The sequence below is a fragment of the Salvia splendens genome, chromosome 1, assembly GCF_004379255.2.
Source record: "Salvia splendens isolate huo1 chromosome 1, SspV2, whole genome shotgun sequence".
NCBI classification, from domain to species: domain Eukaryota; kingdom Viridiplantae; phylum Streptophyta; class Magnoliopsida; order Lamiales; family Lamiaceae; genus Salvia; species Salvia splendens.
The window spans coordinates 26,506,564-26,578,652 of NC_056032.1; the positions used below are offsets into that span (position 1 = coordinate 26,506,564).

Consider the following 72,089-nt stretch of genomic DNA (forward strand, 5'->3'; position numbering starts at 1 on the left):
CCTTCCGATCACGGTGGGAAAAGCGCCTACAAGCTCCAATACGATGATCGAGTTCTTTGTGGTGAAAGCTCGGTCCCCGTACAACATCATCCTGGGGAGAGACTGGCTCAACACAGTTCGGGCCGTTTGCTCTACTTATCACCTCACCATCAAGATCCCCACTAAAGGTGGGATAGCGGTCATCCGAGGTGATCAAAAGAGAGCAAAAGAATGTCTGCAGATTGCGCTTAAAAGTGCCGAGCAATCAGTTCGGCACCATCAAGCATAGCAATCACAGCAACCGGAGTCAGAGGCAAGCGAGATGACCGAAGTCACTTCAGAGCCGAACTCAATGACCGTTCAGTTATACGAAGATGATCCATCCAGAACGGTCAAGATCGGCTTCGCAGGAACGCCTCTACTCCGGGAAAAGACCATTCAGCTCCTCAAGGAGTACAAAGATGTCTTTGCATGGTCTCCGTTGGACATGACCGGAGTGCCCCCCAAGGTAATCACTCATCGGTTAAATATTGATCCTTCAATCCGGCCAGTAAAACAGAAGCAAAGACTCTTTGCGGCAGAAAGAAGCCAAGTCATCCATGACGAAGTCCGCCAATTACTAAAAGCGGATGTACTATTCGAGGTGAAATATCCTTCTTGGGTGGCCAATCCTGTGATGATCAAGAAAAAAGAAGGAGGATGGCGGATGTGCATAGATTTTACCGATCTAAACAAGCACTGTCCTAAAGATTGCTATCCCCTTCCGAATATAGATAAAAAAGTAGAAGCTTTGATCGGCTTCGAAATTTTCTGTTTTCTTGATTTATACAAAGGATATCACCAAGTGTTGATGGATGAGAGTGACGCTCCGAAAACAGCTTTCATTACCGATTTCGGCATTTTCGCTTATAAAAAGATGCCATTCGGTTTAAAGAATGCCGGAGCCACTTATCAAAGGATGGTAGACAAGCTTTTTCGGCACCTAATCGGAAAACAGGTTGAAGTGTATGTCGACGACATAGTTGTCAAAAGCAAAAGCACTTCGGAGTACGAAGACAACCTCAAATCCACTCTCGACGTGCTCCGAAAAGCCAACCTCAAACTCAACCCCCAAAAATGTACCTTTTTGGTAGATTCGGGAAAATTTCTGGGTTGTTGGGTTTCAAAGGACGGACTCAAGGCAAATCCCTCAAAAGTTCAAGTTATTCAGAACATGGCGATGCCGAAGTCCATACACGATGTGCAAAGACTAACTGGATGTCTAGCCGCATTGAATAGATTCCTTTCCCAAGCAGCCGAAAAACAACTGCCGTTCTTCAAAGTGTTAAAAAAGGCACCAAAGTTTGAGTGGGGAGCCGAGCAGAAAAAGGCTTTTGACGAGCTCAAAAGTTATTTAGCCGAGCTTCCAATTCTCTCTGCTCCAACAGATGCCGAAGTGATTTTCTTATACTTAGCGGCATCCGATCAAACCATTAGCGCGGTGCTTGTACGAGAAGAAGGCCTAAAGCAGTTTCCCATCTACTTTACAAGCCGAGCATTAAGAGGTCCAGAAACAAGGTATCAACCTCTGGAAAAAATTGCTCTGGCGTTAGTAAATGCAGCAAGGAGACTGCGGCCATACTTCTATGCTCACAAGGTATGCGTCTTAACCGATCTGCCTCTTCGGCAAGTTTTGACCAAGCCAGAAGCATCAGGCAGAATCGCCAAATGGGCCATAGAGCTGGGAGAACACTCAATCGAGTACCTACCTCGAAAAGCCATCAAGGGACAAGCCTTGGCAGATTTTCTTGCAGAGGCCAAGTTCGATCAAGCAATCCCTGTCATTGCCGAACAGAAAAATTCTGCCAATGCCGAACTAGCACAGCCCTTGGAATCCGAAGAAGAGCCGCCGGACTGCTGGAGCGGATTCGTAGATGGAGCTTCGAATAAAACGGGAAGTGGAGCTGGTATTCTGCTTATCGCTCCCGATGGACACGAGGTAACCTATTCACTTCGGTTCTCATTCCCAACCACTAATAACGAAGCCGAATACGAAGCCCTCCTTGCCGGACTCCAGCTAGCACAAAGTCTATGTATCAAGTCTCTCAAAATCCATTGTGATTCACAAGTCATAGTGAATCACATGTTGGGTACAAGTGAAGCCCGTGATGAGAGGATGAGGAAATATTTAGACAAAGCGCAAAGCATTAGCCGAAGTTTCTCTTATTTTCGGATAATCCGCATTCCCAGAGCAGAAAACAGCCGAGCAGATACTTTAAGTAAGTTAGCCGCATGTCCAAGCTCAAAGGTGGAGGAATTGATGCATCGAAGCATTGATGAAGCTGAGGTACATTCAGTAACCAGCTCGCCGAACTGGATGACGCCGATCTTACAGTATCTAGATCAAGGACAACTGCCCGAGGATAAGAGAGAAGCTCGGAAAATCACATGCCGAGCACTTCGGTACGAACTTCATGGAGGAGTCTTATACAGAAAGTCCTACCTTCAGCCGTTATTACGATGTATAGGGCCAGAAGAGACGGACTACATCCTCAGAGAAGTTCATGAAGGATCGTGCGGCAGCCACATCGGAGCTAGAGCTTTAGCTAAAAAAGTTCTAAGATGGGGATATTATTGGCCAACCTTGGTACAAGAAGCAGTGCAGCTCGTCAAGACATGCCCGAAGTGCCAAATCCATGCAAATATCCCAAGGATGCCGCAGACCGATCTATCCACTATGCAAAGCCTTTGGCCTTTTATGCAATGGGGTATAGACATAGTAGGACCACTACCACAAGCTCCTCGGCAAATAAAATTCCTAATCGTTGCCGTGGACTACTTTACGAAGTGGGTGGAAGCTGAACCATTAGCTACGATAACGAGCTCGAAGGCATTGGATTTCGTCTGGAAGAACATAGTGTGCCGATTTGGCATACCCCACATCCTCATCTCGGATAACGGGACTCAGTTCACCGACAAGACGTTCAAGAATTGGTGCCAAGAGCTGAATATTCAACAGCGGTTCACTTCGGTCTCTCATCCACAAGCAAACGGACAAACGGAGGTAACAAATCGTATCCTGGTGAAAGGGTTAAAAGCTCGGTTAGAACAAGCCAAAGGACAATGGGTAGAAAATCTCCCTCAAGTCCTATGGTCCTACCGAACTACACCCACAACCTCCAACGGTGAAACTCCGTACAGTCTTGTGTACGGCACTGAAGCCGTGATTCCGGTGGAGATCGGCATACCCAGTCCCCGAACTCTAAATTTCTCAGCAGAAATGAATGACGACGGACTGAGAGCCGAGCTAGATCTTGCCGAAGAAAGAAGAGAATTGGCATGCATAAAAGCAGCCAAGTACAAGGAGCAAGTAGCCCGGTATTACAACCAAAGGGTGAAGAAGCTGCAATTTCAAGTGGGAGATCTCGTCTTGAGAAACAACGAAGTAAGCCGAGCAGAAAAGCTGGGCAAGCTCGAACCCACATGGGAAGGTCCGTATCGGGTGTCAGAAGTCATCGGCAAAGGGTCTTACAAATTGGCTCACATGTCAGGAGAACAGGTACCCCGAACATGGCACATTTCCAACCTCAAGAAGTTCCATTTGTAAGAGACAGTCCGGTCAGTCAGTCTTGAGTCCTGTTCGGTCAATGTGCTTTCTTTGGTTTGCTTGGTCTTTGTTTGTCTCTGTGCGTTTTGTCTGTGTGTTTTGTCTGTCTCTGTGCGTGTCGTCTCTTACAAATGTTACTGAGGTATCTTGTTCTTCGAAGGCTGATCCCCTTCTTAGAACATATACAAGCCAACGATTGTGAGTCAAAGCTTCTAAAGAGGATACAAGACCACAATTCAGCTTAAACAAGCAGTTCGTCTGAAACAAACTGCAATAAGCCAACGATTGTGAAGTCCAAGCTTCTAAAGAGGATACAAGACCACAATTCAGCTTAAGAATCAAGCACTTCGTCTGAAACGAACTGCAACAAAAGTCCGATTCACGCGATAAAACTTGCCTGAATTAGGACAAGGGAAAGTCCGATCCACGCGATAAAACTCGCCGAATTAGGACAAGGGAAAGTCCGATCCCCAAATTAGGACAACGGAAAGTCCAATCCGAGCGATAAAACTCGCCAAATTAGGACACAAACCAAGTCCGGTCAAAGAAGAGTTTACTTCATAAGACCGAGGACAAACATCAACTTACCCCGTACCTTTATCCAGAATGCCGAAGTGACTCGCTTCGCCGAAGTGATTCACTTCGTTTTTCGGGGGGGGTAGTGATGGGGTACGGACTAAACAAGCCCATCAGCCCAAAGCCCAAGGAAGAGTATCAGTTCGGCATTACCAAAGAGTTCGGCCCCAGCCTACAGCTCGGTAAAAGCCGACCAGTCAAGCTCTACTCTCAGATCGGCTAAAGCTGCTCGGCAATAGTTCAGCAGTTCGGTCTCAGTATTCGACCGAACTGGAAGATAGTCAACTCATGCAGGATCACATGCAGGATAGTGGACCAAGTACAGAGATAGTGGACTCATGCCGGATCTCATGCAAGATAGTGGACCCATGCAGGATCTCCATGACCTCCACGACATCCACAACCATCATTAGTGGTGATGCAAGCCACGATCTTAGTTCAATGTATAAATAGAACTTAGATCAGATAGAAAAAGTTAAGTTCTAAAGAAGTTCTCTAGAGATCAAATATCAAATAGCAAGTCTGTATTGTAAGCTGTAGAAAACAGATCAAGCAATACAACTCTGCCCTCTTTTCTTCCCGTGGACGTAGATTTACCTCAGTAAATCGAACCACGTAAATCTCTGTGTCGTGATCTGTATTTTCCAGCATTCATCACCATCAAAAATTCGCCCAACCATCAAACATGGTCGTGTTGTGCGACATCGTTAGCTGGCTAAGAGCGTCCACTATAATGTGGACGCGGCCGACGCCGCGTTTGGGGCGAAAGCGGGGCGCCTTATAGTTAGGCATGCACAAGGGTCACGAACCGCCGGTTCCGGTTCATGAACCGGCGGTTCACGGTTCAAGAAACGCTTGAACCTTAACCGGCCCGCCTATCTCCCGGCGGTTCCGGTTCCGGTTCAAAAAACCGCCGGTTCACCAGGCGGTTCAAAACCGCCGGTTTTTTGACTGAACCGCCGGTTCCGGTTCATGAACCGGCGGTTCAACCGAAATTTAAAAAAATATATTTTTTATTTATAAAAATTGATTTTTATATTTAAAATCAATTTTTACAAACAAATTAATACAATAAATTCGTAATAGCCCATATATATTTGATGGGCTTGCGAATTTAAGAAACCATTCTTGGTTGTTTCTCTTTTATAGAGACATCCTTGAATGTTTTATGTTCCACTTTCGATGTGGGACAAACTCATTCTTGGTTGTTTCTCTTTTATAGAGACATCCTTGAATGTTTTATGTTCCACTTTCGATGTGGGACAAACTCATTCTTGGTTGTTTCACTTTTATAGAGACATCCTTGAATGTTTTATGTTCCACTTTCGATGTGGGACAAACTCATTCTTGGTTGTTTCTCTTTTATAGAAACATCCTTGAATGTTTTATATTCCACTTTCGATGTGGGACAAAATCATTATTGGTTGTTTATTTTTTATAGAGACATCCTTGAATGTTTTATGTTCCACTTTCGATGTGGTACAAAATCATTCTTGGATGTTTCTCTTTTATAGAGACTTCCTTGAATGTTTTATGTTTCTCTTTTGATGTAGGACAAAATATGTTGAAATATTTTCTTTTATAACTACATGTTTAGAGCATTCATTCATCTTTTTCCAATGTGGGATACAAAACTTTCTTTTGTCTTCTATTTTTCTTGATTGATAAAAATAATGAATTATTGAGAAATATGATTTGTATATAGAAAATATTTATTTGTATAATAATTATGGTTAGGTTTATACAATTTGTATAAAAATTATTTTTTTAATGTGTATAATATTATTTATTAGTTAACATATACCTAAATTTATAAACATAAGCAAATCATTAATGATAAATAACTAATGAATAATAGTTTATGTAATAATATTTGTTATTATTACATAAACTATTATGTCCAATATTAAGTATTGATATTTTATAAATATATACATAAATAACTAATGAAATAGAATAATTTGCTTTGATCATAAATACATAAATTTATTATAGAATATTATTGGACATAATAGTTTATAAATACATAAATAATATTGGACATAAACTATTATGTCCAATATTATTATCAATACTTAAAAAAATATCAATACTTAATAGGACATAATAGTTTATGTAATAATAACAAATATTATTACATAAACTATTATTCATTAGTTATTTATCATTAATGATTTGCTTATGTTTATAAATTTATGTATATGTTAACTAATAAATAATATTATACACATTGAAAGAATAATTCTTATACAAATTGTATAAACCTAACAATAATTATTATACAAATAAATATTTTCTATATACAAATCATATTTCTCAATAATTCTTTATTTTTATCAATCAAAAATATATTTGAATAATAATTTTGTTTATATATATCATACAAAACATGAAGAAAAGTAGAAGACAAAAGAAAGTTTTGTATCTCACATTGGAAAAAGATGAATGAATGCTCTAAACATGTAGTTATAAAAGAAAGTACTTCAACATATTTTGTCTCACATTGAAAGTGGAACATAAAACATTCAAGGATGTCTCTATAAAATAGAAACAATCAAGAATGAGTTTGTCCCACATCGAAAGTGGAAAATAAAACATTCAAGGATGTCTCTATAAAAGAGAAACAACCAAGAATGAGTTTGTCCCATATCGAAGGTGGAACATAAAACATTCAAGGATGTCTTTATAAAAGAGAAACAACCAAGAATGATTTTGTCCCACATCGAAAGTGGAACATAAAACATTCAAGGATGTTTCTATAAAAGAGAAATAACCAAGAATGGTTTCATAAATTCGTAAGCCCATCAAATATATATGGGCTATTACGAATTTCTTGTATTCATTTGTTTGTAAAAATTGAATTTAAATATAAAAATCAATTTTTATAAATAATTTTTTTTTAAAATTCGGTTGAACCGGCGGTTCAAACCGCCGAACCGCCAGTTTTGAACCGCCGGTTCACGGTTCACAATTCGCCGACCCTGAACCGGCCCGTGTTAACCGGCAACCCTCCGGACGGTTCAAACCGCCGGTTCCGGTTCCGGTTCATGAACCGGCGGGCCCGAACCGGCGGTTAACCGCCGGGCCGGTTCGGTTTGTGCATGTCTACTTATAGTGGCGGAGTTGTCCGCCCCGGAGGCGGACGCGGCGGGGGGGGAGGGAGGCGGCGGACGCGGGATAGCCGCGTGCAGGGCGAGGACGCGGCTGAGGGTGGCAGAGAGAGAAGGAGTGGGGCTATAGCCGCGGCTGTCTATTGCAATAGCCGCGGCTGACGCGACGGCGCGGCGGTTCGAGAAGGGGGGCGGCGGTGGGAGGGGGCTGTCCGCCCCTATAGTGGACACCCTAAAGGAGACAGTTAAAAAATAGAGGATTCGATTTTATTTGAATAAAGTAATTGGTAAAATTACTAAGATATCTAGTGCGCGAATGGAAACTCATAAATATGAATAATTAAATTTAAAAAAAAAAGGCAAAATGGGGAGCAAGCAATCACATGCGCGTTAGTGGTATGGGCCCACATGCATTGTCAGCCCACATGTGATGCTGTGCTTCTTGCGACCCTTTCCCTTCCACTCCATCAAAGGCAGCAAAAAGACAGACCCCACTCTCTCTACAACTATTCTATGTTAAATATCTCGTTTTTTATTTTTCGTTCGTCCACCGATAAATACTTCTTCGGTTACATTATAAATGATGAATATTTTTTGGACACTTAATTTAAAATTTTTATATATATTAAGTTAAAATAGAGAAAGTACAGGGGAAAAAATAAAATAAAATAAAAAGTTAAGAAATTTCATTTTTAACTAAAAAAAAGAAATTGATCACTCATGGTAGGACAATTCAAAATGAAAAATTAATCACTTGTAATGGGACGAAAGGAGTCTCTTATTTTACTTTTACTCCCTCCGTCCCACAATAATTGACACTCTTATTGTGGGCACGAGTTTTAAGAAATGTAAAGAAAAGTTAGTTTGAAAAGTTAGTAGAATGTTGAGTCTATTTTTTATATTTGTTTTATAATAAAATGTGAGTGAAGTCAGTTAGTGGAATGTGTGACCTATTTACCATTTATGATAATAATGAAGTGTGACAATTATTGTGGGGCGGACCAAAATGGAAAAGAGTGAAAATTATTGTGGGACGGATGAAATATTATTTTTGGAAATTTGACGCAAAGTTCCACTAACTTATTATACTAATATATTATTATAAAACTATTACTCCCTCCGTTCTATAATAGATGTCACACATTCCTTTTTAATTTGTCTCATAAAAGATGTCACATTTCCATTTTTAAGAAAAAGTTCTCTCTCACATTAATATAAAAATTATATTTCCTCTCTTAATTTAAAACATAAAACAAAATCTCCTAAAATTTCATATCCTCCTATAAATATGATATCTTTTATGGGAGGAAGAAAGTACTCCCTCCGTCCCGCACTACTCGCACCTTTCCTTTTGGGCACGGAGATTAAGGAATGAGTGATAGACAAAGTCAACAATTACGACTGTAGGTATAAATTGTTACTAAAAATAGAAAGAGTGCAAATAACTTGGGACGCCCAGAAAGGAAATAAGTGCAAGTAGTGTGGAACGGAGGGAGCATATAAAAGGAAGAGACATATTCCACTGACTATATCTATCAATTTTGTTTTATAGAGTTAAAACAATTTTTTGAACCCGAGCCATCGGTCAACTATAGAACACTTATTTGTTGATGGAGGGAGTTTTTATATTTATAATATAAGCTGCAGCTAAATGACAAATTCATACGATTATTTTATTGAATTATTAAATCATTTTGTCAGTCTCTAATCAAACTGTGAAAGAGACATCAATCAGACACATTAATCAATGTACTCTCTCTTATCACATGATATAAAAACACACCCAAATATTCAAATACTTTTTTGACTAAAATACCACCGTTGGCCATATAGTAGTAATGGTATATTTCTAATACCTTCTCTAACTATTTACGCCAAACTTAAATCTATTTTTCCAATTCTGTTATATTAAATAGTAATTTTACTCTAATTATTTACATCAAATTCAAAACTCAAAAGAATATTTCATATTCACCTACTTTTTTTACTTTTTCAATTTTAACTACATATTTATTTAAATTACACATTCACCCAACATTTGTCAATAATTTTTCAAATATAATTAAATAATTTTATACAATTATTTATAATAATAATTTATATATATATATATATATATATATATATATATATATATATAAAATATATTATGCATTCAATAAAATATACACTAACTTTAAATTATAATACTTCAAACGTACTATAATAACATTCAAACATAAACTAAAATACATTCAAAGACATTATGATTATGAATAAATTAAAATACATTCAAAGACATCATGATTATATAAAACATAGGACAACACATAAAAAGTAGCTAAAATTCAAGATTGCGTATTTGAGAAATTTTCCCACAAATGATCAACTAATGCATTTCGAAGTTCTAGATGTGCATTTTTATTTCTTATTGCGGCATACCGAGTCAAGTACTCTTGAAATCGAACATCTTCATTTGTCGTCATCTCAACTTCTGGTTGTGGTGCGTGTCTAGCAACTTCGATTGGAGAACTCAGGTCACGCTCATCTTCAACTATCATGTTATGCAAAATTATACATGTAATCATTATGTCACGCAACACTTCTTTATCCCAATACCGCACTAGTCCTGCTACAATTGAGAAACGTGATTGGAGAACACCAAATGCATGTTCTACATCTTTTCTACATGCCTCTTGCCTCATAGCAAAATATTTTATCTTTGGGGTACGAGGCTCATGAATTGTTTACACAATAGTAGACCATTTTGGGTATATTCCATCAGCTAGGTAATAACCCATATTGTATTCTTTGCCTTGAATAACATAATAAGCAGGAGGAGCAATACCTTGAGTGAGATTATAGAAAAGATGAGAGGAATCTAACACATTGATGTCGTTGTTGCTGCCGGGCAATCCAAAATAAGCATGCCATATCCAAAGATCATAATCTACCACAGCTTCAAGGATAATTGTAGGACTTCCACTACGACCTGAATATGAACCGCTCCACCCTGTAGGACAATTTTTCCATTTCCAATGCATACAATCTAAACTACCAAGCATCCCTGGAAATCTACGTTGCTCACCAATACATAAAAGTCAAGCAATATCATTAGTTGTCGGGCTTCTCAAATATTGCGTTGAAAAAACTTCTATTATTGCACGACAAAAACGTTTTAGACTTTTGATCCATTCGGCAAGCTAACCAGCCCTTTCCCAGCCCCTCGTGGTTCGTAGACAGGCCGCCAACCAGCCGGGCACCTCCGGCGGGTCTACGCCCGTGAACAGCCGCCATCAGAGACGGCGCCACCCGAGACGGGTCTACGCCCGTGAACAGCCGCCACCCGAGACGGGTTCCAGGCCCATCAGCTTGCCAAGCCCCAAGGCAACCAGGCTTGTATAGGCCCACAGGGGAAATTAATCCCAAGTTGCGTCATCCAGGATTCGAACTCAAGACCTCCTGGATGGTGCGGTATCCTTGCGACCCTCCTCGACCACTTGAGTTAGGGAGCTTGGATCTTCACATATGCTTAATTGGAGGTGGTTTAATTAGACGAGTAATTAATTAGCCTAATTCTCAAATAAATACTCCACATATGTTTAATTGGACGTGGTTTAGCCCATGCCATTAAATATATTGTAAACCTAATTTTCTCTCTCTCTCTCCCCCAGCGCCGCTATCGTCTTCTTCCCCTTTTCTGGTTTCTCGTTTCTCTTCTCCGCATCTCTGCTTTTCCTTCACATCTTCTTCAACTATCCACAATTGTTGCTTCCACTCGAAAATACAAAGGATGAGGGAGCTAAGTGCAATTTCCAGGAACTTCAAAAAGTGAAATGCAGTAGCTACAATGCTACTGCATCTTTGGAGTGATATTGTTCAAAACGCAAAAAATTAACGATTTGAAATGCGTTTTGGCAGGGCCGTCCCGACAAAATCAGAGGCCCTATGTAAAAATCTAAAATGAGGCCTTCCACTATAGAAAAAAGACAATGCATTTTAAAGCTATATGATAATTAAAGAAATATACCATTTCGAACCTCGATTGCATAGTCTTTACTTGAACAACATCATTCTTTTGGTGTTCTTTGAAATGAAATCTTCGACGATGTTCTCATATGCAATCTTCTCCAGCATCTCACTCTCGAATGCGATTATGGCCAAATCATTCTGTCTATCTTGTGTCATTGTAGAACGCAAATATGACTTCAATAGCTTCAATTTAGAAAAGCTCTCGAGTGCGATCAGAATTGGAGTCACAGTGCTAGAAAAAAGCCTGGGAATTGCTATACAAGAGAAATAACTTTGTTTGACTGAAAAAATAGGAATACATGTATATGGGCTGAAATATTTCAGAGGCCCCTGAAAATTGGGGGCCTGTGCGGTCGCACAGGCCGCACGGGCCAAGGGATGGGCCTGCGTTTTGGAGTATGATTCTAAGTGTTTTTCACTGGAAATTTGCATTTTGCGGTTGGAGATGCCCTAACGGCTATAGATCGAACATTAACATATGCTACAACAATTAAAAACAATTTATTACATCCATAACTTTTTGTCAGAAATTACATTATCATGTGTCGTACATACACGTGTTGTTTAACTTTTTTTGAGGGGAATTTAATGTGTTGGAACAAATAGTCATAATTTGAAAAGTCAAGTCAGATCCACAACTTGTACGAATTCCTTATGGCCATCCATAAATTAAGTAAATAATAAAAAAAATTAATTTTTTTTCAAATTTTTGGTTTAATACTATTTGATTTTACTTTTATATCATTTTCATTATATGTTGCTCAACATGTTAGTGTTGTTCTTTCGTAGTTTTTGCTCAACTTATTACTACTGTCATTTCTTGATTGTTGCTCAACGTATACAGTAATTCGTGATATTAATGTGTTTTACGTAATGGAATTCAAAGATAAGTATCAACTCACAAGTCCATTCACACACATACAAGTTTATATTGATAATTCTAATTTTTTTATACATATAAATGGACTAAAATAACTTTTTATGGCCCGCCACATTATGGCCATTTAGCATCACTCAATTTGAAAACAATTTCAAATCTTCCTAACACAACAATTTGTACAATAATTTATATCGGATAATTAACACAACAATTTACTAAATGTTCATTCCTTTACCTTTCTCATAATATACATGGTATTAGTACAATGATATTACAGTGATATCACAAGGCAAACAGTGCCTTTTCTTTCACATTGTTACCTAATAAAATTACTGGGCAAGGCATCAATGAAAATTACAGCCCCTGATGACTGACATGTTTGATTTTTCTTTTTTTTACTATTCACTATTTTCTTGTTTAAACCTGTGGTCCAACAAATTTCAACTACAGATGTGAAAGGAGATAAACAGTACAAGGAGTGAGAGAAAATCGATGGCTGACCCACTCTTCTTTACTGCCTTTTTTATGTATGCAACTTGTATGGTAGTAACTAGTATGGTATTGGACACTAATCCTGCTTCTGGTGTGTGACATTAATTGCGTCGAGGTAGAGGTGGTTGTCGTGGCTCCTGCGGTTGTGGTGGACTACATGTTTCAATCGTCGGCCTGATCGGAAGAAAAATGTGCACAACTAACCTTAATAATGACACTGCAACTACTTCTAATTATTGGAAACAAGTAGTACTATCTATATATGGACATAGATGATGAGAATAATATAGTTGAGCTAATTAGCCTAATATGGGATGTGAAATGGTCCAATTTACCTTTTCATTAAGGGTTGTTAGGAAGGCCAAAAAGGGATCTAGGGCTACATTCCAACAGTCTCGTGACCTGAGGCAAACCTATATCGAAATGATGTAATTAATGCTTTTGATTACGAACAATAATAATAAGTCTTAAGGAGAAACAGAAGTAAACATACCTAGGAACTTGGAAGTAACATGATTTAAAAGGAGCTATGTCTAATGAAGCGGAGGCAGGGAACAACGACGGGCTGGTGATCAAATCATTGTTAGTGGATGGCGCGGAGACCTTTTCCGCTTCCATCTTGTGGTTGGAGAAGGCTGTGGCCATGTCTCCACCCGCCTTCGGGGAAGCAAAGGGGCTTTCGGGAAGGTTGTGCTCCAAGCTACAACATTCATTGTTGTCGTCACCAATGATTAGTTTGAGCATTTTCGTTTCATTTGCCAATAAAAATGATACATACCTTTCTTGTAAATATTCACTTTGTTTGGGGGAGTTATTGTTGCCAATGCTTGGCTCACTTTCCTCCTTTGCATTTGCATTCGCATTTGTAGCCAAATGCGCCTCACGATTGGAAGCAGCAGCATAGGATCCAATCGAGCCATTTTCTGCAATCACAAGGCCATGAGTTTAAGTAGTCTAATTCTTTTAAAAATTTTCAAGCACGATAGAAATTAGAATGTGAACCTTCTTTGACTTCAGGGCTGGTGCGACTGAAGAACGTCGGGGAGAAGGTCATGGGAGAGGATATAACAGCGCCACTAGAGAGCGTGCGGTGGTGGCTATTTCTCTTGACATCGAGAAGCTGAAGACCCATGAGCCGCCTGTTCTGCAGCTCAATCGCTTGCTGCAGATCAGCTTGCTCCTCCAATTTCCTCCTCCACAACAAATCCTGAGTGTTGTACAGCATTCTTGCCCCTAAATCAAGAAAGGAATGTATCAAACAAAACAAGATCAGTTAATCAATCTTTCAAGCAAGTGCTAAATTTCTCCTCTTACCAAGGTGAAGATCGTAAGGATCTCTTGACTCAGGGCTGTTGCAGCCGGGGAATTCCCCTCTTTCCATCTGTTGCTGTTGTTTCCTACGTATACACACAATGTCCCCACAAACACTATAAGCAAAAGATCAAAAACCTTAAAATGTTAAGTAATTAACAACCACCTATGCTTGTCCGGGATCTTTCCCTTTTCTTTGTAGGGCTTGACCAGCACCCTGGCATCGCAGACGAAATGAGGATTGCCCTTTGCGAGAATGAGCTTCACAGTCTCCGGGAAGTCGAATGTGACGAAACCAAACATCCTCTTCTGCTGATAAGGGATCCTTACATCTTGAACCGGCCCGAAATTACTACAAAACCAACCCCAAATTAGAAACACACAAGAAAAATATCATACTATCATGACAAACAAAATGCACCTAAAATAAATGGACACATCCTCCTCCTTGAACGTGCTATCAGCAGGGAAGGTCAAGTAAATCTGCCTCGACCCCGGATTCATCGCAAACTCGCCCCGCCCCCGCCCGAATTTGTGCATCCCATCACCCATCACCAGAGATCTAAACACATTATGGAGCAAATCAAACTTAGAAACACAATCAAAATCTTGAATTATGATCATAAAAATGAAATCTTGAATTATGATAGTTAATAAAAATGAAATCTTGAATTACCGTGGACTATCAGGTTGCTGAAAATTGATGCAGCGGTTAGGTGAGAAAGGGAAATTGAGGGGCTCCATCATCTCCCCCTCGCCGTGGAGGAAGCGGCAGCTCGTCCCGTTCTTGCAAAAGCCTCTAGCGTAGAACAAGCAAGGCTTCCACCCAAATCCCCCGCCCAAATCATCCGTCTGCAAGCAGATATCGCTGACGGAGCAGCTCCGGCGGTGGGGCGGGGCGTCGTTGAAGAAGGAGAGCTGATCTTGGAGATGGAGCTCGTCAATCAAGTCAACCTCAGCTCCGACGTAAAATGGCGCTGCGGCGGAGTTCATCGTCGACGGCGGCGAGCTGCCATTGTAGGTGGTAGGACTGATCAAGTCGTCGGAGAAGTTGCTGGAGTTAGTCCAAGAAGAGGAGTGGTTAGTGATACTGAGAGGGGAGGGGAGGTTTACGCCGCCAATCATTCTTGAGGTGGAGTTTTGTCTAGAGAGAGAAAGTGGGTTGGTGAAGGGTGAGGATGGAGATGGACTTGAAGGAGTTGAAGGTGTGTTCAAATTGAGGTCTTTCTTGGCTTGGATGATTACAGTTTGGATAAGGGATTCTGGGCCAAAGGCGAGGCGGATCATCTCTTTCTCACCATGATCTTGGATCAGGAGAAACCCCATGATTTTGGAAGCGTTTTGAGGGTCCAAATTTTGGATCCTTTGGAAAACAATCTTTGTTGCTTCGTATGCATCCATGTTTTGCTACTCAAGATTCCACTCCAAACCTATAATTGTGGTGAAGTGAAGTTCCTTTTTTTGAGTAAAGAGTGCACAAAAGCTAATCAAGAAAACAGCAAAAAAGAAATTCTCTTTAAGAAAAAAAGCAACTCTCTCTCTCTCTCTCTCTCTCTCCTATCTATCTAACCATCTATTCTCTCCTTTTCTTGTTTCCACGGCCACACCTACCACAGCTGTAGTAGAGTAGAAGGAGTAAGTTCACTTCATTCGCAACTTGCTTCTGCACAAACCCCAAAAAAAAGGAAATGAAAAATTAACAAAACCTCAAAAAAAGGAAGAAGAAAAGGAGAAGATTGATGAACCCTGAAAGTTCACTAACTCAAAATATTTATTTTGAATTTCTATGCATAGAAAGATGGAGATATGCCAAAAAAGATTTATAAAAACAACACACGCGCGCGCACAAACAAGGGTTTCAAGTTCAACTTTCAAGAAAACCCATAAAATTTAAAAAAGATGGAATCTTTTCACATCAAACACAACAACAACTTTGCCCGAGAAGCAGAAACACTAGGCTCAATTCTTACCGGTTCAAGTGAAGAAGATGGTAGTGGTTTTCAGATGGGAGACCATAACATCAATCTCTCTCCCTCTCTAGAAAATTTTCTTTTCCTTTTTCTCTCAAGACTCAACATATGTTTGTTAGCAATGGAAGTTGCTACAAAAGCCAAAGCAGCACCTTCTTTCTATGCAGCTGCCAGCCCTGCAGAATTTTTAGCTGCAGTTTGACAGCAACAACAGAAGATGGCAAGGACCATTTAATTTATTTCATCGCTGTCAATTTTTTTATTTCACTTTTTAATTTTTTAAGTTGGGGAAGGGGCTTGACGATATTCTATGCAATAATATGTAAAATATGATTAAGAGTGGGACATCGTGAAAGCACTATGAGAGCATCCGCAACGCATCTCGCGGGTGTTTCGGTAGACGAGACGGCCGCGAGACAGCGTTCCAGCTTTCCGTCCCGGTCCCGGAGGGACGGCTCGCGCGACAGCTCCCCACGTGGCCCGCGCTGGCGCTAGGCGTGACGCTCACTCGCCGGCCCGAGAGTGGGCGTCGTCACGCTGATGCAATAAATAATTTTATTTAAAATCCATTGTAATAAAAAAAATTATAACGGTAATGTTACCGTTTTTTACCGTTGAACATTAATTTTTTTATTTTTTATTTTTCTTTTTTATTCTATAAAATACTCCTCTTTCATTCTTATTTATACACACAAACACACATCTATTCTTCTCAAATCATCTCTCTTTCCTCTCTAATTTTCATCTCAAAACATTATTATTCTCCCAAATTTAAATCATTTATGGATCCATTTGAGCAAATGCGTCGCATAATGGAAGAATCGCTAGTAGAAGATCGACGTCAGGAGGAGGAGGAAGCCGTGGCGCCTCCAAGGCGATCCCGGACTTACATCCATCGTAACTGGGAGGAAACCGCCGCAAGGTTGGTACGCGACTACTTTTGTGACAAACCGATATGGGGAGAGACCTACTTCCGTAGCCGTTTCCGCATGCGGAAATGACTATTTATGCACATCGCAAATACGTTGGCAGCTCGGGAAGAGTTCTTCCAAGAAGGGTTCGACGCCGTTGGTCGTCCCACTCACACGACGCTGCAGAAATGTAATGCCGCAATCCGTCAGCTTGCTACTGGACAAACGACGGGTGTGTTCGACGAATACCTACACATTGGGGAAAGAACTGGGAGAATGTGTTTGATAAACTTCTGCAAAGGCGTCCGAACAGCCTTCACCGACAAATTTCTCCAGAGGCCAAGCACGGCAGATTGTCAGTTTCTGCTTCGACATCACGAAGAAGTGCACGGATTTCCCGGGATGCTTGGCAGAGTCGATTGCATGCATTGGTAATGGAAGAATTGTCCTGTGGCGTGGAGGGGGTCATACACGAGCGGCCATAAAGGCACCCACCCCATACTCGAGGTCGTTGCCGACTACCGGCTATGGATTTGGCATCCGTATTTCGGGGTCCCCGGATCGAACAACGACGTCAACGTGCTCAACCAATCCGACCTCTTCACCGAAGTTTTGAATGGTAAAGCGTCGGCCATCAACTTCATCGCTAACAACCGGCAGTATAAAATGGGGTACTATCTTGCCGACGTCATCTACCCGAAGTGGCCAACCTTCGTGACGACGTTCTACAGGCCGGTGAACGAAAAATAGGCTGTTTTTGATCAGAAACAAGAGGCTGCTCACAAGGATGTGGAGAGAGCATTCGGGGTTCTCCAATCTCTCGTGGTTTATGGAGAATATGGTCGACATCATGTATATGTGTATAATCTTGCACAACATGATTGTCGCCGACGAAGGACCTGAGGCAGAAATTTGGTCCGACCCTGAAACCTCGGGAAGCTCTACCGTAAGTAGTCCGCCTCGCAGTGGAGTGCATCCGTCTATGCAAGATCGGTTGTCTATTCGGGAAAGACACTTTATTCTACCGCCCACGCCCAACTCCAAGATGATCTAATGGAGCACATTTGGGAAAACTATGGCAACCAGTAGAGTGCACGGAAGAAAAATTAAATTATGTATTTTTTATATTTTTTAGGATTTTAATTATGTGTTTTTTAATTTTTTTTAGAATTTTAAGTTGTAATTTTATTTTATTTTATTTAATGAAGTGTGTTTTTATTAATTGAATTTGTTGGAAATAAAAATAAAAAATGAAATTGAATGAATAGTTAAGGGATGAGATGGTTAAGAGACGGTTAAGAGATGAAGGGTTGCAGGTGATATCTCTTAGTTAAGAGATAGGATGAAAAGTACAGTGAGACCCATGAATAGTGAAAAGATGAGACGGTTAAGAGACGGATAAGAGACAGCGTTGCAGATGGCCTGAGTGAGCGTACTCTCTGTAGTAATTATTCTGACACTCATCCACTAACTATCATCTTGATCCCACTTATTTTACAATCCATTCGAACTTTCTTCCCTTTTCTACTAAGAGCATCGACAATGGTCATTCTATTAGTCCGTTCTATTGGTCGTGATACGCTCGAATTTTGTACTCCCTCCGTTTCGCTACAAGTGAGGTGCTCCAAATCAGACGTTGTTTTGCAAAAATAATAATAAATAGTTAGAGTAGAGATAAAGGAAAATTAGTAAGATAATAATGTATATACGACTCTCTTCTATATTATTCTCTCTTAATTTACTTTTTTTCTCTATTTTAACTATTTATTATCATCTTCGCAAAACAACGACCAAAAAGAAACGGCTCACTTGTAGTGGGACAGGGGGAGTACTATTTTAAGGTCTTTATTTGGTTTATTTGAGTGTCAAAGTTGCAATACATGTTCATTATTTGCATATTTGATCTATTTAGGTATTTTGACTTGTTTCATGTAAAATGTGTAAAATAGAACTGAAAATTGGCATAAAAAGGTCAACCCAGCGGCCAGCTGGACCCTTGCCAGCGGTCGCTGAAAGCTGCACAGAGAGGTTAAGCCCGTTCCAGCAGCCTGCTGGGAATTCCGTGCACAACAGCCTCAGTTTAAACCCATTTTGTCGGCGATTCTGAAGTCTAATCAGGGCGTTCTACACATCATTCCCTTCGTATTCGAAAGAGATTCACGATGGTACATAGAAAATCTCAATCGGAGTTATGTGGAGAAAGTTATGACCATTGGACGAGCGTCACAGTAAAATGCTTGCGGGAATTTAGGCGGAAATTGAAGGAAGGAAAGAAGATATTACCTTGTGAAGCCAAATCTTTTCCTTAACCTATAGAGCACGAAATTTACCTTCTCCGAACCTTTTTCAAGCCTATAAATACACCATAACCTAATTCATGTTGTTCACCATCTTCCGGGTTTTATCTAGTTTTTGTTAAATTGAACATGTCTTATTTTTCATATATTTATTTAGTTTATCTGTCTATGGATAGCTAAATTTATAGAATCCTATGGGATGAAAGTAATTGACTCTATGTAGTTCCTTTTATTGTTTAATATTCATAACTCATTTTACTTTATTTATTCCTTGGTTTATATTTAACTACTTGGTTGTTGATGGCCTTTTTATTAGCACTAAATAAACCTGTAAGTATACATAGTATATATAGTATAGCTAAAGATAAGTACCGGATATTGAACACAGGGAAAACAATCACAGATTTACTACCTTCTACTAAGCTTCGTTCACTATTTGGAAAACCGAAAGTTTTGGAGATATTGAAAACTAAAAACAACTTGAAAGCAAATAAACAACTAATTGAAAAGAATTAAAGAGGTAAAATATGAGAGATAAGAGAATTCCAGGGATGTGCGTTCACAGTTATGGTTATACAAATTCTAACTACAATACCCTACCACAATTTATACTTCGATAGTCACTTATGTTTAGCTTATGTTTAGCTCATGCGGCGCAAGCGTAGATTACTAGCACTAGGGTTGTCAATCCAAGATCCGTAACTTCTAAAAGCTCCTAAGACCCTTGAAAAGTCCTTACCCTCAATAAACAGTGCCGTTTTAAGGGAAGCTAATTGTAGTGTCTACTAAGTGGATCTAACTCGCCAACCTCCTCTCACGATTATGTAGCAAGTTATATTAAATCATCAACGAATGTGTAACTCAAACGTGAAGTATTATAGGACCACTTAGGAAAGAAACGAAGTAAAAACAAAACAGATATTAAATAGAAAACGGAATTGTATAACCAAAGTCGTTACTAACACATCCCTAGAATCCTATGAATTTAGTTACACATAATTGAATAATCTAAAAACATAGAATGAAGAGAAAACAAAGTGAACTTAAGAACTAAAGCAATAAAACCCAAAGGTTGAATCATTGTAGCCTTGATCTTCTCTTGATTCCTTCTTCAACCTCTTGCACAATGAAGAACTCACTAATATATGCTCTAGAATTATAAAGCAAAAAGAAAATCCCAATGAAGATGTTTGAAGGGGTATATATAGAGGAAAAATCGAGCAGCAACAAATAAGGTAAAAGATGGCTGAGTTTGGTAAATCTTGGGGAGAAAGTAGGTTAATTCTGTGCGCCGCGTTTTCTCAGCGGGCCGCTGCATGTAGGCCAACGGTCGCTGCATTTTGATCCGTAGCCTCTGCCTCTTGGATAGCGGTCGCTACACTATGTTGCAGCGGCCGCTATGAATAATCCCGTAGCTTCGGAAACTCTTCGAGCGATCACTGCGCACTCCTCAGTGGTTGATGCGAATCATTTTTCCGTATTTTGCCCCTTCGTTCTTCATACTTTTATACAAGTTATGACTCATTAAATCGTGTTTTCATCAGTGTTTAGGATGTAAAAGAAAGCTGGAAGTTCAATGCTCCATGAGGATTCCAGATGAAACGCCCGGTCGGGTGATTTCGCCCCAACATAACACCCGGTCGGGAAATTCGCAAAGCGTGAGGGGTCCAGATTATTCGCCCGGTCGGGCGATTTTAAGACGAGAAACGCCCGGTCGGGCGAAAGTCATACGGCATGACCCAGAAGCAAAACGCCCGGTCGGGCGATTGGTATTATGATTTTGCCCGGTCGGGCGAAATGAACTCCAACTGCAATCTTGGCAGTTTTGTCTCGGCAGTTTTGATGAATAAAAGAGGAAAAAAAGGTCAGACGAAGAGGGGGGACAGATTGGAAGAGAAAGAGGAGAAAGAGGCAAGAGGAGAGAAGAGGAAGGAACGGTCCAAACTCCATCTCGGGGGAGATCAACCATTATCTAGAGTTGGAGAACACCATGGAGTTCACGGTTCACGGTTCTTTTGGTGTAATTCATTTTAGTATGTTTGGCTAGATTTCCTTCGTCGCTCCGAATATGTTGTAGGGTGAATTGTTGTCACGACCGCCCATACTAGGGTTACCACAAACGCGGCGATCGTGACCAACATGCATGGACAACGTATTTAAAAAGAAACTTAATTAACTTAAAGGCAAAAAAAAAACATTTTTGTTTTGAAAAAAAAAATTTAAGGTTAAAATTGTACTATTAATTAGAAATGACTCATGATAAAAACTTTTAAAAGAAGCAGCGGAGAAAAATAAACTTTAAGAAACCCAAATAACTTCTAAAGTAAAACATTTAATTTAATTCACGGAAAACACCGTTTTCAAAGACAGCGTAATTACTTGGTTAAAACCTAACACAACCATACATGTTCAAAACACAATACGGAAACGATTTAAGTCTTGAGACATAGTTAACAATATAGCAGTGGAAAAAGATTTAAAGAGAGAGTCAAGGATCACGCCTATGTATGAAGACACAACGCATCCTAAGGCTAGCTCAACATCCTCCGCAACATCCTGCTCAACCTGCACATAAGAAAAATAAGTACTTGTTGTACTCAATGGGCTCATGCCGAAAACATTTTTAATATAATTATGTCATCCATATCAGTGATCTCGAGTTTTAGATAGCAAGAAAATATCACGAAAACACAAAACATTTCAAGTCTGGCCAGACAATTTATCTCCCCACTTTTCACATCAATCCATCAATCACAATCATCATATCGCAGTGCGACGAAAGTGTGGCCACACTATTCGCCCACGAGACCGGCCGACTAGCAAGGACGGCTCACGATCCCACCAGTGTACACAGCCTGATAGGGTTTGCGGCCCTACTCAGACCCGAATTCGTTTCACAACACAGCCCTATAGCCTAACGGAGCAAGCTCAGACGAACTAGACATCAGGAAACCATCTCACAAACAAAAACATGGCATAACATAATAATTAAACCACCCTTATAACGCCACATAATATTTTCTGAAAATAAAGAGGTTTGAAAAGAAAGCCCACCTCGTTCGCTTAACAATTCACAACCCAACTTCTGGCAACTCTCGTTCCCTGAGTTCACGAATACACAATCACCCTTGTAAATGACAACACAAGTCAGCCTTCCACCAAAAATACATTACTATGCATGTCCTATCGTTTCTCTCTCATCGTTTTTCTCAATTACCCAACCCCAACATACGTCACAAAGATGAAAAGACACACCGTAATATATTTCAACTTATCTCACGTGATCACATCATTAAACACGTTCCTTGGACATACATGCATCATATAATACTTTTAAACATGAAAATAAGAGTTATTTTAACAAGGCAGAAAACTGGCAGAACTGTGCGACCGTTTTGTAAAAATCACTATAAATTCACCCGACCTCATATGAAGCTAAATTTTGGTCACAACACAGAAGTCACATTCAAGTTCATCCATACAAATTTTCCCACTGAAATCACATCATTTAGTCAGCCATATCAAATACAAAAATATCAGGTCGGAACATAAAATTTCTGACAGCCCTGCGCAGCTCATTTGAAAAATTAACCATAAATTTATCCAATGCCCAAAAAGGATGAAAATTTTACACTACTCAGAAGACACTTCAAAAATTTTTGGTTGGTAATTTGGTTGGTAAAACAGATAACGAAACAGAGGTCAAGAATCACATCATTCAGAGGTCAAAAATTTTACACGACTCAGAAGACACTTCAAAAATTTTTCATATAGTTCAAGAATCACATCATTCAGAGGTCATTTGGTTGGTAAAACAGAAAACGAAACATTCTTGGCGAGAACACAAGTTTCTGGCAGATTTGCGCAGTCCACTTCAAAAATTTATTAAAAATTCATTTTTCGATAAAAGGGCTGAAATTCACACGAGACACAGAAAACACCTTGGAGTTTACTCAGTAAAAATTTCATATCAAAATTCGATTGTTTGATTGGTCAATTACAGATCAGAAGCTACTGGTCGTACGCCACAGATTTCAGGTTCATAGTTTCGAAAATAGGGTTTTCCTCTTTCATCGAACAAACACCAATTTTTCATGCTTGAAACACACTAAGTCATGCTTAAAAGTTTCTCATAAACATGTTTGCACATAGACTCACACCATTCACCAAATATTCCAATCCAACTTCACATGAATTCAATCAAAAACACATAACTATCAAAGTTCTATGAAATTACACTTTCCCACCGTTAAATTTTGCGATCTATCAATCCTACACCCACTACATGCATGTAGGACTCAAGAACATGGTTCAAACGAAAAGGATGAGGGAAAGTGAAGCAATTATACCTTCTTTGACAAAAACGGATCGGTAGGGACAAGAGACGATGCGATTCGTCGGAGACTCTTGGAAAATAGGCTTCAACGGATGCAAGAACAAGAATTTGACGGGGGATCTTTGGAGAGATTGTAGAGAGGGAGGGGAGAGGTGTGTGAGAGTGAGGGGGAGAGATGGAGGAACGATTTTTGTGAGGGAGAAATGGGGGCTAGGGTTTGTTTAGGTGGTATTTGAAGTCTAGGGTTATGTTTAATATTTAATTAATTAAGTAATTGTGGGGAAAATACAATTAAATAAATCCCACAATTAAAAGAATAAAATAGGCTTGTGGGGAGGGAGGAAATTTCAAAAATTCCATGTAGCACACAACAAGGAATTTATTTGGTATTTACTTGGAGAATATATTCATAACTTAGGAAATAAAAATAATGAATACAAGGAAACAAATAAATTAAATCTCCAAGTAAGAAAATAAGGTGGGGCCGAAAATAACTAGAGGAAAGCACAAGGAAATTATTTAAATCCTCAATTAAATAGAATAGGATTTGAATTTGGTAATTTCTTTATGGGAAAAGACTCCCATATAATAGGTAACAATCAAATAAATTTCCACAAGGAAAAATAGGAGCATGGGGCGTGTGATATGGGTAAGAATTAAAAGGAAAAATTCACATCCCCATTTAATTAGACATAGGAAATTAGTATGATATTTAATTGAATAAAAAGGGATTCCAAAAAATAGGAAACAAATAAATTCTCCCATACAAAATCATGAGGGGGGCAGAAAATTTGGCTTAATTAAATCAAAGAAATTAATTCATCCTCCTATTTTAAATAGGGGATTTTCGAAACTCCCAAGATGAATAGGCTAGAGTTCGAATTTCATGTGATACAATTCAGGGATCAATTGGTTTGGATTTAACTTGGATAAGAAAAATCCCAAAACAATTTATTAAATCCAAGAAATGAAATACTATCTCAATAATTTGGCAGGGCCGAAAATTTCAATGAATTGACTCGAAAAAGAATAAATGCATGATCCTATTAATTTATTTTTTCTCCTCAATGGAAAAAAATATAAAAACTCAAGCTCATCATTCCACATCAACCACGACAATTTATTTCACGTAAAACACTTAATCACATAGAACAAAAGTCTCATATTCGAAAATTTCAAAAACATAAATAAAAGAGTCACAAATGTTTGGGATGTTACATCCTTCCCCTCTAAACACAAATTTCGTCCCGAAATTTGATCGTCTCACATAAACAACTCGGGAAACTTTTCTTTCATTTTATCTTCTAACTCCCACGTAGCTTCCTCGGGACCATGGTGCTTCCACAACACCTTCACGGACGCTATCGACTTGTTTCGTAACTCTTGTACCTTCCGATCTAAGATTGCTTCGGGCCTTTCCTCGTAGCTCATGTCGGGGATTAGGATCACTTCCTCCTGATGAATCACATGCTTGGGGTCGAACACGTACTTGCGCAACTGCGACACATGGAATATGTTGTGCACGTTCCCAAAGCTGGGAGGTAAAGCCAATCGATACGCTACAGGACCTACTTCATCGATAATCTCGTACGGTCCTACAAAACGCGGTTTCAGTTTGCCTTTCACACCAAACCTCACCACTCCTCTCGTCGGGGATACCTTCAAGAACACCTTGTCACCAATATCGAATTTGATTTCTGTTCGACGCACGTCAGCATACGACTTCTGCCTATCTTGAGCTTCCTTGATCCTTGCGTGGATTTGATGCACAATTTCGGTCATCTTCTTTATAGCGTCGGGGCCTAGCATCTTCCTCTCACCGACTTCATCCCAATAAAGTGGGGATTGACACTTCCTGCCATACAAGGCTTCATACGGGGCCATATCGATCGTCGCTTGGTAGCTGTTGTTGTAGGCGAATTCAACCAATGGTAGAACAGTTTCCCAACTTTCCCCTCGATCTAAGACAATGGCTCGCAGCATATCCTCAAGCGTTTGAATCGTCCTCTCTGACTGCCCATCCGATTGCAGATGATAAGCAGTGCTAAAGTTAAGTTGCGTGCCCAATTCTCGTTGCAAACTCATCCAAAATTTTGATGTGAACTTCGTATCGCGGTCGGACACAATGGTCTTTGGCACCCCATGCAAACGCACAATCTCATTCACGTAGAGTTTTGCTAATTTGTCCGCGCCATAAGTAATTCGAATTGGTAAAAAGTGTGTGCTTTTCGTCAGTCGATCGATGATCACCCAAATTGCAGTGTTGCCCTTCTGTGACTTCGGCAAACCCTTCACGAAATCCATAGCTAGATGCTCCCACTTCCATTCGGGAATTTCAAGTGGTTGCAATTTCCCATATGGTCGTTGGTGTAAGGCGTTCACTTGTTGGCATGCTAGACATCGCTCTACATACGACGCCACGTCTCCTTTCATTCCATTCCACCAAAAGCGTTGCTTCAAATCTCAATACATCTTCGTGCTTCCGGGGTGAGCAGTGTAAGGTGTGTCGTGCGCTTCACTCAAAATCTCATCTTTTAGCGTCTCATCGCTCGGCACACATAATCGTCCATCGTACGTCAAAGCATTATCCGCCTCCTCACGGTAATGATCAAGCTTCTCGGCTCTCACCTTCACACGTAACTCTTCCAACTTCTCATCACGTCGCTGGGCTTCTATGAGCCTGGTTCTCAAATCTGGCTCAATCACTAGTGTCGTCAATCTTGCTTCTATTGTCTCGGGCGCTTTCACTATCTCCAACCCCATCTTGTCGAACTCGTGAATCAACGCTTCCTCTTGCGTTAGGAAGTAAGCCAATTGCGGTTGGTTCTTCCTACTCAAAGCTTCGGCTACCACGTTTGCCTTGCCCGGGTGGTAGTTAATGCCACAGTCGTAATCCTTCACGATCTCTAACCAGCGTCGTTGTCGGATGTTTAGCTCCTTCTGTTCGAATAAATACTTGAGACTCTTGTGATCCGTATAGATTTCGCATCTCACTCCATAGAGATGGTGTCTCCAAATTTTCAATGCATGCACCACTGCTGCTAACTCCAAATCATGAGTCGGAAAATTCAATTCATTCGGTCTCAACTGTCGGGAAGCATATGCTATTACCTTCCCATCTTGCATTAACACGCATCCCAGTCCCACTTTTGACGCGTCTGTATAGACGGCGAAGTCCTTATCGGGTTCTGGTACCGCTAGGACTGGTGCTGTAGTCAATTTCTCTTTCAATAGTTGGAAACTCGCCTCGCACTCTGGCGTCCAAACCACCTTGATTCCTTTCTTTAGTAGTTGCGTCATTGGTCTCGCGATCTTAGAGAATCCCTCAATGAATCGTCGATAAAATCCCGCCAATCCCAAGAAACTGTGGATTTCACTTGGTATTTTCGGCGATTTCCAATTCTGCACGGCCTCGACCTTTGCTGGGTCTACTTGAATTCCATTTGCCGTCACAACATGACCAAGAAAGTTCACTCGAGTCAACCAGAACTCACACTTACTGAACTTGGCATAAAGCTTCTCCTTTCGCAACGTTTCCAACACTGTGTGTAGATGCCATCTATGTTCTTCCTCGTTCTTCGAGTATACCAACACGTCATCGATGAAGATTAACACAAACTTGTCAAGATACTCGTGGAAAACTCGGTTCATTAAGTCCATGAAAAAGGCTGGGGCGTTGGTCAGCCCAAATGGAATCACGACGAATTCATAGTGGCCATAACGAGTGCGAAAAGCAGTCTTGGGCACATCCTCTCGTCGGACCTTTAGTTGATGATACCCTGATCTCAAATCCATTTTCGAGAATACGCCCGCTCCTCGAAGTTGGTCAGACAAATCATCAATCCTCGGCAGTGGGTACTTATTCTTCAAGGTCATCTTATTTAGTTCACGATAATCGATACACATCCTCATTGTTCCATCCTTCTTCTTAACGAACAAAACTGGCGCTCCCCACGGTGACATACTGGGTCGAATAAATCCCAAGTCTAACAGTTCTTGCAACTGTACCTTCAACTCGGCCAACTCCTTAGGGGCCATTTGATATGGCGCCTTTGATACTGGCGCTGACCCTGGTTCCAAGTCAATGGTGAACTCCACTTGTCTGTCGGGCGGCGGTCCTGGCAAAGCTTCGGGAAACACGTCGGGAAAATCTCGCACCACTGCCACGTCTTCCACTTTCAACTCCTTCTTTTCCTCTCCATTTAAGTACACAAGATACGCCAGACGCCCTTTTCTTATCATCGTAGTTGCTTGCAAAGCGGAGATGATGGAGGTTCGTCGATTCATGGAGATCCCGTTCAAGATAGTCGGCTTTTCGCCCAGGGCTTGAAAAGAAATCTGTCTCTCTTTACAGAGAATTGTTGCGTGGTTCTTGCTATGCCAATCCATTCCCAAGATTATGTCTACATTCTCCAAAGGCATAACGTGCAAGAGTTGGGCCACTACTCCTAATTCTCCTAACACAAACTCTAGGTTCGAGCAAGTTCTCTCACTATCAATCAATCCTCCAACCGGTGAAGACACATTCAATTTCGGTTCAAGCTTAGCAGTAACGAGTTCTAAGGCATTCACACATGACATTGAAATAAAAGAATGCGAAGCACCCGTATCAAACAGCACGATAATAGGAAGTTGTTGGAGCTTTCCCATACCTGCCAAATTCTCCTTGCCCTTGATGGCTTGGGGTTCCTGCCCTTGATTTCCCCTTAGCGCATATGCCCTCGCTTGCTGTGGGGCCACTTGTCGGATTGGTTGTGGCTGTTGGGGTGGCCTCTGTCCTTGCCCATTCTTCGCTCCACCCTTGTTGTTATTTGGGCACTCTCGAGACATGTGCCCATTTCCACCGCAGGCATAGCACCGAATGCCTCCAATTCTGCATTCCCCAACATGATACTTGGAACACCGATTACAGTAGGGTGTTCTCTGCGGGTTTCCCCTCTGATGTGGCACAACTTGGCGCCCATGGTTCTGCGGTTGCCGAAAAGTGGAAAAACGCCGCTTGTTGTCAAAAGGAGCTCGGTTTCCATCCCACTTCCTCTTGTCTCTAAAGTTCGATAGGGGTGCGGACGGTGTAGGATTTGTTGTCCTCTCATTCTTGGGTAGCGCTTCTTCCACGTCGTGAGCGCAGCCCAACACCTCAGAATAAGGAATTCCCCTGCGACTGGCCACAGCTACCCTTATCTTGGGTCTAAGGCCGGAACGAAACTTCGTAGCCATCTTCTCGTCTGTGTCTATCAATTCTGGCGCATAACGAGTCATCTCACATAGGGCGCGGTCATACTCCGTGACCGTCATGTTTCCTTGTTTTAAGGTGTGGAACTCCACTACTTTCGATCGCCGATAACTCATGGGAACATATTTGTTGTACACTTCTTCCTTAAATTCTTCCCAAGTAAGCGCCTCACGACGAGCGGGGTCCATGGTTCTCTTCTTGGTTTCCCACAAAAAATCAGCGGGTCCTGTCAGTTGATAAGTCATGCAGGCCAGGCGTTCCCTATCCGTGCATCCCATAAAGTCAAATATACGCTCAAGGTCGCGTACCCATGCCTCCGCCTTCGGGGGTTCTCCCAATCCATCAAATTTGGGTGGGTTCTCTTTCCGAAAGGCCTTGATGTATTCCCTTTCATTTGGTTGGGGTAGGGGTGGTGGTGGAGGCGGGGGTAGATTCCCGACACTTCCCTCTGCCTGTTCCCCCACATTGTTCTCCACTCTTGGACCACGTCTACGTCTTGGTGGCATGGTGATCTAAAACACAGGTTAGCACCGTTGTGAATATTCATTGTTATTAAAACACCACTGCTTTCATGCACACGTACGATACGATAAAACACAAGCACGTAAAGTTATGCGAAAAGTAGAACTTCCATAGATAACGTGGAAAGGAAAAACATAGTACTCGTTTGGAAACAAAAAGGTACTACTGCCATCGTCATAACAACTTAAGAAAACAAAACGGCATCTAACTATCCATCGTTATACTCTTCCTCTTCCGGGTCTTCTCCTTCCTCTGGGTCCTCTTCTACGTGATACTCGTCAACCATGCGGAGGGCTTCTTCGATATCCATGCTATCATCCACATAATCATCCTCAAAACCCGGAACCATTCCTTCTTGTGGTACTACTTCTCTTTCTGCCGTGGGTTTAACCCCGATCACGTCTTTGTCTTCCCATACTGTTTCATCTTTCCCTTCTTCTGTCGACGGTGGTCGCTCGGAATGTGAGTCAATCAAAGCACACGTTAGGGCCTTCAGGAAACCTTTCATGTCGCCGGCCATCATCTGGTTTCTTGGTTCGTACCATGTGAATCGACTGGCTGTTGCTTCCATCCAAGATTCCCAATTTTCGGGCATCAACTCGATTAGTCTTCTTATGCCACCATAGGCCGATACATGGTACCCGCAGACATCTCGCCATAGGGTTTCAAAACGGGCGACAACCTCTCTCAAGGCTTTTCCTTCTCTCTCAAAGTGATCGTAATCGTATATTGATTGTCGCATTCTAGCACTATATTGACTGCTCTTAAGCGCGGTTCGTTTAGTTCGTGCCATCTACGCGAAAACGAATGTTTCTTTTTCAAACGCATTTTATAACATTGTTTGTTTACAATAGTCCCTATGTTTTGTCACGTAGTTTGATGTTTAATATTATTTTACGGCTTCATATCTTTTCATGCTAACGTCGTGGTATTCTCGCACATGATACACATCCAAAAACATTACTAGTTCATGCTCATCCAAAATCATACCATATCAATATCACTTTCGTATATACAACACATGTCTTTAATTATCATGCCAGTCATTCCTGTATTCCACGAAATCATGCTATTACAACATCATATTTACGAACTTAATATATGCTTAAGCTATCATAGCAAACATGCCCACATAGTCATCCCATTACAACTCATCCTCATACATATCGTTCATTCACATGTATAAACTTGTCAATCGTCATATCATATCATCATCCATTTCATGCATCTATCTCACATGCCTTCAACAAATAAAACATACCTCACTTTCATTGGTTGAGCGTGATGTTGTGGATGTTGAGCCTTCATGACACTTCTAGTCAATAAGGATTCACTAATATAGACTTAAGACAAAAGAAGACTCTCGGACCAGAGCGAACACTAAGCTCTGATACCACTCTGTCACGACCGCCCATACTAGGGTTATCACAAACGCGGCGATCGTGACCAACATGCATGGACAACGTCTTTAAAAAGAAACTTAATTAACTTAAAGGCAGAAAAAAAAACATTTTTGTTTTTTAAAAAAAAGTTTAAGGTTAAAATTGTACTATTAATTAGAAATGACTCATGATAAAAACTTTTAAAAGAAGCAGCGGAGAAAAATAAACTTTAAGAAACCCAAATAACTTCTAAAGTAAAACATTTAATTTAATTCACGGAAAACACCATTTTCAAAGACAGCGTAATTACTTGGTTAAAACCTAACACAGCCATACATGTTCAAAACACAATACGTAAATGATTTAAGTCTTGAGACATAGTTAACAATATAGCAGCGGAAAAAGATTTAAAGAGAGAGTCAGGGATCACGCCTATGTATGAAGACGCAACGCATCCTAAGGCTAGCTCAACATCCTCCGCAACATCCTGCTCAACCTGCACATAAGAAAAATAATATGCATGGCTGAGTACTTGTTGTACTCAATGGGCTCATGCCGAAAACATTTTTAATATAATTATGTCATCCATACCAGTGATCTCGAGTTTTAGATAGCAAGAAAATATCACGAGAACACAAAACATTTCAAGTCTGGCCAGACAATTTATCTCCCCACTTTTCACATCAATCCATTAATCACAATCATCATATCGCAGTGCGACGAAAGTGTGGCCACACTATTCGCCCACGAGACCGGCCGACTAGCAAGGACGGCTCACGATCCCACCAGTGTACACAGCCTGGTAGGGTTTGCGGCCCTACTCAGACCTGAATTCGTTTCACAACACAGCCCTATAGCCTAACGGAGCAAGCTCAGACGAACTACGCATCAGGCAACCATCTCACAAACAAAAACATGGCATGACATAATAATTAAACCACCCTTATAACGCCACATAATATTTTCGGAAAATAAAGAGGTTTGAAAAGAAAGTCCACCTCGTTCGCTTAACAATTCACAACCCAACTTATGGAAACTCTCGTTCCCCGAGTTCACGAATACACAATCACCCTTGTAAATGACAACACAAGTCAGCCTTCCACCAAAAACACATTACTATGCATGTCCTATCGTTTCTCTCTCATCGTTTTTCTCAATTACCCAACCCCAACATACGTCACAAAGATAGAAAGACACACCGTAATATATTTCAACTTATCTCACGTGATCACATCATTAAACACGTTCCTTGGACATACATGCATCATATAATACTTTTAAACTTGAAAATAAGAGTTATTTTAACAAGGCAGAAAACTGGCAGAACTGTGCGACCGTTTTGTAAAAATCACTATAAATTCACCCGACCTCATATGAAGCTAAATTTTGGTCACAATACAGAAGACACATTCAAGTTCATCCATACAAATTTTCACACTGAAATCACGTCATTTAGTCAGCCATATCAAATACTAAAATATGTGTCGGAACATAAAATTTCTGACAGCCATGCGCAGCTCATTTGAAAAATTCACCATAAATTTATCCAATGCCCAAAAAGGCTGAAAATTTTAAATATCTCAGAAGACACTTCAAATTTTCATATAGTTTAAGAATCACATCATTCAGAGGTCATTTGGTTGGTCAAACAGAAAATGAAACATTCTTGACGAGAACACAAGTTTCTGGCAGATTTGCGCAGTCCACTTCAAAAATTTATTATAAATTCATTTTTCGACAAAAAGGGCTGAAATTCACACGAGACACAGAAAACACCTTGGAGTTTACTAAGTAAAAATTTCATATCAAAATTCGATCGTTTGATTGGTCAATTACAGATCAGAAGCAACTGGTCGTACGCCACAGATTTCAGGTTCATAGTTTCGAAAATAGGGTTTTCCTCTTCCATCGAACAAACACCAATTTTTCATGCTTGAAACACACAAAGTCATGCTTTAAAGTTTCTCATTAACATGTTTGCACATAGACTCACACCATTCACCAAATATTCCAATCCAACTTCACATGAATTCAATCAAAAACACATAACTATCAAAGTTCTTATGAAATTACACTTTCCCACCGTTAAATTTTGCGATCTATCAATCCTACACCCACTACATGCATGTAGGACTCAAGAACATGGTTCAAACGAAAAGGATGAGGGAAAGTGAAGCAATTATACCTTCTTTGACAAAAACGAATCGGTAGGGACAAGAGACGATGCGATTCGTCGGAGACTCTTGGAAAATAGGCTTCAACGGATGCAAGAACAAGAATTTGACGGGGGATCTTTGGAGAGATTGTAGAGAGGGAGGGGAGAGGCGTGTGAGAGTGAGGGAGAGAGTGGGAGGAACGATTTTTGTGAGGGAGAAATGGGGGCTAGGGTTTGTTTAGGTGGTATTTGAAGTCTAGGGTTATGTTTAATATTTAATTAATTATGTAATTGTGGGGAAAATACAATTAAATAAATCCCACAATTAAAAGAATAAAATAGGCTTGTGGGGAGGGAGGAAATTTCAAAAATTCCATGTAGCACACAACAAGGAATTTATTTGGTATTTACTTGGAGAATATATTCATAACTTAGGAAATAAATATAATGAATACAAGGAAACAAATAAATTAAATCTCCAAGTAAGAAAATAAGGTGGGGCCGAAAATAACTAGAGGAAAGCACAAGGAAATTATTTAAATCCTCAATTAAATAGAATAGGATTTGAATTTGGTAATTTCTTTATGGGAAAAGACTCCCATATAATAGGTAACAATTAAATAAATTTCCACAAGGAAAAATAGGAGCATGGGGCGTGTGATATGGGTAAGAATTAAAAGGAAAAATTCACATCCCCATTTAATTAGACATAGGAAATTAGTATGGTATTTAATTGAATAAAAAGGGATTCCACAAAATAGGAAACAAATAAATTCTCCCCTACAAAATCATGAGGGGGGGGGGGGGGGGGGGGGCGAAAATTTGGCTTAAAAGGCCAAGGAATTGTTTCAACTCTTTATTTAAGTTGGGAGAGAAATAAAATATGACATGATTTAATTGGATTCAATTCAAAGGAAGGGAGTCAACAAAGCACCTAATTAAATCAAAGAAATTAATTTATCCTCCCATTTTAAATAGGGGATTTTCGAAACTCCCAAGATGAATAGGCTAGAGTTCGAATTTCATGTGATACAATTTAGGGATCAATTGGTTTGGATTTAATTTGGATAAGAAAAATCCCAAAACAATTTATTAAATCCAAGAAATGAAATACTATCTCAATAATTAGGAAGGGCAATTTCAATGAATTGACTCGAAAAAGAATAAATGCATGATCCTATTAATTTTTTTTTCTCCTCAATGGAAAAAAATATAAAAACTCAAGCTCATCATTCTACATCAACCACGACAATTTATTTCACGTAAAACACTTAATCACATAGAACAAAAGTCTCATATTCGAAAATTTCAAAAACATAAATAAAAGAGTCACAAAAGTTTGGGATGTTACAATTGTGGATACTTTGATGATTTTTTACGGTTTAATTTATGTGTGATTCTTGTTCATGAATGGTTTAATTATTCTACTAATATTGAGACGTTTAGATAGGTAGAACTTTGTAGCCTTTATTCTATTGCCTCTTTAGCATAGATTTTGGCCGTTACTCATGTGCAAGGAACTCGAGATTTGATACTTGTTCAGAGAGATAGTCTCGAGTGGATCGATAGTTTAATCAGTGAATTTGGTTTGATGTCTGCTGCGCTTCCGCGTGGGCATTAAGTTAATATGATCTAATTATCGTGTTTGACAATTGTAGAAGCTAATCTAAAGCTTGCTGCGCGACCTAGCAGGGGCGATAGGTTAGTGAGTAAAACCTTGGAGACGTGTTCAGCTTATCCTAGGTATACAATTCCCTTGAAGTGTTCAGCGGATAGGGAGCGTAAAACAAACTTAATCCTCTTAAGCATAGTCTTGATCGTAGTAATCCATCGAAGTATCCCAATTCGTATGCCCGAGGCATATAGGAGCATTGCTTTCTTCTTATCCGATTTTCTAAATTTTGTTTTTTGCTTATCGTTTTGTGTTTTTTTCATCTTTTTATTGAATTCTATCTTATCAATCTCAAATTAAATAGCATACGCCTCCCTGTGGATCGACACTCGAAGTACTACAATCGGCTCTGTATTCTTGCAGATTCGTTGTAATATTAGAGTCAATTTTTTAAACTTGTGTGAAATTTACCATTAATATTTGAACTCGAAAATTACACATCAAGTTTTGGCGCCGTTGCCGGGGAGGCAACTGGTTATTTAATTTAGGATTCTTTTGTTTTTATTTTTGTATAGTTTTCTAACTTTTTATTTTCTTGTTTCAGAGTTGTAGCTAGAAGGCTAAGTCGAGCCAACGACTTTAAACAAAGGCGCTAGTTGGGAGGCAACCCAATGAGTTTTTAGTTTATTTTATTTTTTTTTCTTTTAATAAATCGAGGGTTTTGTTTGCTGAATTCTTTCCTTCGATGTATTTTTTATGAATTGAGTTTTTATTTTTTTGTTGTTTTAATTTTTGTTTCGTGTAGGAGCAACATGGAGATAGGACTCGTACTGGAGCTTAGGAGGAAGCACACCTGCAAAAGAATATACACCCACCCTCCCACCCTAATGCACTATGGACATCATGCCAAGTTTGGGGGAGTTTTCTATCCCTTTACTTGTTTTTTATGTTTTTCTTTGCATGCATTGATGACAATGAAGCATTTAAGTTTGGGGGGGTTTTGTTGAGTTTCAATGATTTTTATGCATGTTTCTTGGGTGTATTGTTTGATAAAGGTGTGTTGAATCATGTAATTGACGGGTGCATGCTTTATCTTCAGCTTTCTAGTTGGGAAATCTTGCTTGATTTTACTTGATCTTTGAAGCTTAGGATGGATGGAATTTGTGCATGATTTATTTGAAAGAGCATGTTGTGATTACAACCGATTTCTTGAGTTGAGGAGAGTTTGAATGTCACTTGTCTTGTGGAAATTATCTTGGATCGATTTGCTTTATCGAGTTAAGTGCTTGTATTCATTTGTGTCAATGATATGGGAGGATAAGGCACTAGGATGAACTCCATGGCCAAATGATCACATGCCTAGTCCAACAAATGATCCCCTAGAAGCCACTTTGACCTTAATTCCCTATTGTTTATGTAAACACTTAGCCGATCACTTAGCTACTTAAATAAGCCTTATTTTAGCCTCATCAATAAACCTTGCTATTATTTGGGTGCTAAATACAAGTTTGAGCTTTGTTGTTTGAGTTTTGAGTGTTGGGTGGTGTTTTGTAAAAGTGTAGACATTTTGAGACTTGATTAACGTATAGGTGTTGAGAATGAAGTTCTTAGAGAAAAAAAGAGAAAAAGATGACCTCCAAATTTGCAAAAGTCGAGGTCCTTTGAAAAAAAAAGTTTGATGAAATAAAGATAGAGCTTCTATCTTTAAGATGTAATCTTGTCTAGAATGGATGTCAAGTTTGGGGGAGTGAGAGTTTGGTTGTAAAATCTTGTTGTTTGATCTTTGGAAGGAAGTTGTAGGGGGAAAGAATTTGGCACTCAAATGTGTAGCCTTTGAGCTCACTATCCATATTTATCCTACCTCATCCCTAGCCCCATTACAACCTTTAATTAAGACCTTGGACCTTATTGTTGATGCTTGTGGATGTTTGGTAAATAGCTTGGTACAGTTAAAGAAATTTGATTTGAAATCCGCGAGTCTATGTGATTACTAATGCTTGACGAGTCAATGATGACGGTTTGAGTTGTATGATCTTATGCTTGAACTTACTTTGAAATGCACCTTGACTTGAAGTTCTAGGTTGATGAGTGATTGTTCTTGAGAGTGGCAAATCTTGATTGGAAATGTTGGGGGTTTAGATTTTGTCATTCGCGTCCCTTCTTGATTCTTTGCGATGAAAACTTTTGAAATAATTGTGAGTTAAACTTTGTTGAATGATTGTGCTTAAAGTTCATCTTGCTCGAGAGCGAGCAAGAACTCAAGTTTGGGGGTATTTGATGCGAAGCATTTTTCCATATTTTCCCCCTTCGTTCTTCATACTTTTATACAAGTTATGACTCATTAAATCGTGTTTTCATCAGTGTTTAGGATGTAAAAGAAAGCTGGAAGTTCAATGCTCCGTGAGGATTCCAGAAGAAACGCCCGGTCGGGTGATTTCGCCCCAACATAACACCCGGTCGGGTGAAATTTGCAAAGCGTGAGGAGTCCAGATTAATAAAAAATTGACTCTAATATTACAACGAATCTGCAAGAATACAGAGCCGATTGTAGTACTTCGAGTGTCGATCCACAGGGAGGCGTATGCTATTTAATTTGAGATTGATAAGATAGAATTCAATAAAAAGATGAAAAAAACACAAAACGATAAGCAAAAAACAAAATTTAGAAAATCGGATAAGAAGAAAGCAATGCTCCTATATGTCTCGGGCATACGAATTGGGATACTTCGATGGATTACTACGATCAAGACTATGCTTAAGAGGATTAAGTTTGTTTTACGCTCCCTATCCGCTGAACACTTCAAGGGAATTGTATACCTAGGATAAGCTGAACACGTCTCCAAGGTTTTACTCACTAACCTATCGCCCCTGCTAGGTCGCACAACAAGCTTTAGATTAGCTTCTACAATTGTCAAACACGATAATTAGATCATATTAACTTAATGCCCACGCGGAAGCGCAACAGACATCAAACCAAATTCACTGATTAAACTATCGATCCACTCGAGACTATCTCTCTGAACAAGTATCAAATCTCGAGTTCCTTGCACATGAGTAACGGCCAAAATCTATGCTAAAGAGGCAATAGAATAAAGGCTACAAAGTTCTACCTATCTAAACGTCTCAAGATTAGTAGAATAATTAAACCATTCATGAACAAGAATCACACATAAATTAAACCGTAAAAAATCATCAAAGTATCCACAATTCACCCAACAACATATTCAGAGCAACGAAGGAAATCTAGCCAAACATACTAAAATGAATTACTCCAAAAGAACCGTGAACCGTGAACTCCATGGTGTTCTCCAACTCTAGATGATGGCTGATCTCCCCCGAGATGGAGTTTGGACCGTTCCTTCCTCTTCTCTCCTCTTGCCTCTTTCTCCTCTTTCTTTTCCAATCTGTCCCCCCTCTTCGTCTGACCTTTTTTCCTCTTTTATTCATCAGTGGTCGCTGGGCGTGTTCTTTATTTCAGCACAACTTTCTCCGGAGCGGACCGCTACTAGCTCAACAGTCGTTGGGCTCCAGCGGTCGCTGTATGAGTTGCAGCGGACCGCTGGGCGTCTCGAAAACTCCAGATTTCCAACTTCGGCTTTTTGTTGTCTTTTTTAGGCTCAAATATGCACATTTCTCACAAAACACGTCAAAATACCAAAATAGAGAAAATATGCAAAATATGGACATGATTTGTGATTTTGACATTAAAAATAGACCAAATAATGACCTTAAAACAGTGCAAAATCCGAGCGTATCAGTTGTTATCGTAATTATTGTCAATCTTTGATCGGTGATGACTTTGATTAGTTCATATTTTATGTGTCAATGCAATATTTGTGACATGAGTGTTGATACACGATAGGAATAACTCCTAGTAGAGCTTGAGTCGGATGAACATAGAACTAAATAATTAGAATTACTAATGAGTTGAAGAAATCACTACCATACGATTCCCTCGTCTCATCTGTCTTCTCAAACCAAGTTAACTGCAAACTGCGAAACTGTTTCACTTTTTTCATTTGATTGTTTTTATTTACTTTTTTTCTTAGTTTAATCAAATCCCAATTGTGTGTTCAAATTGTATACAAGACTGAATATGTGGTAGACAGTCTGTAAATTTATTCCATGTGTTCGATATCCGGTACTGACCTTTAGCTATACTAGATCTACCATATATACTTACATGTATTTTTAGTGCTAATAAAAAGTGCATCAGGTCGCCACATCTGCATTTCTTAGTCCAACCCTTTCTTCTGCAGTGGTTTCGCCCTAGTGTCCGCCCTATCAATTAAACCCATTTTTCATTTATTTTTAATGTTATCTTTTTTTTTATTTTCACATATTATAAATTACAAATTTAAATATTAGGCCATTAGCAAAGGGGCGCTTTAAGGCGCGCCACGTCATCAGTTTTATCCTCCTACCCCCCACCTGCAATGTGGCGCCCTAAGGCGCGCCCTATATGTTTACTATTGTTTTGTCAATTAATTTAAATGTTTTCAAATATGTAATGCAAACTAATTAAAAAACACAACGAGTAACTAAAAACCGACGAAGATTGCATTGAATAAAAACTAATACATTTATAAAAATTAATACATTTATAAAAATTATTACATATATAAAAATTAAAGAATTACAATACGAATTAAAAATTAATACTCCCTCCGTCCCGGACTACTTGCACATTTCCTTTTCGGCACGGAGAAGGAATGACTGTATAGCAAAGTCAACAATTGCGGCTGTAGGTGATAATTTTTACTAAAAATGGAAAGAGTGCAAATAACTTGGAACGCCCAGAGAGGAAATAAGTGCAAGTAGTCCGGGACAGAGGGAGTACATTTATAAAAATTAATACATTTATAAAAAACCTTCATTTCAATCACACAACATAAACATCTTAATAACTCGAAGAAGCAAATTCTCGTTTCACCGAATTCTACTTTTTAATCACAAATTATCATTTTTTTATCACAATATCATCTTAATAAATGTATAAAACAATTTAGTTTTCAAGATATCTCAACTATTGTTTGTAGTCCAAAGGTTTGGATTATTGCCTTCCAAGCAATGGACCCGGGTTTGATCCCCGGCAAACGCATTTTTTTAAGTAAAATGCGTGCCATCGTCCGCGTCTCCTACAATGGCTCGGACGATGGTGCGCCCGATGACCATCGTCCATGACGTAGGGCGCGGACGATGGCGGGCACCCACAACGTGGACATCTTCCGCGCCCGAGGACGATGGACGCCATCGGGCGCTCCATTGCAAGTGCCCTTACAACAAAAATAATTAATATAGGTACAATTTCAACGACCAATGCGTGCCCAAACTTCTTCAACCATGTAGGTCATGAGTTAAAGATATGCTTGTTGGTTGCGCAAGTTCTCTTTTTCCTGTAATCTCTTATTGACTCCATACGGTAAACTTCGAATGATCGGCGGAGTTGCATGACCTGCACTCGGTCTGGCTTCGTCGTCAGATCAATAGTCAATTCTTGGACCTTCATCATAAATAATCATGTTGTGCAAGATGATGCACGCGTACATGACATTGGCGATGAGATGCCTGTACCATGAATGAGTCGGGTTTTTCACTGTTGCCCTACACATTTGAAGCATACCGCATACCGAATCCTCGCACCACGTCCTTCCATGCAGACTCTTGTCACTGTGCAAAAGAAGATCTCTTCGGATCCGTTGGTCATGAGATCGTCTTTAGGAAAATTGGCCACGGGTATATGCAATCGGCTAAGTAGTACCCCAAATCATGCTGCCGTCTGTTGGCAGTTACCTCGATAACGAGACCGTTGTCGTTGCATTACTCGGTTAAGAGACTCGACGTGTCGAGCATGTTGATGTCGTTGTTTGACCCGACCACACCGAAGTGAGCATACCAGATCCAAAGACGGTGGTCAACGATGGCTTCAAGGATCATCGTCGGGTGTATACCTTTATACCCACTAGTGAATTGGCCTCTCCACGCTGTTGGGAAATTCTTCCATTCCAGTGCATAGCATACTAGGAAAGGCTTGCACACTCTCGTGCATGGCCATCAGTACCTGACAATCATCGGTAGTCGGCTTGAGCAAATATGTGGCACCAAAGGCGTCCACCACGCCATCACAAAATTTTGCCAGACACTCCCGTGCAATTGGTTGCTTGACGTGGAGATACTCATCAAACATGTCTGCTATGGTGTCGTAGGCCAACTGACGAAGCGCAATTGTGCACTTCGTAAGCGGGGATAACCTAACTCTGCGGGCTGCATCATGCAACAACTGGAAGTACTTGTCGCGCCCCTCTAGCGTCTGAACAATACGGAGAAACAAGTCTCGCCGTATCCTAAATTGTAGGTGAAAAACCGTCGGTCCCCACCGTGGTTCATCGGCGAAGTAGTCTTCGAACAGACATTGATGAGCTACCTCATGCTCTCGGCAGACGGATGTCCAATGGCAGATGGTCCTTAGGACCCGCTCTTCGGCTTGCTCTTGCTTTTGTATTGAACGAATACCAGCGAGAATCTGGTCCCCTCTTGTTTGAGTGACACATTCTATAATGATTTATTGACTTCCAACATAATCGTGATATGAGGTTTGCTTGTTATAAGAGCTTAGTTGATGCTATAATTAATTCCCCTTAAAACGGTACTTTTAATTGGGAGCGAGAGGAGTCATAGGTGCTTTTGGGAGTTGCAAATCTGGGATTGACGACCTTAGTATATGTGTTCTACTTTGTGCCGCATGGGCAATATTTATGTGACTCGTTCTAGTTAAGTATGAACTGTGCTAGGATGTTGTAGTTGGAACTTGTATAAACCATAAATGTGAAAGCACATCCATGTAATTCCCTTATCTCATCTATTTTATATCTGTGTCAGCAATTGTTTACTTGATTTCATTATTTGACATTTTTTAGTTTTCAAATCCAAAATTAATCGTGTTTTCAAATAGTGAAAGAAGCTTAGTAGAAGATAGACAATCATTGATAGCTTTTCGCGTGATCGATATCCGGTACTAACCTTTAGTTATACTAATTTTAATATGTATACTTGGATGTTTATTTAGTGCTAATAAAAAGTGTATCATCCAAAATAGAATTGATGGGAGAAGAGAAAGGGAATAAGGTGTAAATGAGGAGAGATCCCCCTTGCGATCTTAAGACATCCTCCAAAAAGATGAAGGCAACCTTAGGCTACTTTCACCTTGACAATCTCCCAGCTGGCTCCAGTACTCTATGGATATAGAAGTCATAGATGCATACCTCTAGTAAATAGAACTATAAGAGCTAAACAAGCAACCTAACAAGTTGAGAACTGAGTAAATACTTACAATGGAGAACGCACAAAAAAGAGTTTACAATTTAATATTCATTAATGTCAAAGCTAGAAAAGTGTGCATCAAAGTATATGTATATTAGAGAAGATAAATAACATAAATAGCCTAAAAAGGGTCCAAACTAGGTAAAATTCGGGTTCCCTCGCATATGACCCATCTGGGTCACTTTGGTGCAAGTTCTACTCATCCGAGTAGAACTTTGTGTAGAGTTTAGGAACTTTGACCCGTCCTGGTCGAGTTTGGTTGCAAAGTTGATGCACTTTTTATTGAACACAGGGAAAAACAGACATAAATTGTCTACCTTCTACTAAGCTTCTTCTACTATTTGGAGAAACAAGAAATTTTGGATTTTTGAAAATAAAAACTTGCAAAAACAAAGCAAACAACGATTGCAAATAAAACACAGAGAAAATGCAGATGAGATAAGGGAATTCCAGGGATGTGCTTTCATAGTTATGGTTATACAAATTCCAACTACAACACCCTAGCATAGTTGATACTTCACTAGAACAAGTCACACAAGTATTGTCCATGCGGCACAAAGTAGATTACAGACACTAGGGGCGTCAATCCTAGATTTGTAACTCCTAAAAGCTCATAAGACCGTCAAGATGTCCTAACTCTCAATTAATAGTGTTGTTTTAAAGGAAGCTAATTGTAGTGTCAACTAAGCTCTTATAACTCACCAACCTCCTCTCATGATTATGTAGCAAGTCAATAGATCATCACAGAATGTGTCACTCAAACATGAGGCAATATTATTCAACACTTGGATAGAAACGAAGTAATGAACAAAACAAATATTAAATAAATAGGAAAAGTATAACAAAAGTCGTTACTAACACATCCCTAAAATTCTATAAATTTAGTTACACATAATTGAATAATCTAAAGACATAGTTTTTAGGGGAAACAATAAAAACATAACAACTAAAGTAATAAAACCCAAAGGTCGAATCCCTGAAGCCTTGATCTTTTCTTGAAACCTTCTTCAAACCCTTGGACTTGATGAACAGTGAAGAACTCTAAAAAATTACTCTCTGGAATTATGCAGCAAAAAGAAGATCCTTAATGATGAAGCTTGAGGGGGTGTTTATAGCCTAATTTTCGTGTACCATAATTATGGTAAATATTCAGCACAGTATGGTAAATCTTAGGGAGAAAGTAAGTCAAATTTGTGCGCCGCGTTTTCCCAGCGGGCCGCTGCACCTTGGCCAATGGTCTTTGTGCAATGTTCCGTAGTTTCTGTCTCTTGATCAGCGGTTCATGCACTTTGATTTAGCGGTCGCTGGCAATCATCCCGTAGGTACTGGATCTCCTGGAGCGGTTGCTGCACACATCCCAGCAGTCGCTGGGCTTGTTCCTCTTTTCAGCACAACTTTCCCGAAGTGGACCGCTACTTGTTCAGCGGTCGTTGGTGGCCGCGGTCGCTGGCTGTGTTGCAGCGGACTGTTGGACCTCTTGAAATCTCCAGATTTCCAACTTCGACTTTTAGCTATCTTTTTAGGCTCTATTTTGCACATTTCTCACACGTCAAAATACCAAAATAGATCAAATATGCAATTTATGGAATGTAATACAACTTTGACACTCAAAATAGACCAAATAATGGCCTTAAAATAGTGCAAAATCCGAGCATATCACCATGTCAAGTGTAGCATCCGAAAGTTCTTTTAGTATAGGTGTAAGGATGTTGACCGATAGAAGAACTCGATTGACTCCAAAGTCCATCAAATTTTGAAGCTCTTGAAGAATTGGTTGGACGAAGAATTTCGAATGAACAAGTGGCAGAGGTTGTAAATAAATAAAATTGTGGAAATGACGGAAGAAGACGAAGATGGTGAGTTGGATATAGTGCTTAATGAACAAGAAGATCAAGAGATGGATTTAGAGAGATTTTATTTTTTTATTACAGATTATCACTATTCAAGTTCTCAAGAGTCCAATTTCACTTATGATTGGCAAAATTATCCTGATTAGACAAGTTTTATGAATTTTGTATATTTGGAATATTATGAAGACATCATTTATATTTTTATTTACATACAATGTCATCTCTTTTATTATAAAAATATGTAAATTTGGCCAAACCCAGCCAGACCCACTCGACCCACTTGTTAACTGGGTTCGGGCTGGGTCGGACCTATTTATGTAAACCAAATACCTAGGCCCGACCCATTTGACACCTCTAAAGCCATATGAAAGCGGAAACACGCATTTATCAAACGAATCCTAAAATGGATCTATTTAGGTGTCCTATGATAAACCACATAAATTCACAAAATATACGTAAATTTGGATGTGATTAAACGAATAACTTTTGATCCTCCAAATGATCGACGTTGCTTGCACCTTCATCACGTCAAGAATCTTATCTTAAACCCGGATCATCTAACACATTCCCTTGCTCATGATTAGTCATTTGTATGGGCAAATCTAGGTTAAAAATCACAATAGATTTAGATCTGGATGAAGACGAATGCCCTAGTGTTATGAAGAACTAAAAGAAGTAGGTCTAGTTCTGCACAAGGAGAATTAGAAAAAATTCTTCTATTTTTTCCCACAGGTAGGCGCTGATTTTGAGGCAATGGAGGCTAGGGTTTTGTCTTTATTCCATATCTATTTATAGAGCCTGTAAAGAAGTGAGGCACTTCTTTACATTATCCCTCTCTTACTTTTATTTTTCTCCACTTTATTTTATATTATTTTTTAAAAACGAGTGCGATAAAGAAGTGCCTCGCTTATCTTGGGACGGAGGGAGTACCTTTTAGGCTCATGATTCAATGCAATGAGATAACCAACATATACTAGTCATTAATTACTACTACCCAACATATCATGTTTACTAGGTTATGAAAACCGACACATATTGATAAATCACTGTAGCATCTGATTATTTGGCACATGCAATAAGTTATATACAAGGATTAAGAAATACTAAAATTCTGAGATTATATCTTTCAGTATATAGCAATAGAAGCATCTCACTTAGATCTAATTCAATGATAACCACACCAATGTTATATACGATGGTCGAGTCACCTATTGTGATGACTTGTTTCACTACTAGACCTAGAATCCACAAGCTTTGGACTTGTTTGTATTATTGATAGGGCTCGTTACAAGCATGGTTTATAGGGGTTTATTACACTAATCGGGTTGATAATGTGCGAAAAAATGGTGAATTTAAGTGTGCACGAGCTAAAAAGTGTTGAAGCAGCAGTGTGCAGGAATAACTTGATCAACTCAGAAAGAAGTGAAAAATGGCCAGAGCCGAAGACAAGTTGATCAGTTGAGCATAAGCAATGGAGCCTGGCTAGCCAACAAGTTGATCAAGAGGGAGCTCACCATAGGAAGATATGAGATGATGAGTCATAGGAGAGAGAAAGAAAGATGCTATCTCAAGGGCATTAATGTCAAATCAGAATGAGCATACCTAGGGATTTGTGCCCAAGGCCATCCTATAAATAGTGGAGAGAATGCACACATAAAAGGAAGTTTTTTGGATAGTCCGCAATCATCATTCTCAGTCACCACCCACTTAAGTTCATAACATGGAGCAAGGAAGCTAAGAGCCACTGGAGTTGACGTTCTACCACTACATCTCTCTCTTCTTCCTTATCAAGAGAGGAGGGAGCTAGATCTTCCAAGATCATTTTCATCGTTTGTGTTTCCTAACACCCCGAGGGGTCAAAACATTGCTACTTAGATTTTAGTTTACTTTCTGAATCTTAGTTGTTTTTGATGTTTTATCTTTAGTTAACTCTAGTTATCTTCCATTTGTTGATCGATCTTTGCATCTGAGTTCAAAATTCTATTTTTATTTTGGTTATTGAAGATCGTTTATGAAATGAAGTTTTTAATGCAAAGTTGTTTTAGATCTGATGTTCTCTGATTTCGTTTCTTTTGCGTAGTTTCAGTTCTGTTCTGAGTTGAAGTTAAGTTTGCATTATTTTGTTGTTTGAGTTTAGATCTGAGTCTGAGATGGAGTTTGCGATGCATGCTGTTTGGAGTTGATGATTTCTGAGTTAGATTATGTTCTGATTATTGCTCACCATTTGTTTCCGATTTCTCGTAGTTAGATTCGAGTTTTAGTTTGTCAACTTACATGAGATTAGAATAGATGTTATAGATCTTTATTTCTATTCGATTTGCATGGATCTGTGTTTAATTTGTCTATTTCCTGTTTTGATGTTAGCTGCTCTGTTTAGATTTACTGTAGTTGCTTTCATTTAGTTGCTTAGCGAAGAAGAAGGTCGTAGTTCGTTAGAGTAGCAGCCCTTGTCACCTTTTCATTGTTTTCAGCTTTTAGTAGTGCGTTAGTTTTGTTAGTAGTCCCGAGTTACTTTTACAGGAGTACCTTCCCATCCTTAGTTAGTTGATAAATCCAGCATGTTACATAGTTTTGAGTATGTCTAGTCTAGTTGATCCGTTTATATTAGTGAGTTGATCAGTTTAGTACTTAGTCCAATTCTTAACCCACTAGAAAGTGTGGCCGCAACCAAAACCTCCCAATGTTCCAAACACAACTCAACACGCCTTTGCCCCTGAGGGATTCGAACCTTACTTCCATTTACTAGTTTATAGTATTGTGGGGTTAAGGTCTTGAAAGCCCTAAGTCTCTCCGTTTGCATAACCAAGACCAGATAGTAGCTTGCATTGATCCATTGATTGTTTAGCTCGATCAAGTGAGTGAACTACATATGCTTATTTAATCTGCATGCGAACCTTTAGTTTAAAGGCATTTTAAATGGCGCCGTTTCCGGGGATGGATGGCGTTATATGTGTATGTGTTTGAAACAGTTGGTGTACATATTTTTAATTCTTTTGTTTTCTTTTTCGGTTTATGCACCGAGGCCTAAACTTTGGGCGCTGGAATAACACGGCCAACTGGAGAGACACAGAGTCCAATTGGAGAATCAGAGAAGTAGCCAGCCCGATCATCACTAGATCTGGGTTGAACACATGGGGACCATCAAATACATGTTCTGGAGGAGAAGAGGATTGGCCCCCGATTGTTGAGCCGAGGGAGGAGACTGTTGCAGAGATTAGACCAGTCAGAATGGTTGCACTAGTAGATGATGATCCTGAGATCGGTTCTCTCAATGCTCACTTACATGGTGAGCCAGCGCAGGCTATCATGGTGACTCCTGGGCAAGCGAATATAGAGGTGAATAACAACATACTAGCCGTTATGCCTCACTACTATGGAAGGAAAATCGAGAGCCCATATAATTTCCTACACGAGTTCTGCAAAATTTGCAGAATTCAGAAACGTCCGGCTGGTTTCATGAGGCTACCTCCTAATTATATCAGGATGTGGGCTGATTTCAGATCCCGGTTTTTAGACTACTTTTTCCCTTCCACGAAGATTAATGCGCTGAAGAAGGAGATACAAGGGGCCCATCAGGATTGTGATGAAACTTTGAGTCAGTACTGGAGTAGGTTTAAGGGGATGTTGGATGCCTACCCTAACAACCGCATGGTGGAGGCAGAAATCTTCAACAATTTTTATGAAGGAATGACGCCCGAGAGCAAGGATTTGATGAATTCCTCAAGTGGTGGTGATTTCTCTAAGTTGAAGGTGAGTGAAGCGAAAAGGGTCCTTGATAGGCTGGTCAATGCCAAGAAGGCCTATGACTCCCCTATAGTCTTGATAATGAGACGAGTAGCAACAAATATAACTACAGATACACCTTAAGATAGGATGGAAGCCCGGATGGATAGGTTGGAGAACACGATACTGACTGCCATGGAGAAAAACAATTCATCTGCTCCCTCGGAGAAAGTTAAGTCTGCATCGAGTTAAGAAGAAAGTTATTCCGGTCATAGACCTCCAGGAGAGCAGGATTTTCAAGCACAGATGAATGCTGTTGGGAACTGGAATTAGAATAGTAACTGGAATCCTTGGAAGTTTAAGTATGCCCCATGGAGGGATCATCCTAATTTCAGGTGGGCAGAGCCGAACACAGCTCCACCACCACCACCAGCTATCCCTATCAACAGCCACCAGTGCTGAGTTATCAACAGCCGTCAACTATCAGTTATCCACCACAATCTGAAGGGTAACCCTAGTGGAAAAATCGTAACCATGATGGACAGAACAACTGGAACAATAACAGGGGATAAGGGAACCAATCTAATTGGCCGAACCGGAATCAAAATAATTAGATGGTTTCCTACGTTCCACCGCTTCAGAGAGGATACCATAACAGCAATCAGAACACCCAGTCATAGCAACACGGTAGTCAAGGGCAACAAGGGAACTTCCATCAAGGACAGGGGTCTACGTCAAATCATCCACCGGTAGTGAATCCGAACTAGCCAAATTCCAAATTTCCTAGGTACATAGATGACTTAGTGGGGGATTTGATGAATTCTCAACAGCACATCCAGGGAAATATGCAAGCCAATAACGATCTGGTGCATCGGATACCCGATGCCCAACAAGAGCAGAAGGTAGCTATGGATATGCTTACTAAACAACTCTCTCAGATCGCCACAACGTTGAATGAGATACGTGGACATGATGGTTGGATCCCTGCTACTGTAAAGATGCCTGGCAGAGCCAACATTAGGAAAATCACTTTGCGATTAGGGAAAGATTATGCCGAGCCCTTGGGAAGGGCAGAAAGATGACGCAGAGAGCTAATCCCGGAAGGTAATGGAAGAGAGAACCATGAAGAGAAACCTCTGAATGAGACGGTAAAACCACTGCCTCAGTTAGTTGACCCACTACCGATTGCAGGAGCAGCTTGCAGCTGCTGAACTGAGCGACTCAATTGAACAGGAAGTCTTTGAGTGGTGCGAGACACTGATGACACAAAACTTGGCTGATGAGGATATAAATAACGCAATAGTGGAGTATTGTCATAAGTCAAATTCTACTGGATCAAATGACCTCGCCCAACTGAGCAGTCTAGAGAAATTGCCAGATTTTGGAGAACTTGCAGCAAAGAACCCACTACCTCAAGAGGCGATCTCACCTAAGAAAGAGTTGAAGACATTGCCTCCAGATTTAAAATATGTTTATCTGGGAGATGAAGAGACATTTCCTGTAATCATCAACAGCCGGTTGACCGAGAAACAAGAAGAGGAATTGTTGGAAGTGTTGAGAAGAAATCAGAAGGCTATAGGGTGGACTTTGTCAGACCTAGTGGGCATCACTCCTGATCTCTGCATGAATCACATCCATCTTGAAGAGGGTTCCAAGGCCCACCGTAAACAACAGAGGAAGTTGAATCCTAATATGAGAGAGGAAGTTCTGAAGGAGTTTCTTAAACTGCTAGCTTTGGGAATTATCTACTCTATCCCAGATAGCAAGTGGGTCAGTCTAGTACACATGGTACACAAAAAGTTTGGAATACAAGTAGTGAAGAATAACAAGAACTCGGTGCCCACGAGGTTGGTCACATGTTAGAGAATGTGCATTAATTATCAGAAATTGAACGAAGCTACTCGGAAGGATCATTTTCCATTACCTTTCATTGACCAGATGCTTGAAAGACCAACAGGTAAGCAGTACTTTTGCTTCCTAGATGGCTATAGTAGGTATTTCCAGATATATGTGGATCCGGAAGATAAGGAGAAGACAACTTTCACCTGCCCCTTTGGAACATATGCTTACAGAAGAATGTCGTTTGGCTTATGCAATGCACCAGGAACTTTTCAAAAGTGTATGATGAGTATCATCTCTGATTTGTTAGAACAGTGCATCGAAATTTTCATGGATGACTTCACCGTCTATTGAAACTCTTTCGAATCTTTCCTTGGTAACTTGGATTTGGTATTGCAGCGATGTCATGAGAAGAATCTGGTACTAAATTTTGAGAAATACCACTTTATGGTACCCGAAGGGATTGTCTTGGGCCATGTCGTATTAGAAAAGGATATACAAGTAGACAAGGCTAAGGTAGAGGTAATTAACAAACTGCCATTCCCCACTAATTAAAAAGAGATACGAGCATTTCTGGGACATGCTGGGTTTTATAGAAGGTTTATCAGAGACTTTGTAAAAATTGCTCAGCCATTAACTCATCTCCTCAAAAATGATGTGGAGTTCATATTTGACGAAGCATGCCAAAAAGCTTTTCCAACTATTGAAAGATTGACTCGTTTCAGCCCCAATCATTAGAGCTCCTAATTGGAATCACCCCTTTGAGGTGATGTATGATACCAATGATTTCACAGTGGGAACAGTTTTGGGTTAGAGAATCGATGGGAAGAGCTACGTCATTTTTTATGCTTCAAAACTTTGAACCAAGCCTAGAAGAACTACGATACAACAGAGAAGGAAATGCTAGCCATTGTGCACTCCTTTGAAAAATTCCTCCGTTATCTACTTGGTTCCAAGGTTATTGTGTATACTGATCATGCAGTAATCAAGTACTTGTTGGCGAAAAAAGAGTCAAAACCCAGACTGATCCGTTGGGTACTACTGTTGCAAGAGTTCCACTGGGAGGCGAAAGATAAGGCAGGAACAGAGAATAAGGTTACTGATCATTTGAGTAGAATAATTCAAGAGGAAGATAAGGAGGATGTTCCCGATGCTTTTCCGGAGGAACATCTGTACTATGCCAAGGGATCGACTGTCTTGATCAGTCTGAAAGATGTGCTTGAATCAATTGTTCCAGAGGCATTTTTGAATCAGGTCAGCAAGAGACAAGCTGAACCATGGTTTGCCGACTTGGCAAATTATTTGGTACTGGAGAATTGTCCTCTACACCAGAGGTGACTAGATCTTAGAGGCTGGAGATCAAGAGCGAAGCCAAGTACTACTTTGGGGATGACCGTTATTTGTGGAAAATGAGAGTGGATCAAGTCATTAAGAGATGTATCCCTGAGTGGGACCAGGAGGACATATTGGTTCATTGTCACTCTCTCGCCTGCGGCGGTCATTTTGGGCCAAAGAATACAACCAGGAAGGTTCTAGACAGCGGTTTCTATTGGTCGAATCTGCACAAGGATGTCTATGAGTTCTGCAGGAGGTATAGCCAATGTCAGTTAACTAGGGGAATTTCTGCTAAAGATGAAATGCCACAAGTACCCATTGTAGTTTGTAGATCTTCAATGTTTGGGAATGGATTTTATGGGCTATTTTCCGTCATCCTATGAGAATTCTTACATTCTGGTCGCAGTGGATTATGTGTCCAAATGGGTGGAGGCTAAGGCTACTGTAACCTGTAAGGCTAAAGAGGTCGCAAAGTTTTTGAAATCAAACATTTTCAGCAGGTATGGAATTCCCAGAGCCATAATCTCAGACCAAGGTACTTATTTTTGCAATCGCATAATTGAAGCTCTCATGAAGAAGTACGGGGTTGTCACGACCGCCCATACTAGGGGTACTACAAACGAGACGATCGTGACCAAGGGACAAACATTAAGAATAGCATTTAAGGATAACAGTTCATAAGAAAGACTCAATTAGCTTAAAAGAAAAATATTTTAGTTCATCAACTGTTAAACAACAATTTTTAGTTTAAAGAAACTTAATGTCAAAAATTCATTATTAATTAGCGAAGACTTAGCAAACGATTTTCCAAAGAAGCAGCGGGGAAAATAAACATAAAAAAAATCCACATAACTTCTAAAAGAAAACATTTGTTTTAGTTTACGAAAAACCATTTTAGAGTAATGAAGTAAGCAACGGATTAAAGTCTAACAAAATTTTAACATACTCAAAACAGTACGAAAATAAAGTAAGGTTTTGAGGCATAGTTCAAAAGTATAGCAGCGGAAATAAGGTTTCAAAGAGAGTCAAAGATGACGCCTATGTATGAAGACACAACGCATCCCAATTTCCTAGGCCGACTCAACATCCACCGCAACATCACGCTCAACCTGCACATAGGGGAAAACACATGCGGGACTGAGTACTTGTTGTACTCAATGGGCTCATGCCGAAAATATTTTATACAGTTATGTCATCCATACGAGTGATCTCGTGTTTTATGTGTAGTTAAGAAATATCATGAGAACACAAAAATATTTCAAAGTCTGGCCAGACAATTAATCTCCCCACTTTCTCATCAATCCATCAATCACAATCATCATATCATAGTGCGACGAAAGTGTGGCCACACTATTCGCCTACGAGACCGGCCGACTAGCAAGGACGGCTCATGATCCCACCAGTGTACACAACCTGATAGGATTTGCGGCCCTACTCAGACCCAAATTCGTTTCACAACACTGCCATATAACCTAACGGAGCAAGCTCAGACGAACTATGCATCAGACAACAATCTCACGAACAAAAACAACATGGCATGACATAACAAGTTAAACCACCCTTATAACACCACATCGTATTTTCGGAAAATAAAAAGATTTGTAAAAGAAAACCCACCTCGTTTGCTTAAACAATTCAATATCCACTTAAGGCAACCCTCGTTCCTTGTGCTTACGTACACACAATAACCCTTGCCAAACCACAATACAAATCAGCCTTCCATCAAGTCACATTATCATGCATGTCCTATCGTTCCTTTTATCATTCTCTTAAATTACCCATCGTAACATTCATCAACATAAGGAAAACATGCCATAATATTTCTCAACGTGTCACACATAATCACGTCATAGGATACATTCCTAAATCGTACATGCTTCATATAATTCACTCAAATTTGGCAACAAGTGATATTTCCACATAACAACAAATCTGGCAGAACTGCGCGGTTGGTTTGTAAAAATCACCAAAAATCCATCCGACCTCATATGAAGCTGAACTTTGGTCACAATACAGTAGACACATTTAAGTTCATCCAGTTAAAAGTTTACACCAAATTCACGTCATTTGGTCAGTCAAAACAATAATGTAACACTCTGGTCGGAACACAAAATTCTGGCAGCATTGTGCAGTTCAATTGAAAAATTCACCAAAAATTCATCCGATGTCCAATGAGGCTGAAATTTTCACACAACTCAGAAGACACTTCAAATTTCATCTAGTAAAAAAAATTCACATCAAAAGGAGGCCATTTGGTCGGTCAAATAGAAAACGAAACTTTCTGGGCGAGAATACAAGTTTCTGGCAGAATTGCGCAGTCAACTTCAAAAATTTATTAAAAATTCATCTTTCATCCAAAGGGGCTGAAATTCACACAACAAACAGAAAACACCTTGAAGTTTACTCAGTTATAACAATTAATTAAATCCAAGAAAAAAAATATAGTTTCCAATAATTGGAGGGGCCGAAAATAGCCACTTTATTTGGCTAGAACAAAATGCATGCTCTTATTTAGATTAATTTCCCACATTGAAAAATATATAAATAACACTTCATTCCAAATCACCCATGACAATTTATTCCACAAGGTCAACTCAATCATGTAGCAACAATTAAATTTCATAAATAAAATTCTCAATCGACATATTAAAATAAGAGTCGCAAAATTTTTGGGATTTTACATCCTTCCTCTCTTAACAGAAATTTCGTCCCAAAATTTGATCGTCTCACATAAATAACTCGGGGTACTTTACTTTCATTCTATCTTCTAACTCCCATGTGGCTTCCTCGGGACCATGATGTTTCCACAACACTTTCACGGATGCTATCGATTTGTTTCGCAACTCTTGCACCTTCCGATCTAGGATTGCCTCTGGCCTTTCCTCGTAGCTCATGTCGGGGGTTAGGATCACTTCCTCTTGATGAATCACATGCTTGGGGTCGAACACGTACTTGCGCAACTGCGACACATGGAACACGTTGTGCACATTCCCAAAACCGGGAGGTAATGCCAAACGATATGCTACAGGACCTACTTCATCGATAATCTCGTACGGTCCTACAATGTGCGGTTTCAGCTTGCCCTTCACTCCAAACCTCACAACTCCTTTCGTCGGGGATACTTTCAAGAACACTTAGTCACCAACGTCGAATTTGAGTTCCGTTCGACGCACCTCAACATACGACTTCTGCCTATCTTGAGCTTCCTTGATCCTTGCGCGGATTTGATGCACAATTTTGGTCATTTCCTTTATAGCGTCGGGTCCTAACATCTTCCTCTCGCCAACTTCATCCCAATGGTAGAACAGTTTCCCAACTTTCCCCTCGATCTAAGACAACGACTCGCAGCATATCCTCAAGCGTTTGAATCGTCCTCTCTGACTGTTCGTCCGATTGCGGGTGATAAGCAGTGCTGAAGTTCAGTTGTGTGCCCAATTCCCGTTGCAAACTCATCCAAAACATTGATGTGAACTTCTTATCACGGTCGGACACAATGGTCTTTGGCACCCCATGCAAACGCACAATCTCATTCACGTAGAGCTTTGCTAACTTGTCCGCGCCATAAGAAATTCGAATTGGTAAAAAGTGCGCACTTTTTGTTAGTCGATCGATGATCACCCAAATTGCAGTGTTGCCCTTCTGTGACTTTGGCAAACCCGTCACGAAATCCATAGATAGATGCTCCCACTTCCATTCGGGAATTTCAAGTGGTTGGAATTTCCCATATGGTCGTTGGTGTAAGGCCTTCACTTGTTGGCATGCTAGACATCGCTCCACATACGACGCCACGTCTTCTTTCATTCCATTCCACCAAAAACGTTGCTTCAAATCTTGACACATCTTCGTGCTTCCGGGGTGAGCAGTGTAAGGCGTGTCGTGCGCTTCACTTAAAATCTCATCTTTTAGTGCCTCATCGCTCGGCACACACAATCGTCCATCGTACATCAAAGCATTATCCGCCTCCTTACGGTAATGATCGAGCTTCTCGGCTCTCACCTTCACACGTAACTCTTCCAACTTCTCATCATGTGGTTGGGCTTCTATGAGCTTGATTCTCAAATCTGGCTCAATCACTAGCGTCGCTATTCTTCCTCCTACTGTCTCGGGGGCTTTTATTATTTCCAATCTCATTCTATCGAATTCGCGAATCAACGCTTCCTCTTGCGTTAGGAAATAAGCCAATTGCGGTTGGTTCTTCCTACTCAAAGCATCGGCTACTACGTTCGCCTTGCCCGGATGAGAGTGAATACCACAGTCATAATCTTTCACAATCTCTAACCAACGTCGCTGTCGCATGTTTAGCTCCTTCTGCTCGAAGAAGTATTTGAGACTCTTGTGATCCGTATATATCTTGCATCTCACTCCATAGAGATGGTGTCTCCAAATTTTCAGTGCGTGCACCACTGCTGCTATCTCCAAATCATGAGTCGGAAAATTCAATTCATTCGGTCTCAACTGTCGGGAAGCGTATGCTATCACTTTCTCATCTTGCATCAACACGCATCCAAGTCCTACTTTTGATGCATCAGTATAGACGGAAAAGTCTTTGTCGGTTGCCGGCACGTCTAGGACCGGTGCTGTCGTCAACTTCTCCTTCAATAGTTGGAAACTCGCCCCGCACTCCGGCGTCCAAACCACTTTGATTCCCTTCTTTAGCAATTGTGTCATGGGTCTCGCGATTTTAGAGAATCCTTCAATGAAACGTCGATAGTATCCCACCAATCCCAAGAAACTGCAGATTTCACTCGGCATTTTCGGCGATTTCCAATTCTGCACGGCCTCGACCTTTGCTGGTTCTACTTGAATCCCATTTGCTGTCACAATATGACCAAGAAAGTTCACTCGAGTCAACCAAAACTCACACTTACTAAACTTGGCATAAAGCTTCTCATTTCGCAACGTTTCCAACACTGTTTGTAGATGCCATCCATCTTCCTCCTCGTTCTTCGAGTATACTAAAACATCGTCGATGAAGACTAGCACGAACTTGTCGAGATACTCATGGAAAACTCAGTTCATCAAGTCCATGAAGACGGCCGGGGCGTTGGTCAGCCCAAATGGCATCACGACGAATTCATAATGGCCATAACGAGTGCGAAAAGCAGTCTTAGGCACATCCTCTTGTCGGACCTTTAGTTGATGATATCCCGACCTCAAGTCCATTTTCAAAAATACGCCCGCTCCTCGAAGTTGGTCAAACAAATCATCAATTCTCGGCAGTGGGTACTTATTCTTCAAGGTTATCTTGTTGAGCTCACAATAGTCATTGCACATCCTCATCGTGCCATCCTTTTTCTTTACGAACAACACTGGCGCTCCCCACGGTGACACACTAGGCCGAATAAATCCCAAATCTAGCAGTTCTTACAACTGAATCTTCAACTCTGCCAACTCTTTAGGGGCCATTCGGTATGGCGCCTTCGATACTGGCGCAGACCCTGGTTCCAAATCAATAGTGAACTCTAATTATCTGTCGGGTGGTGGTCCAGGCAAAGCTTCGGGAAACACGTCGGGAAAATCTCGTACTACTGCCACGTCTTCCACTCTCAAATCCTTCTTTTCCTCTTCGTTCAAGTACACAAGATACGTCGGACACCCTTTCCTTATCAACGTGGTTGCTTGCAATGCGGAGATTATGGAGGTTCGTCGGTTCATGGAGATCCCATATGAGATAGTCGGCTCTTTGCCCGGGGCTTGAAAAGAAATCTGTCTCTCTTTACAGTGAATCGTTGCAAGGTTCTCGATAACCCAATCCATTCCCAAAATTATGTCTACGTTCTCCAAAGGCATAACGTGCAAAAGTTGGGCAACTACTCCTAATTCTCCTAACACAAACTCTATGTTCGAGCAAGTTGGCACAATATCAATCAAACCTCCAACCGGTGAAGACACCCCCAAACCCAGGTCAAGTTTAGCAGTAACGAGTTCTAAGGCATTCACACATGACATCGAAATAAAATAATGCGAAGCACCCGTATCAAACAACACGATAATAGGTAGTTGTTGGAGCTTTCCCATACCTGCCAAATTCTCCTTGCCCTTGTTAGCTTGCTGCTCTTGCACTTGATTTCCTTTCAGTGCATACGCCCTTGCTTGTTGTGGTGCCACTTGTCGGATCAGTTGTGGCTGTTGCGGTGGCCTCTGTCCTTGCCCATTCTTCGCTCCACCTTTGGTGTTATTTGGGCACTCTCGAGACATGTGCCCATTTCCACCACAAGCATAACATTGAATGCCTCCGACCCTCCACTCCCCAACATGATACTTGGAGCACCGATTGCAGTAGGGTGTCCTCTGTGGGTTTCCCCTCGGATGGGGCACAACTTGGCGGCCATGGTTCTGCGGATGCCGAAAAGTGGAAAAACGCCGCTTGTTGTCAAAAGGGGCTCGGTTGCCTTCCCACTTCCTCTTGTCGGGTGGTGTAGGATTTATTGCCCTCTCGTTCTTGGGCAGTGCTTCTTCCACATCTAAGGCACAGCCCAACAACTCGGAATAAAGAATTCCCCTGCGGCTGGCCACAGCTGCCCTTATCTCGGGTCTAAGGCCAGAACGAAACTTTGCAGCCATCTTCTCGTATGTGTCCACCAATTCTGGCGCATAACGGGCCATCTCACATAGGGCGCTGTCGTACTCCGTGACCGTCATACTTCCTTGATTCAGGGTGTGGAACTCCACAATCTTTGCTCGCCTGTAACTCATGGGAACATACTTGTCGTACACTTCCTCCTTAAACTCTTCCCATGTAAGCGCCTCACGGCGAGCGGGGTCCATAGTTTCCCACCAAAAATAAGCGAGTCCTGTCAGTTGATAAGTCACGCAAGCCAGACGTTCCTTATCAGTGCATCCCATAAAGTCAAAGATACGCTCAAGGTCGCGTACCCATGCCTCCGCCTTCGGGCGCTCTCCCAACCCATCAAACTTGGGTGGGTTCTCTTTTCGAAAGGCCTTGATGTATTTCCTTTCGTTTGGTTGGGGTAGAGGTGGTGTTGGAGGCGGGGGTGGATTCCCGACACTTTCCTCTGTCTGTTCCTCCACTCATGGACCATGTCTACGTCTTGGGAATATTGATCTAAATCACAAGTTAGCATCGTTGTGAGTAATCGTTGTTATCAAAATACCACTTCTTTGAACTTATACACGCGTACGAAACGATAAAACACCAGTACTTAAAGTTATGCGAAAAGTGAACTTCCATAGATAACGTGGAAAAGAAAAAAAATCAACACATTCGTTCTGAATCAAAAGCAAAAAGGTACTACTTCCATCGTCATAACAACTTAAGAAAATAAAACAGTATTTATCTATCGATATATTCTTTCTCTTCCGGGTCCTCTTCCTCTTTCGTGCCCTCGTCGAGCTACCGGAAGTCCTCATCGCCATGCATAATGTCATCCACATAATCATCCTCGAAGCTCGCAATCATCCCTACTTGTGCCATGGCTCCACCTTCCGTCGCAGGCTTAACCTCGATCATGGGTTTTTCTTCCCAAACTATCTCGTCTTTCTCATCTTCCGCCGACGGTGGTCGCTCAAAACGAGAGTCGATCAGAGCACACTGTAAGGCTTTCAGGAAACCTTTCATGTCGCCATCCATCCCATTACTTCGTGGTTCGTACCACGTAAACCGACTGGTCGTTGCTTCCATCCAAGAGTTCCAACTCTCGGGCATCAACTCGACTAGTCTCCTTATGCCACCATAGGACGACGCATGGTACCCACAAACTTTTCGCCACAGGGTCTCAAAATGGCCGACGACCTCTCCTAAGGCTTTTCCTTCTTCTCTCTAGTAGTGGTTGTAATCGTATATTGCTTGTCGCATCCTGGCACTATATTGACTGCTCTTAGGCACGGTTTGTTTCGCTCGTACCATCTAGGTGAAGACGAAAGTTTCTTTTCAAAACACATTTTATATCATTGCTTGTTTGTGATAATTCCTAAGTTTGTCACGTAGTTTGAAGTTTAATATTATCTTAAAGCTCCATATCTTCACACGTTAAAGTTGTAGTATTTTCGCACATGATACACATTTAAAACATCACGAAGTTCATGCTCACGTCTTATCACTTTCGCCCATTTGACATGTACTTAGGTCATCATACAAATTTTGTTCATATCACACGTAACAATATCATGTTCGTACATACCACACGTGTTTAGATTATCATGCAAATCATGCTCACATTCAACGTATGTATGTCGTCATATCATTCATACTCAAATTTCAATATGGTAACAACATCGCCCTATCACATAATTCCATACTCATGTATACTTTTGTCCAAAACATCATCATCATATTATCGTCAATTTCATGCATCGAACTCACATGCTTGCAACAACTTAAAACATACCTCACTTTCTTTAGTTGAGAGCGATGCTTTGGATGTTGAGCCTTCGTGACACTTCTAGTCAATATGGGTTCACTAATCTAGACTTAAGGTAAAAGAAGACTCTCGGACCAGAGCGAAAGAACAAAGCTCTGATACCACTCTGTCACGACCGCCCATACTAGGGGTACTACAAACGAGGCGATCGTGACCAAGGGACAAACATTAAGAATAGCATTTAAGGATAACAGTTCATAAGAAAGACTCAATTAGCTTAAAAGAATAATATTTTAGTTCATCAACTGTTAAACATCAAGTTTTTAGTTTAAAGAAACTTAATGTTGAAAATTCATTATTAATTAGCAAAGACTTAGCAAACGATTCTCCAAAGAAGTAGCGTGGAAAATGAACATAAAAAAAATTCAATTAACTTCTAAAAGAAAACATTTGTTTTAGTTTACAAAAAACCATTTTTGAGTAATGAAGTAAGCAACGAATTAAAGTCTAACAAATTTTGACATACTCAAAACAGTACGAAAATAAAGTAAGGTCTTGAGGCATAGTTCAAAAGTATAGCAGCGGAAATAAGGTTTCAAAGAGAGTCAAGGATGACGCCTATGTATGAAAACACAACGCATCCCAATTTCCTAGGTTCCTAGGCCAACTCAACATCCACCGCAACATCCCGCTCAACCTGCACATAGGGGAAAACACATGCAGGGCTGAGTACTTGTTGTACTCAATGGGCTCATGCCGAAAACATTTTATACAGTTATGTCATCCATACCAGTGATATCGTGTTTTATGTATAGTTAAGAAATATCACAAGAACACAAAAATATTTCAAAGTTTGGCTAGACAATCAATCTCCCCACTTTCTTATCAATCCATCAATCACAATCATCATATCACAGTGCGACGAAAGTGTGGCCACACTATTCGCCCACGAGACCGACCGACTAGCAAGGACGACTCACGATCCCAACAGTGTACACAGCCTGATAGGGTTTGTGGCCCTACTCAGACCCGAATTCGTTTCACAACACAGCCATATAGCCTAACGGAGCAAGCTCAGACGAACTAGGCATCAGACAACAATCTCACGAACAAAAACAACATGGCATGACACAACAAGTTAAACCACCCTTATAATATCACATCATATTTTCGGAAAATAAAAAGATTTGTAAAAGAAAGCACACCTCATTTGCTTAAACAATTCAACATCCACTTAAGGAAACCCTCGTTCCTTATGCTCACGTATACACAATAACCCTTGTCAAACCACAATACAAATCAGCCTTCCATCAAGTCACATTATCATGCATGTCCTATCGTTCCTTTTATCATTCTCTTAAATTACCCATCCCAGCATTCATCAACATAAGGAAAACATGCCACAATATTTCTCAACGTGTCACACATAATCACGTCATAGGATACATTCCTAAATCGTACATGCATCATATAATTCACTCAAATTTGGCAACAAGTGATATTTCCACATAACAACAAATCTGGCAGAACTGCGCGGTTGGTTTGTAAAAATCACCAAAAATCCATCTGACCTCATATGAAGCTAAAATTTGGTCACAACACAGTAGACACATTTAAGTTCATCCAGTTAACAGTTTACACCAAAATCACGTCATTTGGTCAGTCAAAACAATAATGTAACTCTCGGGTCGGAACACAAAATTCTGGTAGGATTGTGCAGTTCAATTGAAAAATTCACCAAAATTTCATCCGATGTCCAATGAGGCTGAAATTTTCACACAACTCAGAAGACACTTCAAATTTCATCTAGTAAAAAAAATTCACATCAAAAGGAGGCCATTTGGTTGGTCAAATAGAAAATTAAACTTTCTGGGCGAGAATACAAGTTTCTGGCAGAATTGCGCAGTCAACTTCAAAAATTTATTAAAATTTCATCTTTTGTTAAATGGGTATGAAATTCACAAACAAAAAAGAAAACACCTTGAAGTATACTCAGTTAAAACATCGTGTCAAAATTCGATTGTTTGGTAGGTCAAACACACGTCGGAATTTACTCTCCGAACACCACAGTTTTCAGGCCTCACAATTTCAAAATTAGGGTTTCTTCCCCATTCATCCAATCACAATTTTTTTCATGCTTCCAACCCACAATCATGATTAAAAAGGTTCTCACAATCACGTTCTCATATAATCACACATCATTCACCAATGATTCATTAAAACTTCACACATATTCAATCAAAATCGCATATTCACAATTGTTCTCATACAAACACAAATTCCCACCAATTAATTAAGCGATCTAAGATTTCTACGCTCACTATATGCATGAAGGAATCAAGAACAAGGTTTTCAATGGTGAAGATGAGGGAAAAGATTCAATTATACCTTCTTGAATCGAAAACCAAACGGTAGAAGCAAAGATTGATACGATTCGTCGGGAACTCTTAAAAATCAAACTCCAATGGATGCAAAACAAGGATTGGAAGGAATTTTGGAGAGGATGAAGAGAGGGAGAGGAGAGTAGCGTGTGGAGAGAGGGAGAGGATACGAAAATTTGAGGGAGAATGGGGGCTAGGGTTTAGTTTAGGTGATTAAATAGTCCTAGGTTTAATCCCATAAATTAATTAATTAATTAATTGTGGAGGAATAAAATAGAGGCCAATAAATAAAATCCCACAATTAAAAGGAAGACAAGTTTTCGAAAATTATGGCTAGAAATTCAATAAGGAATTTATTTGGTATTTACTTGGAGAGGAATAGATTCACAATTTAGGAAATAAAATAATGAATATTCCATAAACAAGGGAACAAAATAAATTAAATCTCCAAGTATGAAATAATGAGAGAGGGGGCGAAAATTTTGATGGTGTGCACAAGGAAATTATTTAAATCCTCAATTGAATAGAATAGGATTTAAATTTGGTAATTTCTTTATAGGAAAAGACTCCCATAAAATAGACAACAATTAAATAAATTTCCACAAGGAAATTAAGCCAAAAAAAACGTGTGGGGTGGAGACACAATAGAAGGAAAAAATTCACATCCCCAATTAATTTGACTTAGGTATTAATTTGGTATTTAATTGAATAAAAGGAATTCCACAAAATAGGAAGCAAATATATTCTCCTCTACAAATAGGGGGGGCGAAAATTGGCTTAATTAGCCACAAGGAAATAATTCAACTCTTAATTTAATTGGGGTGAGGGAATAAAATGTGGCAAGATTTAATTGGATTTAAAATAGCTAAAGGAAATCAACAAGGTACCAATTAAATCAAAGAAACTAATTCATCCTCCTAATTAAAATAGAGAATATTCGAAACTCACAAAAATAATAGGTTAGAGTTCGAATTTCCTGTAGCACAATTTAGGGATAATTTGATTTGGATTTAATTTGGATGAATATCCCAAAACAATTATTTAAATCCAAGAAAGAATAAAATTTCCAATAATTGGAGGGGCCGACAATAGCCACTTTATTTGGCTAGAACAAGATGCGTGATCTTATTTAAGTTGATTTTCCCCACATTAAAATATAAATAGCAACAATTTATTCCACATAATCAAACTCAATCACGTAGCAACAATTTAAATTTCATAAATGAAATTTTCAATCGACATATATTAAATAAAGGTCACATATATTAAATAAAGGTCACAAAAATCAAGTGGACGGGACCTTACACCATCGTCGCTCTAAGAGCGAATGGGGTAGTGGAACTCCAGGGAAGTGACCCAAACTCTGCTCCTTTTCTGGTCAATGGTCACCGTGTGAAACATTTTAGGGAAAACTCAGAGGTGCGCACATTGGAAGAAATTCCACTGCGCACACACGGTGTCTTCGCCTAAATTGATCAGTTAGTAAATGTTCTAGGTGATCCACTTGATCATCTGAACGAAGCATGTCGAATCATGAATTGATCAAGTGAATATCTAGAATATTTGCAGACTTGTAAATAACTGTGAATAGTGTCTTTATAATTTTAAAAATGAAAATCCAAACAAAGTGAAAGTCTCTAAAAAAACAGAAAAAAATATTTTCAGGAATTCAGATTGAGTGGATCAAGCTACACAACGTGGTTCCTTGCAAGACTTCAATTCTTACTTGATCCAGTGGTCTGAATTCCGAAGTTTCTAGATAAAATTTTTAAAATTTTTTTCACTAAGTGTCAAAAAGGAGGTGACGGCACGTGTCGGGAAATAGGGGGAAAATGGAGATTTTTGGAGGGAAATCGAAAGGTCGCGGATAGAATAGTATTATTTGAATCCTCCGTACTCCACTCCCCCAACTACTCCCCAAAGTTCTCACCACGATTTTTCTCTGCAGATTCCGGCGAAAGCAAACCCTAGCTCATAAATCCACCACAATCCACCGAAGAAAATGGAAGGAAAGTGCCTCTGCACCCAAATCCACCGATAGTTCGAGACCTACTCACCAGGATGTTGAAGGGTCAGGAACGGTTCCCAAAAATACATCACCCCAAGTCGCTGAAAGTAGCCGGCAATCCACCGTCACACTTTCCATGGAAAATTTGGAGAGGTTGATCCTGTCGCTGAAACCCGATGTGAATCCTACCCTGCTCCTAGCGCAAATTGGGATTATACCTTCTCCACATCTAACCGGCGATGCCGAAATCCTGGAAACTCGTAGCGAGGGAACACTTGAGTTGAACGATGCTGACAGACAGAGTGTGATGAGATTGGTTGAAGTAGTGGAACAAGGAGAAGAAGTCGAGCATAAGTTGCACAATGTTGGCCCATCTAAAGAAATGGTCGAGGAAATGGAGATTCCTACTGGTGGAGAGGTGGAGGACGCTGAGGTGAACAATGAGGAACAGGGATGTGAGGGGGCTGTTACTATGGATGCGGAACAACCACTACATATCGTAGAGGAGATAGAAAGAAATCTAGCAGCAATAATGTCTAAAGCCGAAAGGATGAGTTGGATGTGGCTACACATGAGCTTGAGAAAGGTACAATAGTGAATGATGAGGAAAACCCTACTGAGAAGGTGGAAACGAGCCCCCGTTGAGGGTGTTGAAACAAGTACAACTGCACCAGAGAGAACATAGGTGGTGATAGTGACTGATGAGGAGGACTGATGACTGGACAAGATTGCAGGTGTCGTGTTAAGCAAGGATGTATCCCACTGATCAGGATAGAAACCCCGGCTATGCCTGAACCTGGCATCAAAGAAATTCCTCAACCCACTTCTACTGGCTAGTATAGTGGAGATAAGGATCGAATCCCACAGAGATGGATGCGCTTTGGGTAATTGTGGTGATAATCTGGAGGGGTTTGGTTCGCTACCACGCTTGGGTTGAGATTCTACCTAGACAGGAATTAAAGGTGGTACTCTACTGACTGGGTGGTATGAAAGTAATCGACATTCAGCCGTGTACGTGGGAGTGGGGGACAAGGTGTTTCAGGGACATGTGGAAAGTAGATGATTACTATAAAAGGCTAAACGGAATATAAGAGAATAAGTGGTGGTTCGGTTGCTGCACTGTCAGGTTTGTAGGGTACCAGCATAAAAAGCAAAGGACAAAATAAAAAAGTAACTAAAAAGCAAAAGTGACCCAAACTTGGATGTGGATGTTGTCTTCTTCAACAAGCATGAACAAAATCAACAGACTCAGGTTCCATAGATGAAATTACATATTAACAACTCCACAATTCAGATCCATAAATTAACTCACTAAAATTCGAAGATTAAACGAGCGAAATCAAGAACTACACATACTGGATGACATGCAAGGTGGCAGAACTTACGTAAACTCAAATTCACAATTAAACACTTCGGAAATTAGATCTAAACAACAAACTTAACTACAAACTCAAATCGAACAATTCCAAATGAAATCATGCTTCCATTACTTATAAATTACTGCAACAACTAGATCTAAGCTACCTAGGCAGAATGAAACAGATTTAAACAGAAAGAGATGCATAAAAACAACTTCATTGCATAAAACGGTTGAATCTAAAAAAAACGCTTCATAAGATGATAAGTACTGAAAATGCAGCAGATCCAAGGAAAAAAACAAGTAAAGGTTAACTAAGAAAGCGAATAAAGATTGTTTTGCCACTCCGGACGATGAAACTGCTACGACTACGAAATAAACTGGCTGGAACGATGGAAGGCGAATCTCCGGTGGAACTTCAGGTGACCATGGTTGTGCCGAGGAATGAGAAGATGTAGGACAATGCTGTAGGAACTGATCTACCGAGAGAGAATACTCTAACTAAATGTGGATGTGTTGATGATCCCCTCCTCCTCTCTCCAAGTGGCTTCCTTTTGTAGGGAGGCTTGCCCTTGATTTTTAGGGTAGACTCTCTTCGTGAAATGACACTTTTTCCCTTGTTTGTGGTTGATCCTTCCCAGCAATCATTCTTCTCCATCTCGAGCCTTTTTTTGGTATGCATCCTGATCAGTATTGCACCCTTCTGGCGCTCTTTTCACGTGAGTTATCCGAAACCCTTCCTACTGACTGGAACCCTTTCCCTGCACACTTTAGCAACTGTTTTGCAGATATAATCCAATTATGCACGTATACTGACCAGTGACCAAGGCCTAGAATGCCACTTATCAAATTGCTCACACTTACCACATGCTTGTCCTCAAGCGTGAAGAACGAACAAAAAGAAATAAGTCGAATTCTAGCCTGGTTACACCCCTGACCGACTCTATCCTAAACTAGACTCTAAACTTTGACGCAAAGAAAAAAACACATAAGCGACGGACAAACGTATATAAACAGACACACAAAACACTTAAAACACATTGATCGGGCTATAGTTTCAACCATCCCTCCCTTTGGGATCAGGTGCAATTCGGCCTTAGACAGCCTTGAACTTCTGCCGTCCCCTTTTCTTTCCCAGTATATCTGCTCGTCAAGATCACCCAAACTCTCGGCCAAACACCAGATTCGCTCAGTCACTCATTCCTCACTGGGGATGTTAGGACTGTCTTCTCTCAAATGCTGAACCACAGATGCTTCGAACTCAGATCTCACGTGCGGCTCCTGAAGGGCTTTAAAGCTTGTAATGGGGCTATTGGTTTGTAGTGTTTGGGGTGGATGTTCCTAAGGCTCTAAGGTTAAAAAACTACTACTTTATTTTGATGTGGGGGAACTGTGTGCATTTGGGATCTTGGTTGTTGCTTCTTTTCGGCTGGACGTTTCCTGATATTGGACTCCAACTGGTCCGTAGCTTCTTTGTGGCTTCGCCACCCTTATTCCTTCTTCCTTCTTTTTGTGGTCAAGTGTTTTCGACCATTTTCTTCAACATTTTTTATGTGGCTTCGCCACCCTTATTCCTTCTTATTTTTTTTTTGGACCTGGGATTTTTCCTAGTCGATTTTCTCTTTGCCCCTCGACTTTTTTCTCCAGTTAGTTTTTTCTATATGTACTCCTGGCCAGTCGCCTTCTTGCCTTATGCCTCGCACACACACAGTCCCAGTGGCTAGTGGGTTATATCTGGGTATAGATTTGGCTAGAAAGAGGTCTAAGGGAGGTTTTTTTTTTCGGATGGGGGTTTCCTACTACCTTCAGGACTTGCTACACACGGTCACCTTACCCTAGGCATCATGTGGCAGCCACTTTTTTCTTTTCTAAATTGGTGGAAAGTGGTTCCACTTAGGCTTATCACTCACCATTTAAGAGGGCTTTTGTATCTGGCTCTAAGGATGAGTTTTTCTCTCTCATACTTGCATCATCTATACTGACTAGGAGATACTAGGGGGGGTGGTTTCCATTGTCCAACATGCCTTATCTCCCTCAATTCCCCTTACCGTCAGTTCGAGGCAGTTGAGTTTTAAGCCCAATCAACACGTATATACAAATCCTAGACGTAAACAAACACTAGCACAAACAACTAACCCAAACCACACATATACACATGTCATACTGGCCATTGTCTCCCCCCTCCCACTTCATAAGTGTCTGCCCTCAGATATGGCTGTGAAGTGAAAAATGGGAATGGCTAGTATGGCCGACATACAGACGCATTAACAAAACAAGAACCAAACATTCTTAGTCTAAAACTTCTCACACTTAGACTATGCAATAGGCTAAGTGGGAGAGTTGAAGACTTAAACAGAACTCAACAAACACAAACATATATATACACAAACTTCTCACACTCAGGCTATGCAATAGGCTAAGTGTGAGTAAACATGCACACGATAAGAACACAGACATATACACATGCACCAAAGTAGCAAACCCTGTACTTCTCACACTTAGACTATTACATGGTCTAAGTGCAGTGAATGGGGTTTTCATACACGTACTACACATAGTTACTCTACCTCAAACAAACAGAACAACAAATAATAATAAAAAAAACTAAAACTGGAAAAGAAAACTAACTGGTCAGTAGGGTGGTCACATATTCCTCCTACTCCTCCGCGGGGTAGGGCTGGGTGCAGGTGGTTCCTTGGGTTCCTCTTCCTTGGTACCAGATTGATTCTCCTCAGACTCTGCCGGTACATTGGCACCTTCTTCCTCCAGTTCTTCTTCCTCCTTCTCTGTTACCTGTGGTTCATCATTCTGCCCTCCATGGCCGCTCGTTCCAGCTCTCTCAGCTGTCTTTCCTTTAGCTAACTCCTGTAGTATATTCTCCATCGCATTCGTCAGACGGGTCAACTCTGCCCTGGCTTGCCTGTTCTCCTCTACTAACTCTGCTACTGCCCTTTCTAGGTTCGCTTGCCTCTGAGCCTGAACCTGCGTGCCTTGGCCTGCTGCTACCCGTCTAGCAGGGATAGCTTCTTCACCCATGGCGTAAAAACGCAGGGCTCCTTCTCTGATGTAGACAGTATTCGTGCGGACGAAGAAAGACATATCAAACGGGCCAAGAGGGTCCACCATATACAAGGGAGATAAACCTTCGGCCTCCAGAATAGTTATGTTGTTCCGCACGAAGGCTCCCAAAATGTGGCAGAGGGACAGATTTCTTGCAGGGTGTGGCAATGAGATGGCACTGATAAGCGGTCCAGAAACCCAGATGCACTCTCCTCCCGCGCTTGGCGCACCAGAGGAGGTAGAGTTCGGTTATGGACATCCTGTAACATCCCAAAATTTTTGCGACTCTTATTTTAATATGTCGATTGGGAATTTTATTTATGAAATTTAATTGTTGCTATGTGATTGAGTTGGCCATGTGGAATAAATTTTCATGGGTGATTTGGAATGAAGTGTTATTTATATTTTTTTTCAATGTGGGAAATTAATCTAAATAAGAGCATGCATTTTGTTCTAGCCAAATAAAGTGGCTATTTTCGGCCCTTCCAATTATTGGAAACTATATTCTTTTTCTTGGAATTAATTAATTGTTTTGGGATATTTATCCAAATTAAATCCAAAACAAACTATTCCAAACTTGTACTATATGAATTTCGAACCCTAGCCTATTCTTGATTTAATTGGTACCTTGTTGATTCCCTTCATTATTTCAAATCCAATTAAATCTTGTCACATTTTGTTTCCTCACCATAAATTGATTAATATTCAAATTATTCCCTTGTGGGAATAATACCCAAATTTTCGGCCCCTTTGATTAAGAAGGAAATAATAATTGTTTCCCTGCTTTGTGGAATTCCTTCTATTCAAATAAATACCAAATTAATACCTAAGTCAAAATAATTGGGGATGTGAATATTTCCTTGTATTGTGCTCTCCATATCACATGCCCCTTATGCTTCATATTTCCTTGTGGAAATTTATTTAATTGTTACTTATTTTATGAGAGTCTTTTCCTATAAAGAAATTACCAAATTTAAATCCTATTCTTATTTAATTAAGGATTTAAATAATTTTCCTTGTGCACCCATTAAATTTTCGCTCTCCCCCTTTTATTTCCTACTTGGAGATTTAATTCATTTTGTTTCCTTGTTTATGAAATATTCATTGTTTTAATTCCTAAGTTGTGAATATATTTCTCTCCAAGTAAATACCAAATAAATTCCTTGTTAATTTATTAGACAATTTCCGAAAATTCCCTTCTTTTAATTGTGGGATTTTATTATTGGCCTCTATTTTATTCCTCCATAATTAATTAATTTTGTGGGATTAAACCTAGGACTATATAATCACATAAACTAAACCCTAGCCCCCATTCCTCCTCATTTTTCGTCCCTCTCCCTCCTCCCCCTATCTTCACACGCCCCCTCTCCTCCCTCTCTTCATCCTCTCCAACATTCTTTCCATCCTTGTTCTTGCATCCATTGGAGTTGAAATTTCAAGAGTTTCTGAGGAATCGCATCAATCCTTGTTTCTACCGTTTGATTTTGATTCAAGAAGGTATAATTTAAAATCTTTTCCTCATCCTTTCCATTGAATCGTTGTTCTTGAATCCCTCATTCATATAGTGAGTGTAGGAATCGTAGATCGCAAAATTAATTGGTGGGAATTTATGTTTGTGTGAGAAAATTTGTGGATGTGCGATTTTGAATGAATATGTGTGAAGTTTGGATGATTCATTGGTGAATGATGTGTGAATATATGAGAACATGATTGTGAGAACTTTTTGAAGCATGATTATGTGTTGGAAGCATGAATAATTGTGTTTGGATGAATGAGGAATAAACCCTAATTTCGAAATTGTGAAGCCTGAAAACTGATGCGTTTGGACAGTGGATTCCGACACGAAATTGTGTTTGACCAGCCAAATTCTCATATTTTGACACGAATTTTTAACTGAGTAAATTTTGAGGTGTTTTCTGTGTTTTGTGTGAATTTCAGGCTTTTTTTGACGAAAGATGAATGTTTATAAATTTTTGAAGTTGACTGCGCAATTCTGCCAGAAACTTGTATTCTCGCCGAGAGAGTTTCATTTTTGATTTGACCGAACAATGGCCTTATCATGATGTGAATTTTTGACTGGATGAAATTTGAAGAGTCTTCTGTGTTTTGTGAAAATTTCAGCCTCATTGAAAATCGGATGAATTTTTGGTAAAATTTTCAATCGAACCGCGCAGTACTACCAGAATTTTATGTTCCGACCAGAGGGTTGCATTGTTGTTTTGACTGACCAAATGACGTGATTTTGGTGTGAATTTTAACTGGACGTGCTTGAATGTGTCTACTGTGTAGTGACTAAAATTTAGCTTTATATGAGGTCGGATGGATTTTTGGTGATTTTTACAAAATGACTACGCAGTTCTGCCAGATTTTTGTTATGTCAAAATAATACTTGTTGCCAAGTTTGGGTGAATTATATGATGCATGTATGATCAAGGAATGTATCTTATGACATGATTATGTGTGATAAGTTGAGAAATATTATGGCATGTTTTTCCTTATGTTGATGAATGTTGGGGTGGGTAATTTAAGGGAACGATGAAAGGAACGATAGGACATGCATGATAATTTGTATTGATGGAAGGCTGATTGTGTTGTGGTGTTGACAAGGGGATTGTGTGTACGTGATCACAAGGAACGAGGGTTGCTTTGAGTTGGGTATTGTGTTATTTAAGCAAACGAGGTGGGCTTTCTTTTACAAATCTCTTTACCTTTCGAAAATATGATGTGGTGTTATAATGGTGGTTTAACTTGTTATGTCATGCCATGTTGTTTTTGTTTATGAGATTGTTGCCTGATGCCTAGTTCGTCTGAGCTTGCTCCGTTAGGCTATATGGCTGTGTTGTGAAACGAATTCGGGTCTGAGAAGGGCCTCAAACCCTATCAGGCTCTGTACACTGGTGGGATCGTGAGCCGTCCTTGCTAGTCGGCCGGTCTAGTGGGCGAATAGTGTTGCCACACTTTCGTCGCACTGTGGAATGATTATTATGATTGATGGATTGTTGAGAAAATGGGGAGATTGTTTGACTGGCCAGTCTATGAAACGTTTTTGTGTTCTCGATGATATTTCTTAACTACATGTAAAACTCGAGATCACTGGTATGGATGACATAACTGTTATAAAATGTTTTCGGCATGAGCCCATTGATTACAACAAGTACTCAACCCTGCATATGTTTTCCCTATGTGCAGGTTGAGCGGGATGTTGCGATGGATGTTGAGTCGGCCTAGGAATTTTGGATGCATTGTGTCCTCATACATAAGCGTCATCCTATGACTCTCTTGATAACCTATTTTCGCTGCTATTATTGAAACTGTGTCGCAAGAATTTATTCTATTTCGTACGATTTTTGTCTTGTCAAATGCTTTGAGACTTTAACCCGCTGCTTACTTCGTTACTCTAAAATGGTTTTCGTAAACTAAAACAAATGTTCTTTTGGGAGTTAATTGGATTTTTGATATTTATTTTTCCACTGTTTTCTTTGAAAAATTGTTTGCTAGAAATCTCCGCACTATTTGATATTGTAATTATGACATTAAGTATTTTGAACTAAAATCCGTTGCTTAACTTTTCAATGAACCAAAATATTCCCCTTCTTAAGTTAATTGGGTCTTTCATATGAACTGTCGTCCTTTAAATGTTGTCCTTTATTACTTTCCCGTAGTCACGACCTCCTCGTTTTATTATCCCTAATATGGGCGGTCGTGACACGTACGGATGACCGAATTTGACTGCCCTAGCAGATTGAAGTCCAGGTAGAGTTGGACCAGGCGCAAGATGGGGTTGTTGAAATGAATGGAGCGGGATATGGTAGATGAAAACTGCCCAGCAGCTGGGTGAGTTAGTTCCACCCACGCTTCCTGGGGTTCAAATTCGATGTGCCTCCGGGGAATTCCCCTCTCCCTACTTCTCCATTCTGGCCCTATGGCCTCTTTTAAACTACACATTCCCAATCTGACCGTCCACTCAATCAAGCTCATGCTCACCTCTCTTCCGAATACCCTAAAAGTTATGGACTCTTCATCCAGATCCGTAGTGACCTTGAATCTAAAGGTAGTGAAAAACTCCTTTGCCAGCCTTATAGGTATACTCGGATCCCCATTCTCCAACAACCAATCAAAACCCAACGCACGCAAATGCAACAAGAAAGGCTCACTGGCATTAAATTCATCAAGTGCTGGGAAAAAGAGTACCTTCCCGCTCTTAATCTGCTTGCTGCCGTCATCCTTGTCATCAAACGCATCCTGAAGCTTTTTAGTGCTGAAGTGCTTCATGTCTCCTATTAGCTCGTCAGTGAGCTCCACCTTCCAACGCTGGTACTTCAATCTTTCCATCGGAGGATGCATCAACTCTCGATGGTTGTGTGGGAGCTACTTCTCGCTATACTCCTCGTCCTCTAGAGAGACGTCGCTGTTGGATCCCGACTCTTCACTGGCTGTATATTCGCTGTCGCTCGGCTCCCTTCGGAGCGGTGGGGCTCTCTGATCTGGTTCCGTGATGACGACGCATGTGTTAACTGCGTGTTGCTTCTTGT

General features: G+C 40.2%; 2 protein-coding genes across 3 annotated transcripts; both read right to left on the bottom strand.

Moving 5' to 3' along the window:
* Positions 1-12,353: 12,353 nt before the first annotated feature.
* Positions 12,354-16,135, bottom strand: LOC121745943 (zinc finger CCCH domain-containing protein 53-like). Of its 2 annotated transcripts, none has more exons than XM_042139897.1 (11): positions 15,916-16,135; positions 15,557-15,608; positions 14,622-15,375; positions 14,367-14,507; positions 14,112-14,297; positions 13,949-14,031; positions 13,637-13,867; positions 13,413-13,557; positions 13,128-13,334; positions 12,970-13,047; positions 12,354-12,808 (listed from the first exon to the last, which is right to left on the bottom strand). In XM_042139897.1, exons 3-10 carry the CDS (start codon positions 15,344-15,346, stop codon positions 13,014-13,016), a joined length of 1,752 nt encoding a protein of 583 aa, XP_041995831.1. In that variant the 5' UTR covers positions 15,347-15,375; positions 15,557-15,608; positions 15,916-16,135; the 3' UTR covers positions 12,354-12,808; positions 12,970-13,013. The 2 variants fall into 2 exon arrangements, with proteins under 2 accessions (XP_041995831.1, XP_041995824.1); XM_042139890.1 differs by having other exon boundaries at positions 15,516-15,608.
* LOC121760524 lies at positions 16,075-29,198 on the bottom strand. The gene is made up of 2 exons (XM_042156200.1): positions 28,112-29,198; positions 16,075-16,106 (listed from the first exon to the last, which is right to left on the bottom strand). Exons 1-2 carry the CDS (start codon positions 29,196-29,198, stop codon positions 16,075-16,077), a joined length of 1,119 nt encoding a protein of 372 aa, XP_042012134.1.
* Positions 29,199-72,089: the final 42,891 nt, after the last annotated feature.

Excerpts from the sequence above, each read along its gene's own strand:
- LOC121745943 (XM_042139897.1), bottom strand. The coding sequence starts at position 15,346 with ATGGATGCATACGAAGCAACAAAGATTGTTTTCCAAAGGATCCAAAAT. Across the intron at positions 14,032-14,111 it reads AAGATCCCGGACAAGCATAG|GAAACAACAGCAACAGATGG; the intron begins GTGGTTGTTAAT and ends GTGTATACGTAG. Across the intron at positions 13,048-13,127 it reads TGTTACTTCCAAGTTCCTAG|GTTTGCCTCAGGTCACGAGA; the intron begins GTATGTTTACTT and ends ATTTCGATATAG.
- LOC121760524 (XM_042156200.1), bottom strand. The coding sequence starts at position 29,198 with ATGCCACCAAGACGTAGACGTGGTCCAAGAGTGGAGAACAATGTGGGG. Across the intron at positions 16,107-28,111 it reads GGGCAAGGAGAATTTGGCAG|CTAAAAATTCTGCAGGGCTG; the intron begins GTATGGGAAAGC and ends GTCAAACTGCAG.